At 44.0% G+C, this 72,089-nt stretch overlaps 1 pseudogene; it reads left to right on the top strand.

Moving 5' to 3' along the window:
- Nucleotides 1–21,669: 21,669 nt before the first annotated feature.
- On the top strand, nt 21,670–56,491 carry LOC121277766 (annotated as a pseudogene).
- Nucleotides 56,492–72,089: the final 15,598 nt, after the last annotated feature.

The following is a 72,089-nucleotide window of genomic DNA, read 5'->3' as shown; positions in this document are numbered from 1 at the left end:
TGAAGGGAGAGATTTTTGACCGAAGGCATCAACTCTGAGGCTTATATGGAACTTTATAAAAAATTAAATACTAGACAAGGACTCACGGACACAGATGTGTCAGGACATGTCACTGGGGCTGTGGCTAACCACCTGATTATAGAAACTGACCTTGACAATTGTCTCCTGGGTATGTGTAAATGGCTTTCTTCCTGCCTTCCTAAGATAGAGAAATCACATCCATTGCTGGCAGGTACCTGGAGACATCCCCTGCTGAGAGCAGGAAATAGCCACACGCAGGTTGTCTTTGCATGGCCAGGGTGGGATTGAGAATTCAATCAGATGACTCAATTTAAGACATTAATATATATGCCGAGAGGCCAAGGTCAGAAAGGGGTAAAAAGCCACAACTCCCAAGGACGTTGGTGCTGCAACCAAAAAGTGTGATTTGGTCAGTCACAGAAAGTCATGTGAAAGAATTTGTTCAGCGTGTGACCACATGGGAACGAGCTCCTGAACGCAGGTCTTACTAAGCAACTGGTGTTGTAAGTATATGCTATTGCTTCGTGGGTTAATAAAGGTTTTCCCTATAAAGTGGAAATTGTATCCATTGTTTGTTTCGTGTTGTTGGTACCAAGTACAGGATGAGGACCTCAGGGAGTAGTGAGACCCCCGATTAAGAGTCTTACACTTGTGAGGGCATTGAGGACCATGAACTTACATTAGATTGGTCAATCATTGGCAAAGTATTGCAGTGGTTTGCTGTTGTCTTCCGTAGTATGGCTGACCAGGAAACTGTCCTGTTCTTACTGCCTGCCATCAGGTATATTGGAAGGATTTACATGCTGATAATCAACCTGTTTGACTGCATTATGCATGCACTCTTCATGGTCATCAAGCCCTGAAGTGGGACTTCTACCCGGAGCTTCTGGCCCATATGTAGGAACGCTACCACTGCCACAAGACTATTACATGCTTCTACAGGGACAAAATAACCTGGATATTGTTTTTTGTTATTTCATGGGATGTAACTGTCACTGGCAAGGCCAGCATTTATTGCCCATCCCCAACTGCCTATGCGAAGTAGATGGTGAGCTGCCTTCTTGAACCGCTGCAGTCCATGTGGTGTAGATACACCCACAATGCTGTTAGGAAGGGAGTTTCAAGTTTCTGACCCAGTGATAGTGAAGGGAGGGTGATATGGTCCCAAGTCAGAGTGGTGTATGATTTGGAGGGGAACTTGTAGGTAGTGATGTTCCCATGTGTGTGCTGCCCTTTACCTTCTATGTGATGGACATCATGGGATTGGAGTGTACTGTTGAAGGAGGCTTGGCATGTTGCTGTAGTGCATCTTGCATATGGTACACACTGCTGCCACTGTGCACTGGTGTGGAGGGACTAAATGTCTAAGGTGATGGATGTGTGGCCCATCAAAACGATAGTTTTGTCTTGGATGGTGTCGAGCTTCTTGAGTGTTCTTGGAGCCACAGTCATCGAGGTAAGTGGAAAGTATTCTATAACACTCCTGACTTTGACAGGCTTTGGGGAACCTGGAGGTGAGTTACTTGCCGCAAAATTCCCAGCCTCCTACCTATTCTTGTAGCCACAGCATTTCTATGGCTGGTCCAGTTCGGTTTCTGATCAATAGTAACTCCCAGGATGCTGATGGCAGGGAATTCAGTGATGGTATTGCTGTTGAATGTCAAGGGCGATGGTTAGATTCTCTCTTGCTGGAGATGGTGGATGCCTGGCATTTGTGTGTTGTGAATGTTACTTACCATTTATCAACACAAGCTTGAACATTTTCCAGGCCTTGCTACGTTTGGACATAGACTGCTTCAGTATTTGAGGAGTCATAAATGGTGCTGAACATTGTGCAATCATCAGCGAACATTCCCAATTCTGACCTTATGATGGAGGGAAAGTCATTGATGAAGCAGCTGAAGATGCTTGGGCCTATGACACTGCCCTGATAAACCCCTTCAGTGATGTCCTGGAACTGAGATGACTGACCTCCAACAACCACAACCATCTTCCTTTGTGCTAGGTATGACTTCAACCAGAGGAGAGTTTTCACCGGTTCTCATTGACTCCAGTTTTGCTAGGGCTCCTTGATGCCACACTCAGTAAAATGTGGCCTTGATGTCAAGAGCAGTCATTCTCACCTCACCTCTGGCATTCAGCTCTTTTGTCCATGTTTGAACCAACGCTGTAATGAGGTCAGAAGCTGAGTGACCCTGGCGGAACCTAAACTGAACAACAATGAGCAGGTTCTTGCTAAGCCATTGCTGCTTGCTAGCATTGTTGATGACTGCTTCCATCACTTTACTGATGATCGAGAGTAGGCTGATCTTATCAAAAGCATTTTGCTGGTCTATGTACCAGCACCTTTGACCTTATTTCAACAGGTGTCGCAACAGCTCATTGTTAGCTCATACTTCCCCTGAACGTATTCAGCAACTGAATTGTGTCTCATGAGTCTTAGTCTAAAACATTGAATACAAGGCAGCATTTTTGCAATTCCCTTTAGATCAATAAGAGTAAACAAAGGTTTCTGGTCAGGTTCCATGTTAAACTCTAATCCCATGACATAATCCTAGAATTTCCCACAGGCCTAAGTGGCTGCTAATGCTTCTTTATCAACAAGTGCATACCTTTTCCCTGTATCCATGAGAGATCTTGAGGCATAATAAACTGGTCTGCTTTTTCCACCTCTGAACTTGATACAGCACTGCACCCAAGCTTGTAGATGATGTGTCTGCTGCTACAATTGATGGCAATTCTGGATTATAATGTATGTGAATTTCTGGTGAAATTATGTGATTTTTGATCTTGCCAAAAGCATTTTGCTGGTCTATGTTACAGCACCACTGTTGACTTTGTCTCAACAGCTGTTGCAACAGTTCATTGATTTCCACCAGGTTTAGTAGGAACTTGTCAACTTGATTGGCCATCCCAAGGAATCTTTGTAATGGATCTAGGCTGTGGGAACTCTTTAATCACTTTGGTGATCTGTAGGTCAACAGTAATTCCTGAATCTTGCACAATTTTCCCTAAGAATTTTATCATAGGCTTTGAAAATTCACAAATATTGTTCAATGTCAAACCTGCTTCTTGCAGAACATTGAGGACTGCAATCTCTCGACATTCATGTTCTTCCCTCGATGAACTGTGTACGAGAATGTCATCCATATGGCATATTACTCCTTCTATGCCTTCCAGGGCCTGAGCTAGCATTTTTTTTTTGGAATATCTCAAGTGCAGGAGCAATTCCAAATGGTAACCTATTAAAACAATAACAACCAAATGGGGTGATAAAAATAGTTAATGATCTGGACTTTTTGTCGAGAGGCAACTGCCAAAAGCCACTGTTAGTGTCTAATTTTATGAAGAGGGTGCTTTTTGCTAATTTGGCAAGACTTTCATTCACTGATGCTATCTGGTGGATCTTGTGCTCGACTGAATTGTTTGAATCAAGTCCATACAGGTTCTAATAAACCATTAGGCTCTGGTACTGTGACCATTCCAGAACACACTTTGTCAGTATGGTTACTGGGGATGTGGTTACTGTGAATCACACTGGTTTCCATCAGCCCCACATGCTGCAGCTGCAACACATCACCTTCCCCTGTCATTTCTATTGTATTTTATTTAATTAATAAGGGTTTCAAGTTTTGAAATGTCAGCTGGTAATCGTTTGTAGTTGTATTGAGTAGTTTAACTAGTTAAGCTATAAATTTAGTACAGTGCTTATGGCCTGAATTTCATGGCTCAGAAGTGGGCACACAATACCCCTGACATGCCGTAAAATAGATCATGATGACTTTGAGGGGATCGCAATGTCATCATGCAGCATTGTGATTTTTTGATGGGTAGGTGGGCCTGAAATTCAGCAGTCTGTCGGATGTTAGTTAAAAGGGCAACTGAACTAATTAAAGAGGCAATGCACTGCAATTTTAAGCAGCCCATACAGTTTTATGGTCAGTGCATGGGATGCACAGGCAGGTGGGGATCTCACAATGAGCACTTTCTTAATCCAGGGTGGGATATAAGGCTTCAGAAGGAGCAAGAGTGTTGAGGTAGGGATTAATATTTATTGCTTAAGTTTTGACTTACTGGACTGTTTTCAGAACCACTAACTGAGAGGCCATAGCATAAGTCAGTCTGCACCTCAGCAATCACTTGGTTAAATATGGATCAAAACAAAAATCAAAACAAAAAACTGCGGATGCTGGAAATCCAAAACAAAAACAGAATTACCTGGAAAACCTCAGCAGGTCTGGCAGCATTGGTGGAGAAGAAAAGAGTTGATGTTTCGAGTCTTCATGACCCTTCAACAGAATTAAGTGAATCCAAAGAAGGGGTGAAATATAAGCTGGTTTAAGGTGTGTGGGGGTGGGGGGGAGGGGGGGGTGTTGGGTGGGGAGCGAGATGGGGAGGGGGGTGGTGTGGTTGTAGGGACAAGCAAGCAGTGATAGAAGCAGATCATCAAAAGATGTCACAGGAGGAAGTGTCTGCGAGTTGACGCTCAGCCTCCGCGAGGTAGAGGTCAGTGCGCCAGACAACAACAGCACCACAGCACCACCTTTGTCAGCGGGTTTGATGACAATGTTAGGGTTGGACCTGAGAGAATGGAGTGCAGTAAGTTAAGAGAGAGAGAGATTAGAATGGGTGAGAGGAGCAGAGAAATTGAGACGACTAATATCGCGCCGACAGTTCTCAATGAAAAGATCAAGAGAAGGTAAGAATCCAGAGGGAGGGGTCCAGATGGAGGGAGGAGTCCAGGAGTCCAGTCCTCCCTCTGGATTCTTACCTTCTCTTGATCTTTTCATTGAGAACTGTCGGCGCGACATTAGTGGTCTCAATTTCTCTGCTCTGGGGATCTTCCTCCCACAGCTTCCAGCCTGATAGTCGCCCAACCTTGGACGGCCCGCTTCTACCTCCTACCCAAAATCCACAAACAGAACTGTCCTGGTAGACCAATCGTATCAGCTTGCTCCTGCCCCACAGAACTCATTTCTCGTTATCTTGACTCCCTTCTCTCTCCCCTTGTCCAGTCCCTTTCCACCTACATCCGTGATTCCTCTGACACCTTATGTCACATCAACAATTTCCAGTTCCCTGGCCCCAACTGCTTCCTCTTCACCATGGTCGTCCAATCCATCTACACCTCCATCCCCCACCAGGATGGTCTGAGGGCCCTTATCTTCTTCCTCGAACAGAGGCCTGAACAATTCCCATCCACCACTACTCTCCTCCGTCTGGCTGGCTGAACTTGTTCTCACACTGAACAATTTCTCCTTCAACTCCTCTCACTTCCTCCAAATAAAAGCTGGGTACCCACATGGGCCCCAGCTATGCCTGTCTCTTTATGGGGTATGTGGAACATTCCTTGTTCCAGTCCTATTCCGGCCCTCTTCCACAATTCTTTCTCCAGTACATTGATGATTACTTCGGTGCTGCTTCATGCTCTCATTGGGACTTGGAAAAATGTATTAATTTTGCTTCCAATCTCCACCCCTCCATCATTTTCACATGGTCCATCTCTGACACTTCCCTTCCCTTACTTGACCTCTCTGTCTCAATCTCTGATGATAGACTGTCCACCAATATCCATTACAAGCCTACCGACTCCCACAGCTACCTCGACTACAGCTCCACCCACCCCGCTTCCTGTAAGGACTCCATCCCATTCTCTCAGTTCCTTCGCCTCCATCGTATCTGTTCCGATGATGCTACCTTCAAAAACAGTTCCTCTGACATATCCTCCTTCTTCCTTAATCGAGGTTTTCCACCCACGGTCGTTGACAGGGCCCTCAACCGTGTCCGGCCCATCTCCCGCGCATCCACCCTCATGCCTTCTCCTCCCTCCCAGAAACATGATAGGGTCCCCCTTGTCCTCACTTATCACCCCACCAGCCTCCGCATTCAAAGGATCATCCTCTGCCATTTCCGCCAACTCCAGCATGATGCCACCACCAAACACAACTTCCCTTCATCCCCCCCTGTCGGCATTCCGTAGGGATTGTTCCCTCTGGGACACCCTGGTCCACTCCTCCATCACCCCCTACTCCTCAACCCCCACCTATGGTACCTCCCCATGCCCACGCAAAAGATGTAACACCTACCCCTTCACTTCCTCTCTCCTCACCGTCCAAGGGCCCAAACACTCCTTTCAAGTGAAGCAGCATTTCACTTGCATTTCCCCCAACTTAGTCTACTGTATTTGTTGCTCCCAATGCGGTCTCCTCTACATTGGAGAGACCAAACGTAAACTGGGCGATCGCTTTGCAGAACACCTGCGGTCTGTCCGCAAGAATGACCCCAACCTCCCTGTCGCTTGCCATTTCAACACTCCACCCTGCTGTCTTGCCTACATGTCTGTCCTTGGCTTGCTGCATTGTTCCAGTGAAGCCCAACGCAAACTGGAGGAACAGCACCTCATCTTCCGACTAGGCACTTTACAGACTTCCGGACTGAATATTGAATTCAACAACTTTAGGTCTTGAACTCCCTCCTCCATCCCCACCCCTTTTCTGTTTCTTCCCCCTTCCTTTTGTTTTTTCCAATAAATTATATAGATTTTTCTTTTCCCACCTATTTCCATTATTTTCAAATATTTTAAAATCTTTTATGCTCCCCCCACCCCCACTAGGGCTATACATTGAGTGCCCTACCATCCATTCTTAATGAGCACATTTGTTTAGATAATATCACCTTTCAACATCTTTGTGTTTTGTTCTTTTGTCTGTGACATCTTTTAATGATCTGCTTCTATCACTGCTTGCTTGTCCCTACAACCACACCACCCCCCTCCACTTCTCTCCCTCCAGCCAAACCCTGCCCCCCACCACCGCAACCCCCCAGCCCACCAGCCCCCCCCACACCCCCCCCCCCCCCCCCACACCTTAAACCAGCTTATATTTCACCCCTTCCTTGGATTCACCTAGTTCTGTTGAAGGGTCATGAGGACTCGAAACGTCAACTCTTGTCTTCTCCGCCGATGCTGCCAGACCTGCTGAGTTTTTCCAGGTACTTCTGTTTTTGTTTTGGTTAAATATGGATATTGTTCTGTCAGGCGGAGGCTCTTCCTCAGAAGCAGAGAGAGGAGGCCAGCTGGCCGGAGACAGCATCGTCACATCTGTCCATAGGCGCACGCAGCACACCCAGAATGGATTGAAGGCCAGGTTTGCAAAGGAGAAGGGCCAGTGGAGGTGCTACTATCCCGCTGGCAGAGTGTACTGAGTATGATTAAACTACCTGGACATGACGGAGGTACAGTGCAGAATAAATGATCCACCTCTCAAGGGAGGCTGCAACTTCCATCTGCGAAACGATATGCCCTAAGGTAGCATCCAACTATGTTGTGGGGCACCCTACAGCTATTGCGCTGAAAGTGACTGTTACCCTAAGGGTCATTTTAGGGTCCTGTAGGTGCTCTCTCCAGTGTGTCACAGTCTGCTGCCCACCACTATATAAAGTTCATCATAAACATGCTTCAGGAGAATGAATACTTATATAAATTTCAAAACAGATGAGGATAGCCAGGGAAAGCATGCAAGAGGATTTGGGGCAATTGCTGGATTCTCAAAGATTCAGGGCATAGTTGATTGCACCCATGTGGTGATCAAAGCACATGCAGGAGAGCCAGGGCCCTTAGTGAATTGTAAAAGATGTCACTTGCCCAATGTCCAGCTAGTGTGCGATCATCAGGAGCAGATCCTCCAGGTTTGTGCAAGGTATCCTGGGAGCTGCCATGGCTCTTATATTCTCCAATTCATGTCTGCGGTGAGTGGCAATGCTGAAGAACATATCATGCAGCCTGTCTTCACACCTTATACTCTTTTTCCCTTCTTAACTCTATCTTTGCCTACACACTCTGCATAACAAACGGTAGCTTCCTCCAGCAGCCACTCAACCCTTCCTGCTGTGCTATCACATTAAAGGCTAATCCTGACAGCGTGGTTGGAACAAAGGTGGTAAAGGCTAAATGAGTCATGACTGGTAATAGAAAACAGACCTGCATGATATGCTGCTTGTGCTCACAAACAAGTTGGATATTGAGGGTGTAGAACTCTTTTCTATTGTCAGGATGGTGATGGGGGAGCACGCAAGGGAATGTGGGCAGTGTCTGGCATCTTGCACCCTGGAAAAACCTGCAATGTGGACAAAGTCTAGTATGCTCTCATCCTGCTTCTCTCTGGCCACCCGGAAATAAATCTAGCTGTAATTTCTGGCACCTAGAGGCTCCCTGATACAATGGTATTCATCAATGAATTCATGAAGGCTCCTTAGACAGCACCTTCCAAGCCTGCAACTACTATCACCTGGAAGGACAAGGGCAGCATTGCCACCTGCAAGTTCCCCTCCAAGTCACTCCACCATCCTGACTCAGAAACATATATTGCCATTCCTTCACTGTTACTGGGTCAAAATCCTGGAACTCCCTTCCTAACAGCACTGTGGCTGTACTTTCACCAATCGACTGCACAAGTTCAAGAAGGCAGGTCACCACCCCCTTCTCAAAGGCAATCAGGGATGGACAATAAAAGCTGGCCCGGCCAGTGAAGCCCACATCCCATGAATGAATGAAAAAAAAATGGTGAAGTGTGAGCTGTAAGATATCACTGATGGCAGCCAGTGCAGCCTTGAAGAAGCCCTTGGCATGAAAATTCAAGGCCACAGTGACTTTGAATGCCACAGTGCCGTCCCGTCCCTGCTTTCAAACTCAGGATGTGGCTGCAGCAGGTAATAAACAGTGCAGGAGGAGCAAGTGCTACTTCTCTGAATTCAGAATGAACTTTTATGTCAGGCAACAAACCACAAAACTCCAAAAGCTAACCAGCAGTTTAGAAGAGCAAACTAGCAACAAAACCATTTGTCGTGGATGGGCCCTTTAAATAACTCTGATGAAGGGTCCTTCTTGCCCACTCCTGCCCATGATGCATGTTTGCTGAGCAAGTTTATCACATGATGAGTCAGACAAAAGAGTCTTACAGGATCCTAATTGAAATATCCCAATCATCTAACTATACAACTTGGATACTTATGGTGCCGCATTTCTAATGTAGGGTGAGTGGCGCTTGCGGCCAGCAACAATAGAGACCTAGACATCCATTTTGCACCTGAAAATGGGTGTGGTGCAAATTGCTAGGCCATTGTCATGGCCTCCAGCGAGTTTTTAGCTACCACGTATTACCGAAAGAGAAATAATTAAATAAAGAACCACCTGGATGGTACTTGAGTAACAAACTGATCCCTCTCAGTACAGAATTGCATACTGATGTTCAAAGCAACAATAATGTGGAATGCTCAAGGTCACACATGAATCAACAAGAATTGGAACAGACTACACCATATTTTCTTAATAATAACTCTTATTAAAGATATAGGTAGCTTCTGATCCGAGAAGGCTGTCTATTCTGAGAAGAAAACAAAGGTGAGTGTTTCATAGTGCTGTGTACAGTTCAAATAATGAGAAAACAAACATCAGCATATTGGATTCATGAATTTTCACAGCATTCCAAATGCATTTTTGCATTTTTTATACTTCAGTGAGGTTTAGAGCACATAGTTCACTCAGTCCATGTAGCATACTACAAGCCCTATCCTTCCTTCTTTTGTCTGTGGGGCTATTTCACAATTACTTAAATATCTGTGGTGAATGATTCATTTTTACGGTTTAAGTGGACGTTTTTACAACTAGCAAATGCAGCTGTTTGTAGATCTAACAAAGATGTAACATCGGTGGCCAATCTTTTTGTGCTTTTAAATAAGGACATTTCAGAGTACTTTATTTTATGCTGTGTGGTTTTACAAGGCACTCATCTGAATAGACCAAAATGCAGGCCACTGTGGTGAGTTATTAAGGACCTCTGTAGTATGAAGGGGTGAGATACCTTGAGGAAGATTGCGGAATAATTACAACAGCAATTTTAAGCATTTGTCAGGCAGAGTTCTCAAGCGGAAGCTTACAGCCTGCACAATGAAATAAACTGTTTCTTTCATATATACTGCCCTACTCACAAAGTCACTCAGAATCAAAATGAAAATAAGGCTGCAGGTAACAAAGCAAACATACAGGATTCTGAAATTTTGAGACCCCTCAGGAACAGAAGGACATCTTGGCAGCGCCTTTTTTTTTACACCCCTTTAAATTCTGCTAACAGCTGCCCGATTTTTACAGTGGGGTGCTGCAAGGTTCAGAAGGCAGAGTTGCTGCCTCTGGAGGTGTAGGCCACCCCCTAAAGGTGTGGGTTTTTATCTGGCACTTCTAATAGCACCAGTTTCCTTGGAGCAAACATGACAGTATCCTGCTGGAACAATGAAAAGTTCAGTTGGTTTTATAGAAAGATAGGCTGTAGGCTTTCAGCCTCCCCAAAGGACAATGGTGTAAAATGATTGAAATGCTTTGTAGCACAAACTGAAGCATCTATTAGCATTTGCTAATTGGCTAATGTTCAACTTGAGCCCTAATTATGTAATATGAAACTGAAGAAAATGTACAAATATATCAAAATATTTTTTCAAATGGGGAACCATAAGCATTATAAAAAAATGTAAATGTTAAACAGAAACAATGGCTATATTTAAATAAATATGTATCTCTGAATAAAAACACCTCCTTCGATACTTTGGTTCCTGAATATTTATATATATATAAATATATATATATGTTCTACTATACATTAATGTCTCTGAACATGGCATGAGTGATAGCAGCTGGTAATAATGAATAAAAGTGCACTAAAACACATACAAAGGAAAATATCCAGAAGGGTTTGCCACAGATATCTTATCTTGAGGGTGACATTTTCCATTCTCACCTGTGATTCTTATCAGAATAAATACCAGGCTGCAGTGAGCTACTGTGCACCCATCAGCTTGTAGAAAGTGTAAGAACAATTGTCTGTGGGATAACTTATGATTAATGCCCTGCCAAGAGTTTCTCGTAGCAACACCGTGCCAGCAGCAACACAGTACATTGTTAGTGAGTCTTCAAAATCATTAACTTCTTTGAAAGAATTGTGCAGTTTATTTGTTTCAAAGTCTTTTTTTTTAAATGTCATTAAGTTTCTAGCATTCAATCTTCATCTGTTGGAACTGTTGCAAGTGTAATTCAGTTAAGGTGAAACATCTGAGAGCACAAGCACACCTGATATATCAGTTATGTATCTAACAGCAGCTTTTGGGACTTGGCCAGATGCTGCTTGCAGATTAATGCCTGAATTGTTCATGCTTTATTGAGACTGATGCCCCCTTTATGTTGCCTCTGGTGCAGGAAAATCCAGGAATGATTCCAGTTACTTTCAGGTTCTTGTGTGCAGCTAAACATGTCCGCTGGAGGCTGCTTTCTCAGGAAAATGTATGACATGCAATGCCATTTGTCATTTTTGGTTTTTAATTATTCCTGCATTAAAGGATTTGCATTTGACTTATGCTGACATGTTGCTTTAAGTTTAACTAAGTTCAAAAGATTTAATATCTCTTACTGCAGAACGTTAGGACCACTGTGCTGAAAAGGAAGTTGAAATGTTAATGAGTTCAGCTAGGTATTAAACAGTCATTGAAACAGTTACCAATAACAATTAGGGTCATTGGGGTACTTATTCTCTCACTTCAGACGCTATCATTGTGTATTTGTCTCTGAGGTTGGGTTGAATAATAGGTCTGAATTTTTCGGATGCTTCACCTTTTTATTCAGGGATAGTTGCAAACTTCCAGTCCACTGGCACAATCCCCATGTACAAGGACGATTGGAAGATTGTGGCCAGAGACACTTTGGGCAGAATTTTGTGCAAGCTTTGAGCGGATGATGGGACTTCCAGTCAGATGCGGGACAACTGGCTTCACTCAAGTTCTGTCGAAGGGTCATGAGGACTCGAAACGTCAACTCTTTTCTTCTCCGCCGATGCTGCCAGACCTGCTGAGTTTTTCCAGGTAATTCTGTTTTTGTGTTTGGCGATGTTCAATCATGTGAGGGACCCCGCCAATTATATGGGGGGAACAGATAGGAAATCGCCAACCCTGTCGTCAGCTCGCAGGGTTAAACGTCTTGTTGCCAAATTAAATGGCAACCAGACAGGCATTCACTCTCTGCAAGCCAACAGCATCAGCCTGGCTGTCTGAGAGGAGGCTTTTTAGAAGTCATGCTGCTACCAGCCTTTCCCCTCCTGCCACCTTGGAGCTGCTGCCACCCTCTCCCCAATTGTTGATCTCCATCACCTGCTTTCACCCCACACAAAAGTGGATAAATGTCTCTGCACAGAGAAGAGTGGCCCTTCAGTTTAACAAAGCCTCCCTGCAGGTTTTCCTGCAGGCCATTCTGTTCCCCATCAATGGCAGCAGGACCCTCCCTCTAGATCAAGGTGGCCAGGAGAGAGAATGCAGCAGAGGTGAGCAACTATGGAGTTGATAAGTTAAACTGGGTTCAATGCTGGAAAAGGCTCAACAACCTCCTGTGCTCCGCAAAGCTAAGTGGGACTTTGCAGTTTCTGCAAAGTGGCACTCATGATGGGATCAAGCAATGTATATGTGTGAATGGGGAGTTATGCCAGGTGGGAGTTTTGGGTTCTAGGCCTCGGCACCAGATATAACATAAGGACTGAATGTGTGGGAGACTATTTGTGCTGAGAAAGTTGCGCCAGTTACAGGATGGTAGGTATGTGAAGCACTTACCAGGGAGCTGCCATTAGCTGTCATAAGACTGCATGCTTATACAGGGGTTAGGTGCCCATTGAGCTGATGCTTAACCTTTCTGTCCAGCTGCAGGACAAAAGAGCACATAACATCAGGGAGAGCTCAAAAATGGGCAGTGGTATCCATGACATCTGCTTATCGACCCCTGCAGAAGAGGAAGCAGCTGAACTGGGAGCAGGGCCGATGCTCAGTGCAGACAGCAAGGTTGGAATGTTAAGACAACAGAGTGAGGATGCCTCCAACCTGGTGTTAAGAGCTGGGGATACAGGAGGCACGTGTGATACAGTGCTGAGAAGTGGGGTTGTGATCTACCCTGAACTAAGTCTTTGCATTCTCCACTGCAGGTCCTTGCATTTAGGAGGAATATCAATAGCAGTCAGCGGCAACACAGCACTCCACCACTGAGGATGATGACATGGACCACTCAGAGGATGCACCATCACATCATTCCCCCACACCTTCAACCAGTGCAGAGACAGTCACTTCAGTGAAAATGCACTTGTGATTAGGCTAGGGATCATAATCCGGCGAGCACATCATAGACATATCACAGCAGTTGATGGACGACGTGATAGCTGAGGTCACTGACATTTGGAGACATGTTGGAGACCAGGCCCATTCTGAGCTCCATGCTGACAATAGTTCTCTGGAAACAGCAGCAAGAAACCTGCTGGAGATGTAGAGACAGGCAATGGAACATCTGGCAGAGATGTCAGAGTCTATGGGCAGCCTCATGCAAATGGTGGAGGAGTCCATCCAAGCCATGAGATCTGTTACAACTCTAATGTGAGCACAAGGCTTCCTCCACAGAGTGTTTGGCAACCAGCATGGAGAGCCAAGTGCAGCAGAATACTCAGTGGCTGCCAGATATACACTCGGACCTGCATTAAGTTGCTTTGTCCATGTGCTTTATACACTGAGGGTGGTAAGGGTGCAGAATATACTCTGGGTGGGGACTTCAATGTCCTTCATGAAAAGTGGCTCGGTAGCATTAGGAGGTAGAAGCGGACCGTCCGAGTGTGGGAGACTATCAGGTTGGAAGCTGTGGAAGGAAGATCTCCAGAGGAGATGAGGTCAGTAACAGTCCTGGAAACAATGGCTTGATGTTCAATAGTGGGGTCATGGTCCAGGGAGAGGTAGGAGGAAGCGTCTGCGAGTTGACACTCAGCCTCTGTGAGGTAGAGGTCAGTGCGCCAGACAATAGTCTCCCAACCTCGGATGGCCCGCTTCTACCTCCTACCCAAAATCCACAAACAGGACTGTCCCGGCAGACCAATCATGTCAGCCTGTTCCTGCCCCATGGAACTCATTTCTCACTATCTTGACTCCCTTGTCTCTCCCCTTGTCCAGTCCCTTCCCACCTACATCCGTGATTCCTCTGACACCCTACATCATATCAACAATTTCCAGTTCCCTGGCCCCAACCACCTCCTCTTCACCATGGACATCCAATCCCTCTACAGCTCCATCCCCCACCGGGATGGTCCGATGGCTCTCCACTTCTTCCTCGAACAGAGGCCCAAACAATCCCCATCCACCACTACTCTCCTCCGTCTGGCTGAACTTGTTCTCAGACTGAACAATTTCCCCTTAAACTCCTCTCACTTACTTCAAATAAAACGTATGGCTATGGGTACCCACATGGGCCCCAGCTATGCCTGTCTCTTTATTGGGTATGTGGAACATTCCTTGCTCCAGTCCTATTCCAGCCTACTCCCACAACTCTTTCTCCAGTACATCGATGATTGCTTCAGTGCTGCTTCATGCTTTCGCCTGGACCTAGAAAATTTTATTATTTTTATTTCCAATTTCCACCCCTCCATCATTTTCACATAGTCTATCTCTGACACTTCCCTTCCCTTCTTTGACCTCTCTGTCTCAATTTCTGGTGATAGACTGTCCACCAACATCCATCACAAGCCTACCAACTCCCACAGCTACCTCGACTACAGCTCCTCACACCCCGCTTCCTGTAAGGATTCCATCCCATTCTCTCAGTTCGTTCGTCTCCGTCGCATCTGTTCTGATGATGCCACTTTCAAAAACAGTTCCTCTGACATGGCCTCCTTCTTCCTTAACTGAGGTTTTCCACCCACGGTGGTTGATAGGGTCCTCAACCGTGTCCGGCCCATCTCCCGCATTCGCCCTCACACCTTCTTCTCCCTCCCAGATACATGATAGGGTCCCCCTTTTCCTCACTTATCACCCCACCAGCCTCCGCATTCAAAGGATCATCCTCCGTCATTTCCACCAACTCCAGCATGATGACACCACCAAACACATCTTCCCTACACCCCCCCGGCAGCATTCCATAGGGATCGTTCTCTCCGTGACACCCTGGTCCACTCCTCCATCACCCCCTATACCTCAACCCCCTCCCAAGGCACCTTCCTATGCAACCACAGAAGATGCAACACCTGCCCCTTTACTTCCCCTCTCCTCACCATCAAAGGGCCCAAACACTCATTTCAAGTGAAGCAGCATTTCACCTGTACTTTCCTCAACTTAGTCTAATGCATTCGTTGTTCCCAATGTGGCTTCCTCTATCTGCAAGCATTACCCAAACCTTCCTGTCGCTTGCCTTTTCAACACTCCACCCTGCTCTATTGCCCACATGTCCACCCTTGGCTTGCTGCATTGTTCCAGTGAAGCTCAACGTAAACTGGAGGAACAGCACCTCATCTTCCGACTTGGCACTTTACAGCCTTTCGGACTGAATATTAAGTTCAACAATTTTAGATCATGAACTCTCTCCTCCATCCCCACCCACTTTCTGATTTATCCCCCTCCTTTTTGTTTTTTCCAATAATTTACATAGATATTTCTTTTCCCACCTATTTCCATCATTTTTAAATGTATTTCCATCCATTGTTTTATCTCTACCTTTTAGCCTTTTTCGATTCCTTCACCCCACCTCACCCCCACTAGGGCTATCTGTACTTTGCTTGTCCTGCTTTCTACCCTTAATTAGCATATTCCTATAGATAATATCACCACCTTCAACACCTCTTTGTCCTTCTGTCTGTGATACCTTTTGGTTATCTCCACACATCACTGGCTCTCTATCCAGCTGTCTTTTCCCACCCCCTCACCCCCTTAAACTAGCTTATATTTCACCCCTTTTCTATTTTTCCTTAGTTCTGTTGAATAATCATGCGGACTCGAAACTTTAACTGTTCTCCCTTCCACAGATGCTGCCAGACCTGATGAGTTTTTCTAGGTATTTTTGTTTTTGTTTTTGATTTCCAGCATCCGCAGTTTTTTGCTTTTATCTGGTATATGTATCCTTGGTTGATCAGTCACAACGGGAACCACAGGTTCTACAATGGTTACATGTGGGACATTGGTTTGTTCGGGAACCTCCCATCTTCTCAAATAATCCACATATTTTTGGGTGATCTGGCCTCCCACATCTACCTGGTACAGCAACAGTCCGGTCACAGAAACTATTAGACCAGGTAACCAACTCGATCCACCACTGAAGTTTTATACAAATACTATTTCACCAACAATAAATTCTTATTCTCAACTATACAAATCATGAGTCACTTTTTGATTCCCTTGATTGTTCTTTACCTTCCCCAAATTGGGAAGAACCAGGCTTAATTTTGTATGAAGGTGGTGCTTCATAAATAATTCTGAAGGTGTTGAACCTGTAGTAGTGTGGGGGGTTCGTTCAATACTGAAACAGGAAATGTGGAAGTTTAGTCTTCAATGATCCTCCCGATAATTTTTTCATCCCAACTTTAACAGTTTGAACTGCTCTTTCAGCCAATCCATTAGACGATGGATGATACGGTGCTGTCTTTACATGTTTGATACCATAAAGGCTCACAAATCATTGAAATTCAGCACTAGTAAATGCAGTACCATTGTCTGAGACAATGAATTCTGGCAATCCATGTATAGAGGATCTTACGCATAACCTTTCTATAGTCGCATCTGACGTTGGTGATCTAACTTCATACATATCTAACCATTTGGAATGTGCATCAAGTATTAATAAAGACATGGTGCCTAGAAATGGACCTACATAATACAAATGTAGTCTCACCCAGGGTCAACCAGGCCATCCCACAGGTGCAGTGGGGCTGCAACAGGCAACTTCTGCTAGCACTGGAGACAGTATGTAACCATTTTTTTCTATATCACTGTCTATACCTGGTCGCCAGATATAGCTCCTTGCAAGCATTTTCATTTTGGAAATTCTAGGATGCACTATGCAACTCACTTCAGAGCAGTTCCCTTCCTTGTGAAGGAATAATGACTCGTGCACGCCATAATAGGATACCATACCATCCTCTCTACTCAATTTATTCCTTTGAGTGAAGAATAGCTTCAATTCTTCAGGGACTGGTTCCTGGGACCAACCTTTCAACACTTGGTCTCGTACTCTAGACAAGACTGAGTCACAGTTCATCCAGTTTCTTATTAGTCTTGTGCAGACTGGCAAAGAATCCAGGAAATTCATTGCTAATATGATCTCTTGGGGAGTTGGAGCATGTTCAATGCTCTCCTGCAAAGGAAGGCGACTTAGGGCATCTGATTTGGCTACATGCATCCCTGGTCTGTGCATAAAAGTATACTTATACGCTAATAAAATCAAAGCCCATCTTTGAATTTTTGCAGAAGCTATGAGAGGGATAGCTTTTTCTTTGCTAAACAGACCCAAGAGCAGTTTGTGATCAGATGCTACAGTAAAGTGTTGGCCGTGTACATGCTGATGGAATTTTTAAACTCCAAAATAATTGATAATCTTTCTTTCTCGACTTGTGAATAACCCTTCTCAGCCGTAGAGAGAATTCTGGATACATAGCCTATTGGCCTTTCTGAGCCATCATCCATCTTGTGAGACATTACCACCTCCACACCATAGAGGGAGGCATTGCAAGTTAGCACCAATTTTTTTGTTGGGTCGTCGTGTATTAACAAATTCCAAGAGTGCAGGAGCTGTTTAACTTTCATGAAGGCTTCTTCTTAAGGTGGCTTCCTAGACCAAAGTTGTTTTTTCTTTAATAATGAGTGTAGAGGGGCTAAGACCATTGATAAGTTGGGTAGGAACCAACCATGATAATTTACCATATTCAAGAATGACTTGAGCTCTGAGACATATGTAGATGAGTGTGCCTCCTTAATAGGTTGAACTCTTTCTTCTTCCAGGTGTAACTCCTGGGCAACCACCCAGTGGCGCAAGTAAACAACTTCATTTGCCTGAAAGATACACTTTTCCTTTTTCAAGCACACCTCTGCTTCCAAGAATTGATTTAAGACTTCTTCCAAGATAGCCAAGTATTCTGCTTCTGTTAACCTGGTTATTAGGACGTCATCTTGGTAGACCATGACTTGAGGTAGTCTTTGCAGCAAGCTCTCCATTGTCCTCTGGGAAATTATGCAGGCCAAAGAAACACTGAAGTGCAAGTGCATGTATTGATACAACCCTTTGTGTGTGTTTAAGGTTACAAATCCTCTGAATGTATCGTCCAGTTCCAGCTGCTGATATGCGTGACTCATATCTAATTTAGTGTAAGCACTCCCTCCTGCTTATTTGGCATACAGATCCTCGATCCTGGGGATAGGGTACTTGACCAACCTGGCAGCCTTGTTTACTGTTAATTTGTAATCTCTGCAGATACAAATTGTCTGATCCGGCTTCAAGACAGGGACAATCCAAAAATTGAACCGACTGAATAATGCCCAGCTTCTCTAAATGGCTTAATTTGGTGTCAGCCTTTTCTCTCAGGGCATAAGGCACAGGACTGGCTTAAAAGAACAATGAGTTCTTCAGAATCAACATGGATCTTAGCCTGCAGGGCCTTGATTTTCCCCATTTCCTCTCAAAACACCTTGTCGTACATCTTTAGCAGCTCTGGCTGTCCTCCACCTCTCAGCTGGAAAATTTCGAACCAATTTAGTTTAACTTCTTTTAACAAATCTCAACCTAGAAGGCTTGGTCCTTCACCTTCCACAGCAATCACAGGGAGTTGTGTTGTCTGGTACTTGTAATAAACAGATACAGTGATAATACCTTTGACTTGAATGACTTCACCAGTATACATTCTCAATTTGGCTGAAGTCTGCTCCACATTCAATTGTTGAGTACTTTTGTTTAAACATTTGATTGTGTGCTCCCCCACTACAGTGGTTGATGCACTGGTATCCACTTCCATAATCAAAGGTTTTCCATTGGCCTGCAGAGTAATAGTGATCATCTCTGTTTTCACTAGTTTCACATTAAATAGAGAATAAACATTAGAATTAGTAGTTTCTGGTTCTTCCACATTATGTACTTCGATCAGTTTAGTTTGCTGCCTGAGAGTCTGACTCAATCTTGCTTTACATTGCTTCAGTAAATGCCCTCTTTTATGGCAATAATGACAATAATGCCCATCTTAAGGGCAACACGGGATGGGCAATAAATGCTGGCTCAGCCAGCGAAGCCCACATTCCACAAAAAAAATGGCACTCCACCCCTTTAAAACAGCAGGTTTCAGGCATATGGTTACTTCCACATTGGTAACAATTCATTTTCAGATTTGCTACTGAGCTGTCTCCTGTATATTTTTAAAAATTTTCGGGTAGCAGGGCTGACTTCTGCTTCGCTGCTGACTCCCTGGTTTTTGCAGCCTGCTTGGCGGTCTGTTCCCACCTAACTGGAAAACGGCAGCATTTTGTGCACCCTGTAAGGCCTGTGAATCCCACTTGGCGCTTTCCATCACAAGCACTATTTCCAATGCTCATTTAGAATCAATATTTACTTCAGTTTATTACTGTTGTTGTACGGCATCATCGTATACACCCCAAACCAAACGATTCCTTAACATGTCATTTCAGATCTCCCTGAAGTCACATGTTTCAGTTAGCTCTTTCAACTTTGCTACATATGTTGCTATGGTCTTCCCCAGGGCTCTTAACTCTCAAATTAATTTTGAACCTCTAGATGATTATGTAGGGTTTGGGTTGAAAATTACCCTTTATGAGGTCTACCAATTCGCTGAAGATCTTCAAATCGGAGCGTTCAGGGCTGTCAAACTGGATTAGATTAGAAATTTTACTCCCACAGAGAATTGGAGAATTAGGAGAACTGCGTTCCTTTTTTCCTCTACTGTTATTTTGTTTGGCTGAAAAAAGGAACCGAGGCATTCTATATATTGACTCCAATTCTCTGTGGGTGAGTCGAAGGGGTCGATCCTGCCAAAAAGTGGCATGCCTGGTGAGTATATTTTCCCTTCTGTTTGAAACAAGGTACTCATATTAACTTGGTGAGGAACAGCCCAGAAGCAATTTAGCATTGTTGCCAATTGTTATAGACTTGATTTTCCAGACAGGTTTCTCATAAGAAATAGTGAACTTTATTTACAGGGCTTCAGCAGCAGGCTTCCAATAGGATCCACAAGTAGACACAAACTTTATCCCTATGGTTCCCTGTGCCGAGGGCTGATTTGTTCACACTGTCACGTGATATTACACAGCACAATAAGTCTTAAAGCTGCAGTCTCTACATTCCTTAAAGCTACAGTTACTACACTATCACACACCCACAGGGATTTCAAACCTCAAGGGACAACACCACTAGCTCTCACATACACACTCACATCTCCATCAGGTTCATATCCTCTCAAGCTCATGTCCTCATCCTGTCCATGACTCCACTCACCACACAAACATTCCACGCAGTGCCATGTGTCCTGCTCATGTTCTCTGAGTCTGTTTTCATGCAGGAGAAACCTGCTCACATTAGCAGACACTGGTCCCCGACTGGGGGTGGAGTGGCCCACATTAGGCCCTTCTCAGTTTGAAGAGTGTGCCATTGCGCTGACTGGTGAGGACATGTGCCATGCTTGTGGTGATGGCGAGGTCAGCATTGAACTCCCTTGTGAGGATCCTGCGCCACATCATCCCTCCCTCAAAGCAAATGTGAGTGTTCTCTCTCTCCTGCTTTTGACTTTGCTGCCATGCACTACTTATCTCTACGTGGTTCACAGGGAGCTCTGCCAAGCAACCGACACCCTCAGCCAGCCAGTCCCTCAGCTCTAACCAAGTCCGCGCCTCCAGCCAAGAGGACATCTTCTCCATTAAAGAGCTGGAAATAAGCAGCCTGGAAGCAGCCTTACCCAGAGGCTGCACTAGCGCAGATGGGACCCAGATCTATAGCAGGCTCAGGTTCACAATCTGATGATAGCTGCATGGGCACATAGGACAGAATTTAAGCATTCTCCGGTGGGCTTGGTGGGGGCGGGTGGGGCGGTAGGAAAGCTGACCACTGTCTGCGATTGAGGCTGCAAGGTGATTTCATGCCGGCGGGCCAATTAAGGCCTGCCAATGTGAAATGTGAGCAGCAGCGCTTAGCACTGCCTGTGCAGTCGGGGGGAGGAATGGGAGCAGGGCGAGCGTGAACTTCACGCATGTGTGCTAGTGCATATTCGATAATCCTGCTGAGGCATACAGCTGTGGGAGCCATGCATGAGTTCCTGTAGTGGCTCCATGAGAGGGAAACAGGGCACCTCGGCATCCCTCCAGGTGCCCCTTCCCCTCAAGAAGTCAGACTGGGGCACCCGAGCACCCGAAGGGAGGAGACGCGGCAGTTGAACACCCCTGGGTCATCTACTCAGGAATCTTGGAGGCTGCCCTCTCCCTCCGAGCCCCCTTTGCCTGCCTCAGGGAGATGAAGAGATTTTTTAAAATAATAAAGAAATGAAAAATACTATAAAACATGTACCCCCATGTGACTGTCATATGAGCAGGGACATGTTATGAATCAAATTTCAAAAATTTTATTTTATTTTTATTTGCTTTAGGAAACCTCGTCCCACCTCTGGATGTGCAAAGGCCGTTGGGTCTTTTCACCTACCCGCCAACCGTAAGGTTGGATGGGCAGCGAAAAATTTATTTTAATTACCTTGTTAATGGCCTTAATAGATCTTTTAATTGTTGGTGGGCGCGCTGCTGACTCCGACACGCTCACCAACCGAAATATTACATGATTGCACGTTGATGTCGGGTTGCTCGCCCGACGTCAGCACGCATCATTCTACGCTCAAGCGGGCAACGCCGCCCGCCAAGGTAAAAATTTTGTTCATAGAGTCCCAAGCATCTAACTATTCTAATCCCATTTTCCAGCACTTAGCCCATAGCCCTGTACGCTATGGCATTTCAAGTGCTCATCTAAATACTTCTGTGTTGTGAGGGTTCCTGCCTCTGCCACCCTCTCAGGCAGTGTGTTTCAGATTCCAACCACCCTCTTGGTGAAAACATTTTTTCTCAAATCCCCTCTAAACCTCCTGCCCTTTACCTTAAATCAATGTCCCCTGGTTATTGACACCTCCACTAAGGGGAAAAATTTCTTCCTATCTACCCTATCCATGCCCCTCAGAATTTTGTACACCTCTATCAGGTCCCACCTCAGCCTTCTATGCTCTAAGGAAAACAACCCTAGCCTATCCAGTCTCTCTTCATAGCTGAGATGTCTGCAGCAGGAGGAGGCAGGTTGGACTGAGCTCACCGGCACTCGGACGACTGCTGTGGAACAGGCATCTGTGAGGTCCGAGTCAGATGAAGAGCCTCTGGATTTGGCCTTCCAACTCATCCTGGAGAGTCAGCAGAAGGCAAAGCTGTTGGAAGCTCTCAACAGAGTGGCGCGTGAGTCGGAGGAGTGCGTCCGCCTGCTCTCTAATGAAGTGGTGCCTGCATGGGATGTCTCCATGGGGAGAATGATGGTTTCCATGGAGACCCTGGACCAGCAGAATGTGGAGATGTGTGCAGATCTTCACTCCATTGTAGGAGCCATGCGTGAGTTCCTGTAGTGGCTCCGTGAGAGGGAAACAGGGCACCTTGGCATCCCTCCAGCTGCCCCTTCCCCTCAAGAAGTCAGACCAGGGCACCTGAGCACCCAAAGGGAGGAGGCGCGGCAGTTGGACACCCCTGGGTCATCCACTCAGGAATCTCAGAGACTGCCCTCTCCCTCCGAGCCCCCTTTGCCTGTGACCCCCTCAACCTCATTCTCTGTCACTGCAGAGGGAGCAGCTGGCCAATGAATGATACTGGAGGGAGATGTGCGTGTTTGCGAGGGCCTTTTGGAACCTCATGTAAGCACTGTCCCATTGATATGGATCCTTCACGTGCCATACTCATCTCAATATCCTGAGCATTTTCAATGCTGCCTGATGGGGTTTGCTTTCAGTTGCCCATCTGAGCTGACCTGCATCTCCGCCCACCCACTGATCACACTCCCGTGCAGCATCTGATCTTGCCCACCACGACTGCCATTTCACTTCCTATTTAGACAGCATGGTCTGGATTTGGTTTTTCACAAGCTCCCCCATCTTTTCCCCTCCCCTAGTTATCCATTTCCTTTCCCCCATCACTGTTGACCCTCTGTTATCACCTTCTACCTCCCCTCCATGACAGACCAGCCACAACCCTTTTCTTTCAGTGATGTCCAGATGAAGGTACACATTACCTTCCTTCCTGCAAATCCCACCCCCATCCACATTTACCTCCTCGACTTCCTTCTTCCCACCCCCAGGGTCTGTGACTGCTTCCAAGTCCCCACCAACAACCTTCGCCATCCCTTCTATCGCTACCTTCAAACCAACACCCACCCACCCTACCGCCTCTCTCTGCCCTTGGTCATTCTCACCATACCCTTGTTCCATGCCCACCCTCATTTCTTCTCCCGGAGGCAGTCATGGACTCATCAGACCCCTCCCTCTCACGTTCACCTGGACACTCCCCCTCAGGACCCCTTCCCCCCTCTGGATTCCTTCCCCCCTTGAAACCCCTTTTCGTCCTTGGAACCACTTCTCCCTTTGGAACCCCTTCCCCCCTTGGAACCCCTTCCTCCCTCTGGACCCCTTCCCCCCTTGGAACCCCTTCCCCCTTGGAACCCCTTCCTCCCTCAGAACCCCTTCCCCCCTCTGGACCTCTTCCCCACTTGAAAGCCCTATCTCTCCTTGGAACCCATTCCCCCCCTTGGAACCCCTTCCCCCGCACCCCACCCCTTGGTCCTCCAGTGGCCCAGGAGTCCACCCCCATTTAGTCCTTCCCCCTTCCTGACTCCTTCAGACACCCTTACTTCTTCCTCCACCCTTAGCCCTTCCCCCTCCCGGATCTTTCTTCCAGCCTTACTTCTTGCTCCAGATTTAATTCTTCCTCCAACTTTAGTCTTTCCCTCTTCCCGACTCCCTCCTCCACCCTTACTTCTTCCTCCAGCCTTACACCCTTCCCTCTCCACACTCCTTCCTCACACCGGACATCCTCCCCTTTCAGCACTTCTTTCCCACTTCGAAATCCTTCCCTTATGCTTTCCACACCATTACTCCCAAGTTACTGTCTTCTCCCCCTGTTACCCTCTCCTCCCCTGTGCTCCCTCCCCCCTTTCCAACATCCCCTCTGACACCTTCATTCTCCCTTTCCCAACCTCACCCCACCCTGACACCTCTTCCTCTCCCAATCGTTCCGAGACCTCCTCTGCTACTTGCCGGTACATCTTGCTCTCCGAAACACAGCTGAATCTTCCTCTCCAGACCCTCGACCACCATCTGTTGTGAGCTGACCCTCATTGGTCACTGCATGAGCTGCTTCTCAGCAGAGCCATGTTCATGACAATCCACCCAGCATGCCATGGACAATCTTCCAGTGTGCTCTTGGTGTTGTGCTCCTGCATCTTCTGCTCCTCGGATGTCTGTGATGTGAGCAAGGCCCTGGCAATAAGCCCTGACTCCTACATGTCACACTTGTCAAGATGTGCTCTGCACCAGCATGCAATCACGCCAATGTGGATGGTCGATCCAGCCGGGAGTGGATGATTCCAGCAGGCTGGCCTTATAATGAAATGCAAATGCATTATAATAAAGTTTCCGATGGCTGATGGTGGGGAAGGCGGTCCACAAACTGGTTTAATGATGTCGCAAAACTAATTTTTGGCCTGATTGCCATTTTGTCCACTCACGCCACCAAGCACCGCCGACACCAGCGTGCCGAATGATTCCACTCTGGGTTTGTGGCAGGTGGTGAAGGAGTGAACAGGTGGGAAAAATATACTCGACCTCATCCTCACCAACCTGCCTGCCATAGACCTGTCCGTGACAGTATTGGTAGGAGTGCCCACTGCTAAGTCCTTGTCGAGATGAGGTCCCATCTTCATATTGAGGTTACACTCTATCGTGCTGTGTAGCACTACCAGATCTAGCAACTCAAGACTGGGCAACCATGAGGTGCTGTGGGCCATCAGAAGCAGCACAATTGTACTCAACCACAATCTGTAACCTCATGACCCGGCATGTCCCCCACTCTAGCATTAACATCAACTCAATGAATCAACCCTGGTTCAATGAATAGTGCAGGAGGGCATGTTAGAAGCAGCACCAGACATACTTAAAAATGAGGTGTCAACCTGGTGAGGCAACAACACAGGACTACTTGCGTGCCAAGCAGCATTAGCAGCAAATGAAAGACAGAGCTAAGTGATTCCACAACCAATAAATCATATCTAAGTTCTGAATTCCTGCCACAGCCAGTTGTGGTGGAAAATTTTTAAAAATCACAGGAAGAGGAGTGTCCACAAATATCCCCATCTTCAATGATGGGAGAGCACAGCACAGTAGTGCAAAAGTTAAGGCTGAAGCATTCACAACAATCTTCAGTCAGATGTACTGAGTGGATGATCAATCTCGGCCTCCTCCGGAGGTCTCCAACATCATAGCTGCCAGTCTTCAGCCAACTCGATTCACTCCGCATGATATCAAGCAATGGCTGAAGGCACTGGATACTGCAAAGTCTATGGGCCCTAACAGTACTCCAGCAATAGTCTGAAGACTTGGGCTTCAGAACTTGCCGTTCTCCTAGCCAAGATATTGCTGTACAGCTGTAACACTGGCATCTAGCTTGTAAGGTGAAAAACTGCCCAGGCATGTCCTGCACACAAAAAGCAGGGCAAATCCAATTGGGCCAATTACCGCCCCATCGGTCTACTCTCGATCATCAGTAAAGTGATGGAAGGGGGTCATCAACAGTGCTATCAAGCAGCACTTGCTTATCAATAACATGCTCACTGATAAGAGCATAAGACCATAAGACGTAGGAGCAGAAGTGGGCCATTCGGCCCATCGAGTCTGCTCCACCATTCAGTGAGATCATGGCTGATCTGATAATCCTCAACTCCACTTCCTGCCTTTTCCCCATAACCCTTGATTCCCTTACTGATTAAAAATCTTTCTATCTCAGCCTTAAATATACTTAATGACCCAGCCTCTACAGCCTTCTGCGGTAAAGAATTCCACAGATTCACTACCCTCTGAGAGAAGAAATTCCTCCTCATCCCTGTTTTAAATGGGTGCCCCCTTACTCTGATATTATGCCCTCTGTTCCTAGACTCTCCCACAAGGGGAAACAGCCTCTCAGCATCCACCCTGTCAAGCACCCTAAGAACCTTATATGTTTCAATAAGGTCACCTGTTGTTCTTCTAAACTCCAATGAGTACAGGCTCAACCTGCTCAACCTTTCCTCATAAGAAAATCCCTCCATACCTGGGATAAACCTAGTGAACCTTCTCTGGATGGCCTCCAATGCCAGTATATCTTTCCTTAGGTAAGGGGACCAAAATTGTTCACAATATTCTAGGTGTTGTCTAACTCGTGCCTTCTATAGCTTTAGTAAGACTTCCCTATTTTTATATTCCATTCCCTTTGAAATAAAGGCCTACATTCCATTTGCCTTACCTATGACCTGCTGAACTTGTATGTTAGCTTTTTGGGATTCATGCACAGGGACTCCCAAATCTCTCTGTGCTGCAGCCTTCTGCAGTCTTTCTCCATTTAAATAATATTCAGCTCTTCTATTCTTCCTGTCAAAATGCATAACCTCACATTTTCCCACATTATATTCCATCTGCCAAGTTTTTGTTCACTCACTTAACCTGTTTATATCTCTCTGTAGACTCCGTGTGTCATCCTCATAACTTACCTTCCCACCTATTTTTGTGTCATCCGCAAACTTGGTGATAGTACATTCACTTCTCTCATGTAAGTCATTAATATATATTGTAAATAATTGAGGCCCCAGTACTGATCCCTGTGGCACTCCACTAGCTACAGGCTGCCATCCCAAAAATACCCCCTTTATCACAACTCGCTGTCTTCTATTAGTTAGCCAATCCTCTATCCATGCTGATATACTGCCGCCAACATCATGGGCTCTTATCTTATTAAGTAACCTTATGTCTGGTACCTCATCTAACGATGCTCCGTTTAGACTCTGCCAGGGACATTCAGTCCTGATCTCATTACAGCCTTGGTTCAAACATGGATAAAGGGGCTAACTCCAGAGTTGTGGTGAGAGTGACTGCCCTTGGCATCAAGGCAGCATTTGACTGAATGTGGCAATAAGGAGCCCCAGCAAAACTGGAGTAAATGGGAATCAGGGGGAAATCTCTGGGCTGGTTGGAGTCATATCTAGCACAAAGAAAGATGATTGTGGTTGTTGGAGCTCAATAACCTCAGTTCCAGAATATCACTGCCGGAGTTCCTCAGGGTAGAGTCCTAGGCCCAACCACCTTCAGCTGCTTCATTAATTACCTTCCTTCCATTATAAGTTCAGAAGTGAGAACGTTCCTGATGATTGCACAACGTTCAGAACCATTCGCAACTCCTTAGATACCGCAACAGTCCATGTCCAAAAGCAGCAACATCCAGGCTTGAGCTGACAAGTGGTAAGAAACAGGCAATGGCTTAATTGGCACCACATCCACAAACATTGACTGCCTCCACTGCCAAAATACAGTGTAAGCAGTGTGTACCATCTACAAGATGCACTGCAGAAACTCACCAAGGCTCCTTAGGCAGTGCCTTCCAAACCCACGACTGCTACCATCTAGAAAGACAAGGGCAGCAGATACATGGGAACAACCTGGAAGTTCCACTCCAACCCGCTCACCATCCAGACTTGGAAATATATTGCCATTCCCTCACTGTCGCGGGGTCAAGATCCCAGAACTATCTCCCTAACAGCACGGTGAGTGCACCTACACCACATGGACTGCAGTGGTTCAAGAAGGCAGCCCATCACCACCTTCTCAAGGGCAATTGGGGATAGGCAATAGATGTGGCCTAGACAGCGATGCCCTCATCCCATGAATGAATAACAAAATAAATGCTACTGCTAGTCGAGAGTGTGGAGGGGGAGTGGTGGCTTCACTTTATCCAGGTGCCCCTTCTCCTCCAGGAGCCAGGGAGGTGCCATTGCGCACCAACAGGTAGGGATGCCAGCAATATGCCTTGGGAGGGAGCCATCCCAGGGAGCCTGAAGGGTGAACTACCAATCTACCTCTGCTCTGATGGTGTCTCCAATAGGTATGGCCAAAGAAGATGCGCCTGACCCTCTGCAGGAGACCACCAGACGGCTGGAGCACAAAAGGTCTCGGACCATCAGAGTATGGCCACCATGGTCAGTTCATGAAACAGGTCACTCAGCAGACTGCCTCCACCTTAGCTGGAGATGTCAGGGTTACACCATGGCATAGTGGTAAAATTCCTAAGTGTAAACTATTCTAATGGCACAAAGTTGACACTGAACTGGACTAGACATACAAATACTGTGGCTACAGAGCAGGTCAGAGATTGGAATCCTGTGGTGAGTAACCCACCTCCTGATTCCCCAAAGCCTGTCCACCATCTACAAGGCACAAGTCAGGAGTGTGATGGAATACTCTCCACTTGCCTGGATGATTGAAGTTCCAACAACACTCAAGAAGCTTGACACTATCCAGGACAAAGCAGTCCGCTTGATTGGCACAACATCCACAACATTCACTTCCTCCTTCATTGATGCACAGTGACAGCAGTGTGTGCAATCTGCAAGATGCTTTCCAGGAACTCACCAAGGCTCCTTTGACAACACCCCTCAAACCCACGACCACTACCATCTAGAAGGACAAGGGCAGCAGACAAATAGGAGCACCACCACCTGGAAGTTGCCCTCCAAGTCACTCACCATCCTGACTTAGAAATATATCGCCGATCCTTTACTGTCACTGGGCCAAACTCTTGGAACTCCCTTTCTAATAGCACTGTGAGTGCATCTGCAGCACATGGACTGCGGTGGTTCAAGATGGAAGTTCACCACCACCTTCTCAAGGCAATTAGGGATGGGAAATAAATGCTGGCCTAGCCAGTGATGCCCACATCACATGAATGAATTTTAAAAAGTACCCAATCAATCATTGGCATCGCAATGTATTGTGTAAATATAGTGTTTTGATAATTTTATTTATAATTGTTACGATGGTCATGTTGCTGTGATATTTCCAGACAGAAGGTACCTTGTAAAGGCTTGCCAATTCATTAACAATCAATGATGACTGAGATGGGGATTATGGACACAACATTTTTTCTGCTGCTGTGGCAGCATCGGTATGTCTATGTCGATTGAGAGCAGGAGGTTTTTCTACTTGTCAATCTTAATTGGGTCGGTAGATGGAAAACTCAGTGACAAACTAGCACATGATGTTCACTCCATTATCGCCCCTCAGAAGTTGTTCTCTCAACAGTGTATGCACCTGAAGCATTCCATCAATAGCAGATGTAAGTGTGGAGTTCCTTACAAGGTCTTCCCAGGGTTTAGAGCTTGTGTGACTGAAGCATTTCCTCTGTCTAAGTCAGAGGTTTTGTGGCTTTGATGAGACCATGCATTAGGGCTTGCTTACACCAAGGGCCTGCAGCCACTTCCCTTCTAGGTACCAGAGGTCACAGGCCTGTAGGGTTTGGATGGAGTTTACCCAGAATGGTGGCACTTCAACAGTGATGTTCCTTGAGCCAAGGATCAAGTGATCTTGCAGGGGCATCACTCTGGCTTAAATCAGGATCCAATGGGGGCCTCACAGGTCTGTCTGGTGCATTGCTCCATCATCCTGTATCACCCCAGTAGCACCATGTATCACCCCAGGGCCTTACCTTTTACCCTCTCCTGATGATGAATCCGGCTCCCTCATCTTCCAAGCTGGCAATTCAACACATCTTTGCTGTGTGAAGTTATGTCAGACGCAGCAGACTCTGTGACACATGGGGCAGGATTTTTGGGTCATCAGGTGGGTGTGGTGGGTGGGCCTGGGAGTGTCTGGGAAACGGTCTGCCACCCACGATCAGCCCCCGGCCGTGATTTCACACTGGCTGACCAATTAAAAGCCAGCCAGCCAACATGAAAGGCGCACTGAGAACCTCAATGCTGCCGGGGTGGGTGGCAGGAGGAGTGGGAGTACTAAAGTCTGCGCATGCGCAAAGAAGCGGGCACTGAAAGCAGGGTGCTGCCTCAGGGAGCTGAACAATTTTAAAATCAAAAAGAAAGATTTTTAACAATCTGAAAAAAAATGTCCCGACATGGGACTAACTCACAATAACATAAACAGAATAACATTTCTGCCCCAAAATTTTTATTTATTTTTTATTTAATTGTGGAAATCTTATCCCACCTGTGGATGAGGTTTCCTAAAAAATCCAAAGGCTGCCTGTCTGATTCATTCGCCTGCCAACCCACCCACCCCACCATGGCCACCTCCCTCCTCGGCCTGGTCATCAGTCACCTCTTCCTGCTATCGCAGCTATGTCCCTGGACAATCCAATTCTCACACTGGGGCTGCAAACCATCATCCTACACCCTCCCTCAGTCACAGTTATCTTTCCCTTCATCACCCTACACCCTTCGTTCCTCACTCTGTCCCTGCTTTCTGTGACCCTTGAGCCTCCCACCATTACTCTTGATCAACTGCCTGTCATCCTAAAGCTACCCCGCCATCACCATTGTTGGATGGGCAGTGAAAAATGGTTTTTAATTAATGGATTAATGGCCTTAATGGGCCTCTGAATTGTCGGCGGGCATGCTGCCAACTCTCGCGTCTGCCCACTGACCAAAATATCATGAGTGTGCAATGACAATGGGACACTCACCTGACATCATCATGCGCTATTTTATGCCCGACCGGGTCGGGCGTGTGCCCACCCACTGGACGTAAAATCCTGCCCATGCTGTAGATTTCCACCTAAATGGTCCAGTCGGTGGAACCTCATCTTCAGCAGTCCAATGGTCTTCTCTAATGAGCTTTTGTTGAGGCATGAAAGGCACTGTGCCTCTCCCCTGCTGGGCTTTGTGGGTTTCGCTCAAGTGTCCTGAGTAGGCCTTCCGTGAATGTCCCCAGTCATGCTGGAGCCACCCCTACAGTTGCTGGGGTGGAGCAAACAACTGTGGCACCCGAGAGTGACTGAGAATGTAAGAGTCCAGAGAGTTTCCTGGAAAGTGAGCACACCCCTGCAGGATTTGTTTATCGTGATCACAGGCCAGCTGGACACTGAGAGAGTGAATTCCCTTTCAGCTTATTAATGTTGCTGTCTGTTCCCAGGAGTTCTCTGCTCCCTGTGTATAATCAATTGCCCCTTGTACCTGTGGAAACCCAGCTATAGAGTTGAATCCAATGGCTCTGGCTGCCTGGCTCTTGTAGGGGGTGGTGGTGTGTCTCAGCTTCACCTCTGACTTTTGAGCAGTTCAAATTGCTCCCACTCCCTGGGTTCTTGACCTTGGACTTATTTAGGGGTTGTGACAAAGTGCAGCAAACTGGTTTTGGTGCAAGAAACAAAACTGGGTTTATTGAAGTCACAAATGAACTTATTACATTAGGATTACACTGATATTATACAGACCTTCAAAGTACACTTAGTTAAGAATGGGGAACACATGGCATAATCAGGGAAAATCACGCTACTAATCCCCTTACCCTTGTTCCCCACTCCCCCCAAAACCTAAGTAAATTGAACAAGAAGAGATCACAGATCATGCTCACCAACCAGGGTTCCTTGACAGTTCAAAATCCAGCCAGGTAAGCTGGCTGCAGTTTTGGGGTATGCTCTTTGTGTCCTCTGAGGCCTGCCGACCCCACATGGTCCTGCTCTGTAGAATCTGCAAAGGTTCATCAGTTGGGTGGAGGGCGCGGTTGTGGATGGTTGATCTTCGTGGAGGGCTGCGGTTGCGGCCTTGTTGCCTTCAGTTGAGCCTGCCACCCCGGGCACCTCTCCGTGATGTTACCTGCGGGCCTGCAAACCTCCAGATCTCCTCCCTGCCTGGCTCAGCTCCCTGCTTAAAAACTTGGCTTCAACCACTCCCAACTGCTCACTGCCCGGTGTCAGCTTTCAAAACTGTTCACCCTTCTGTGTCCGCTTTCAAAACTGCTTCCTGCATAAAACTGCTCACTTCAGATCTGCCGGCCCAGTTATACTGTTTTTTTTCAAATTTCTTATCTTAATCCAAATCAAGGTTAGTTCTTTATCTGATTTTTGGTGGGCCTCTTCAGGTGACTGTTGTCTCATTGTTTTTAATGGGCTCGCATGATGTTTATCATTGTCTTCCTGCCCCCGTAACTAGTCTTGAACTGAAAGCCATTGTATGTGTGGCATATTGATGGGTTTGCATAATTGCATTGATTGTGGTCTTCCTGCCCCTGTAGTTAGTAGCAATTATTTATGCAAGATTTTGATGGGCTTTAGTTTCGTGTTGATTGTTTTAAAGGGAAGAATGTGTATTCTGTCTCCTCTCGTTGTCTGGATTCAGGTAAAAGTCCAAAAGTCATATCCTTGTTGATAATATGAAAAATGTGGAAATTTTGAGAACTCTTCACTCTCAGGGTCTGTGCTGAATCTCATCAAGTCATCAATCCTTTTGAATATGACATTAGCGGACTTCTTTGTGCATCCGTGTGTGGTTGACAGGGATGTTCTACACATGCTCCCCATGGAGGCTTGCAATGACCTGGTGTCAAAACTGTGGTGACTTTTAAGGCTACTGGCATAGGATTGCTTCCCATTCCATGAGGCTATCAGTCTTCCTGACATAGGGAACTGGCGTGGGTCAGTGACTGACTGCTATGATATCCTCAGCTGTCTTTGACATTGCATTGCCTCTCTGACATTTGTAGCTATCTGTGTGTGTGATATATTCAATTACCTGTCACTGTCCAGTGTCGCACTAGCCCATGATTGTCAGTATCCTGAGCTGCCTGATCCTCTGCTGGCATCCTTGTTGTCCTTCTGGCTGTTGATGTGCCTGACATTGGGCCATCCTCTGCCCATTCCTCTCCTCCTCCATCATAGCATCAAAAAGTGCTAGGTTCAAGTGACACATCCTGTCTGCCTGAAGTGAACTGCGGACAGAAGGCCAGCAAAGACCTGGTCAGCACAGTCAATTTGGCCTTTAGCTCTGACTTAATGACGATGGACCAATGAAGAGCTCACTGCTTGACTCCACCCACCTCAATGTGGTGATCTCCCTCCTCGGCCTGGTCTCCAATCACCTCTTCTTGCTATCACAGCTATGTCCCTGGACACTCCCACTCTCACACTGGGGCTGCAAACCATCATCCTGCACCTTCCTTCGGTCACAGTTATCTTTCCCTTCATCACCCTGCACCCTTCGTTCCTCATTCTGGCCCTGTTTTCTGTGACCCTTTAGCCTCCCACCATCACTCTTGATCAACTGCCTGTCATCCTAAAGCTACCCCGCCATCACCATTGAACTGTACCCTATCACCATTGCGATACCACTCCCTCACCCTTGACCTGTACCTCCCTCACCCTTGACTTGCGAACTGTCATCCTGCACTTTTGTTTCCTTCATTCATGGGATACAGACGTTGCTAGCTAGGCCAGCATTTATTACCCATCCCTAATTGCCCTTCAGAAGGTGGTGGTGAGCTGCCTTCTTGAGCCATAGCAGCCCGTGAGGTATAGGTATACCCACAGTGCTGTTACTCACCCTCTATCACCCTTGACCTGCCCTCAATAACCTTTGGCTCTCCTAAACTCACCATTGATCTGTCCTCAATCACCCTTGATCACCCCTCTATCATGCTTGATCTCCCTTCAGTAGAAGTTGACTTTCTCTGGATCGTCAAGCTTCCTCCATCTGCTCTCCACAAGCCATGACCCCCTCTGTCCCTACCTCCCAGGACAGTTGCCATCCTGCCTCCCAATGCACAGCCGTGCTCTGACCTCCCTGGATAGCTAAGATCCAAGCTCAACGCAACAACTCAGCCTCATCTCTCCTGGTCCAATAAAATCCTTCATACCAGAAAAGCTGCTCCTACTCACTCCAAATCTACCAGGACTACTATCTCACCTGCTGTATGCTGCCTTTAACCTGTCATGAATCTGATGGCACATATTTCTTGTTTGCTGCCAACTTAATTGCTAAGGTACCATTTAATCTGCCAAAGTTGTGTTTTAATGAGAATGCCTGACACGTTAGTGCATTGAAAGTAGGATCATGCTGCTTGCTGTCGGGAAACCTGATCCACCCCCAATCCGCTACTGGCTTAATACTCACCTTTATTCCAGCCACAGGAATCTGACTTGTCAACTCCTGCACAGTTAAGTTTCCCCCCTACCTTGTTTTCCACTCCTGGGAGCAGCATTAGATTTTACACTGTAATTTCTATCCTTATTTTCCTCAGTCATCCAGGATGCATCCCAAATGGAGCATAACTTTTCTCCTTTCAAGATTGTCAGCCCTGTTTGATTTTTTTCTATTTTATCCTGTTCAATATCTCTACTGCCTCCTCCTTTACCACTATATTGGCAGCATCCTCTTCCCTAGTGAAGACATGCAAATTACTCATTTACTAATTTAGCCATTCCCTCTGCCTTCACAAGGTGATGTTTTGGTGCCTAATCAGCCCCACCATACCTTTGACTATCCTTTTATTGTTTATGTGTACATTGAAGACTTTGCCTTCCCTTTTATGTTAACCTTTAATCTATTTCTCATACCCTCTCTTTGTTTCTTTTCCTCCTTATAAATCTCCTCTTGATTTTCTATATTCAGCTTGGTTCTCCACTGTATTATCAATCTTACAATTATCATAGTCTCCTTTACTGTCTCATTTTAGCTTTTATATCTTTAGTGAACCAATCAGTTCTAGTCCTGGATGTCCTTCCTTTCCCCCTCATGCAAATGTGTCTACCCTGTACCTGAATAATCTCCATTTTGAAGATCTTCCATTATTCAATTATTATTTTCATGCCAAGTTTTGATTCCAATCTAACTTGGCCAGCTTCCTTTTCAACTCATTGAAGTTAGCCCTGTTTGATCTCTATTATATGTTTTTCAGGAAATGAAGAAACAGAGTGCATAGAGATCAGTGAGGGCAACTCTGAGCTAAGATGGGTCTTTCCAATTCATTATAGTAGTGCCACATATTGTCAGTTCTCTTGCGGTACTGAAACAATCGAATGTGTTGGTGTAGGAGACATAGGCTCAGTAACTGCTTGTTCTCATAGCAATAACTATGGTTTGGGCATGATAATCAGACTCAGATGTAGGGGGAAGAAGAGAGTGGAGGGAACCTTTTACAGCAGCTTCATTATCACATAAGTGGTGAAGATAATTTACATTTATTAATAGGAAAAGATTTTAAGCACATAATGAACTATAAATGCATTTTGTGTCATATTAGTTTTCTGTTAACTTCCAATGGTTAAAAATTGATGCATGTTTTACAGAAATACATATCCAATGCCCCTTTTGTGGATGTTTTAATTCCTTTGCAATTTTCACAAGGCTGAGAAGTTGTATTTTCCTCTTTTTTTTAATCACTTGAGAGATTTTTTTTAATGATCTTGGGAGCTTCTTGCACCTTCCATTTCTCCCTTGGTTTGCTGGTTGAAAGTAACCCTCAAATCAGGTTTCAATGTCATTAATACCTTTGCAGACAGTGTGCCAGCACCCATCAATTCTGGACTTTGCAGACAGTGTGCCAGCATCCGTCTATTCTGGACTTTGCTTTCAATCACCACCCTGCTCCCAGATTTATAACCACCCATGAGGATTTGGTGAATTTATTCCAGAAAATGGATATCATCTTTAATATTGTGTCCTCCACCTCCTGATTTGAATATTTAGGCCTTCTCAAATCATTTCCATGCCTTAGCCATCATTTTACAATCAGCTCCGTCATCAGTATTGTCACATATTTACTTATAGGGGTCACAGGCCTCATTTTCAGGTAAGTAATGATAACTGTTACTGATGGCGATGATTGGATGGCTTAATTTACTGCTTTCAGCACATTAAGAAGCAATGGATTGGAATATTGCATGTTAGTGGCATAGCAATAATTGAACGTTATTCGTGTCAAGTCAACACTCTGGATGCCTTAATGCCTGCATCCCTCTAATAATGTGCATCCATTCTACTTTGTGCACTTTCAGCCACTAATATATCAAAACATTCTTACTTCACTCAAACCACATGCTTACATTTTAGCTCTATAAAAAGTCTCTTTGCCATATTAATGAGATGTTTGTATGTTTAAATTGAATATTTTTAGAATAACTTTAAGACCATAGCTGACTTGATGCGAGATCAATTGAATTAATAGCAATTATACATTTGGGCAGTTTGAATCTAACAACGTTTAAAACTGATCAGCAGTCACCAGAGGAGACTACTACAGTTCAAGTATCCTTTATCTGAAAACCTCAGGGTGATTGCGTTTTGAATTAGATCATTTTGGTTTTCGGATACCGCATATAGGCCTAGGTCTACTTACGTTACAATGGCTGAAGCCTAATCTAGCTTTAGTCAAAAATAAATAAAATGGCTAGAAAAGTAAGATGTACCACTGAATAATAGATACAGGGTACCTGGAATGAGTTCCCACCAGAATCGCCACCTGCAATTCTGCTTGTAGGAGAGGGATCGCTAAGTAAACAATGCAGATATAAATTGCAAGGCAAACAGTGCAGACCAACAACTAGACTTCCCGTGCTAAAGGTCAGGTGTGGTCGGCGAGGTTGATGTTGACTCGCGTTGTGTCGGCTTGGGCCACAGACTTCCCACGCTAAAGGTTGATGAGGTTCAATAAATAGTACGGTTTTTGTGTTCGGATTTTGGATTTACGGATGTAGGATACTCGACCTGTATTTATTTGTGTTGATTCTTTTTTTAATTCATTCATGGGATGTGGGCTTCACTGGCTGAGCTAGCATTCATTGCCCATCCCTAGTTTTCCTCGAGAAGGTGGTGGTGATCTGACTTCTTGAACCACTTCAGTCCATATGACGTAGGTACACCCACAGTGCTGTTAGGGAGGGAATTCCAGGATTTTGACCCAGCGAAAGTGAAGGAAAGGTGATGGTGAGGGGCTTGGAGGGGATCTTCCAGGTGATGGTATTTCCATTTATCTACTGCCCTTGTCCATCTAGATGGTAATGGTCATGATGTTGGAAAGTGCTGTCAATGGAGCCTTGGTGAACTCCTGCAGTGCATCTTTTAGATGGTACACACTGCTGCTACTGTGTGTTGGAGGGGGGGGGGGGTGAATGTTTGTGGATATGGTGCCAATCAAGCGGGCTGTTTTGTCCTGGACAGTGTCCAGCTTCTTGAGTGTTATGGAAGCTGCACTCATCCAGGCAAGTGGAGAGTATTCCATCACATTCCTTACTTGTACCTTGTAGATGGTAGACAGGCTTTGGGGAGTCAGGAAGTGAGTTACTCTTCACAAGATTCCTAGCCTCTGACCTGCTCTTGTAGCCATAGTATTTATATGGCTAGTCAAGTTCAATTTCTGGTCAATGGTAACCCCCAGGATGTTGATAATGGGGGATTCAGTGATGGTAATGCCATTAAATGTCAAGGGGTGACGGTTGGATTCTCTCTTGTTGGAGAGGGTCATTCCCTGACACTTATGTGGTGCAAATGTTACTTGCCACTTGTCAGTCCAAGCCTGGATATTCTCCAGGTCTTGTTGCATTTGGACATGGACTACTTCAGGACTATCTGAGGAGTCATGAATGGTGCTGAACATCATACAATCATCAGCGAACATCCTCACTTCTGACTTAACGATGGAAGGAAGGCCATTGATGAAGCAGCTGAAGATGGTTAGGCGGAGGACAGTACCCTGAGGAACTCCTGAAATTATGTCCTGGAGCCTCCAACAACCACAAGCATCTTCCTTTGTGCTAGATATGACTCCAACCAGTGGAGAGATTGCCCCTGATTTCCATTGACTCCAGTTTTGCTAGGGCTCCTTGATGCCACACTCAGTCAAACGCAGCCTTGATATCAAGGGCAGTCACTCTCACCTCACCTTTGTCCATGTTTGAACCAAGGCTATAATGAGGTCAGGAGCTGAGTGGCCCTGGCAGAACCCCAACTGGGTGTCAGTGATAATACCAGGATTACAAGTATTAGATTCTAGTAATAGAATATATGGATTTCTCTTATTCTCTGAGGTCAATTTCAAGTTTATTATTTTAGACCACATTGCATTTGTATAACCAGTGGTCAGCAACTACAACATCAAATCACCTTTATACATAGAATTACTTAGGATATACAGTACAGAAACAGACCATTAACCCAACCAATCCATGCCAGTGTTTAATCTCCACTAAAACCCCCTCCATTTAAGTCTACTGTTGTAGCCCTCTATTCCTTTCTTCCACACATGCTTGCCAAGTTTCCCCTTAAAAGCATCTATACTATTCACTTCAACCACTCCCTTTGGTAGCGAGTTCCACATTCTCACTACTCTTTGGGTAAAGAAGTTTCTTCTGAAATGCCTATTGGATTTCTTGGTGACTATCTTACATATAACCCCTAGTTATAGACTTTTAGACATCTACAGCACAGAAGGAGGCCATTCGGCCCATCATGCCCGTGCTGGTCAACAAAGATCTGACTACACTAATCCCATTTTCCAGTGCTTGGCCCACAGCTCTGGCGGCTATGGCAACGCAAGTGAATATCTAAATACTTCTTAAATTTTATGAGTTTCTGACTCAACCACCCTTTCAGGCAGTAAGTTCCAGACTCCCACCACCCTTTGGGTGAAAAAATTTCTCCTCAACTCCCCTGTTAGCCTTCTACTTCTTACCTTAAATCTATGCCCCCCGGTTATTGACCCCTCTACTAATGGAAAAAGTGCCTTCATAAACATCCTATCTATGCCCCTCATAATCTTAGATACCTCTATCAGGTCCCCTCTCAACCTTCGCTGCTCCAAGGAAAACAACCCCAGTCTATCCAATCTTTCCTCATAGCTCAGGCCCTCCAGCCCAAGCAGCAGCCTGGTGAATCTCCCCTGCACCCTCTCCAGTGCAATCACACCCTTCCCATAATGTGGTGACCAGAACTGCACACAGTACTCCAGTTGTGACCTAAACAGTGTTGTATACAGTTCCAGCATAACCTCCCTGCTTTTGTATTCTATGCCTCAGCTAATAAAGGCAAATATCCCATATGCCTTCTTAGCCACCTTATCTACCTGTTACGTTCAGGGATCTATGGATATGCACACCAAGGTCCTTCTGATCTTCAGTACTTTCCAGGTTCCTACCATTCATAGTATAATCCTTTGCCTTGTTAGCCGTCCCCAAGTGCATTACCTCACACTTTCTTGGGTTGAATTCCATTTGCCACTGTTCTGCTCACCTGACCAGTCCATTGATATCCTCCTGCAGTTTATGGCTATCCTCCTCACTATTTACCACCCTACCAATTTTTGTGTCACTTGCAAACTTCTTGATCATACCCGACACTTAATTCCAAATCATATTTGTACACCACAAACAGAAAGGGCCCCAGCACAGAGCCTTGCAGAACCCCACTGGAAACAGACTTCCAGTCACAGAAACATCCCTCAAGAATCACCCTCTGCTTCCTGCCTCTCAACCAATTTTGGATCCAATATGCCACTTTTCTTTAGATCCCATGGGCTCTTACTTTCTTGGCCAGTCTTCCATGAAGGACCATATCAAAAGCCTTGCTAAAGTCCATGTAGACCACATCAAATGCATTACCCTCATCATCACTCCTGGTTACCTCCTCAAAACATTCGATCAAATGTGTCTAACACGATCTTCCCTTAACAATCCCATGCCTTGGATACATCTGGGCCTGCATATATATTCACTTTTAGGCCTCTAAACCCGCTAGTACCTTCTCTATGTTAATTTCCTTTAATATTGTATTATTATAGTTATGCTCTTCTCCATAAGAGGAAACATTCTCTATGTAACCACTCTCTCAAATTCTTCCATAATTTTAAAGGCCTCAATGAGGTCACCTCTCGGCCTTCTTTTTTCAAGCAAGAGATCAGGCCTGTCAATCCTTTCCTGGTATGTGATGTGTTAGCACACTTAGCATTGAAAAATATTCAAGGCACTCTATGGAGGCATAATCAGAAAACAATGGTTTCTGAGCTAAAGGAATTGATTGGAGCTGGGACAGGGTTGTTGATGGTGGAAGTAACCAAATGGTTGTTCAAATAGAGACTTAAGTAGAGTTTTAAGGGAGAAAAGCTAATTGAACTTACCAGTGACATCCGAATCCCATGAATGAAAAAAAAAATGGTAAATTCAAGTCTAGAGTTGACAAAACCATGGATAAAGGTTTTAGCATGAAAAAGGCTGACAGAAGGAGAAAGGTAATGTTAGAGAGGTGAAAGTCCGGTAATTCCTTACTTAGCGTTATATTTGCATTCCTGAAAAGTACAACTTTAAGTGAAACAATGTTAACGAATCAGATTTTCCCATTGCAATCAAAATAAAAGCTGTACTTGGGTTCTGAAGGACCTTCCTTGTTATATTAAAAAAAATTAAAACATAACACTCTGTAAGTTAAAAGGCTGTGCATTCCTAAATTCCTATGTTCGTAAATGAAGTAACTTTTAAAACAAAATAAATTTTAAAATATAAGAGAAATATGCTACTCAGGTAACTCTTTTTACTGATTTCCAGCTTGCCATCTCTTCTGATTGCCGCCCCCTTGCATTTTGACCCTCCCGCTCGCCACCTCTCCCCTTCACCGACCCTCCCGCTCGCCACCTCTATCATTTGCCGACCTTCCTGCTCGCTGAACCTCCTGCTTGCCGCCTCTGCCACTCATTGACTTCCGGCTCACTGACCTTCTCACTTGCCATCTCTCTCACCGACTGAACCTCCCACTTGCCGCCTCTCCCATTCACCAACCCTCTAACTCGCCATCACTCACGCTCACTGACCTCCCACTTACTGCCTCTTCAGCTCACTCAAACCCCTGCATGTTACTTCTCGTGCTTTCTGATCCTCCTGCTTGCTGCCTCTCCCAGTCATTAACCTCCCCACTTGACACCTCTCCCATTCACTGATCCTCCCACTCACTGTCTCTCCTGCTCACTACCTCTACTACTCGCCGAACCTCCTGCTCTCCACCTCTCCCACTCCCAAATGGGAGAGAGACGGCAAGTGGGAGGATCCGTAGGCAGGGGAGAGGCAGTGAGCAAGAGAATTGGTCAGTGGGAGGGTCAACAAGTGGGCAGGTCTGCTAGTGGGAGAAGTGACAAGTGGGAAAGGACACAAGATGAAGAGTGGGGTAGGGAAGCAGCGGGGAGGAGAATCTATGAACGAGAGGGTCAAGGAGGGTGGTGGCGAATGGGAGAGGTGGTAAATGGGAAGGGTGAGCAGGCCACAAGAAAGACAAATATGGGCCACTTAATGAACAATGCAGGTATAGATATTCTTCACACAAAACTGTACTGCAAAATTTTAAGAAAAAAATCATTGATGCTTTGAGTGCGATCGTGTGCCTCTCCTTGCACTCGATCCAAAATGGTGCTGTTCAGATCATGTGATGCTATATAGGCCTGGCACAAAACAACGCTAAAGTAGAAACCCTGACGCTTAGTGTTGACACTGGCCCCATTATACCTGCAACATTAAAGTGGAGCGACACTGAATCAGACAACTTAAAACAGGGACTTACTGGGTCAAAATACTGGAACTCCCTTCCTAACAGCACTATGGGTGTACCTACACCACATGGACTGCAGTGGTTCAAGAAGGCAGCTCACCACCACTTTCGCAAGGGCAGCTGGGGATGAGTAATAAATACTGGCCTAGCCACATTCCAAAAATGACATTCTTTCTGATGGACAGGATATGGAGGTGGCAGGAGAGCAACACTGTAATTTGATGCATGGATTACCTGTGGACGTCACCTCCTGATTTCCTGTATCCCAGTTTTGAACTGAAAGGAAACAGGAGGTCTAGCTCAAGTAATGTGTCTCTATCACTTCGATTCTCCTAAGCTGACCATAATGGAGGCTTGAGACTTTGTAATAATAGATGAAAACTTGCTATATGTGTGGGCACTGGTTCAGGTTTAATCTGGCGAAAGAGAGTGAAGTGAATGAAATGTTGTCCCGTTTACTATTTTTCTATCCAAGGAAATATAAATTAAATGTTCTGTGATTAAGTGAAATCCACTGTATTAATTTTTCGTATTAAACTGTTAGCTTTGATAAATCTGATACATAACTTAAAGCCTAAGATGCTAATTTTCCCACTGTTCCAAGACCAAGAAAGCATGAGTGGGCTCATGTCAATTCAATAAGGCAATGACAGTAACAAGGATTTTTGTTTTGCCCCTGGGCATTTAGATGTTGCTAGATATTATGCATTTAAAATTTTCGACAGTTTCATAAATACTGAAAGCTTGCTTACAAGAGTGCCTTTTGATGCTGAGTGCAAGACAAATATCGAGTTAAACATAAAACTGCAACAATTGGTTTATGGCCGCTATTCTTGCTGAAAGAGTTAATGATGATATGCAGAGAGGGGGTTCGGAGCAGAGAAGGCCATGCAATTGATCACAAAGCAGGAGGGAAACTGGATGATAAATTATAGAATAAGTTTGACAGTACCAATTGGGGTTGCAATATTTAGTTTCACCTTGAGGACCAATAGCTCAAATCAAGCCCAGTAAGGCCAGCTTCAAGGTCCTGTGATGTCCACAATCACAAGTCAAGCCTCACTGGTGTCTGATTTTTCAGAATGATTTGAAAATTTGCTGTTGGGCCAGTAAATCCAGATATTAACCCAGCTGTATCAGCCATGGCTTTTGTAGCACCCTTATCCCTAAGTCACGAGGTTCTTGGTGCAAGCCCCACTTCAGGGCTTGAGCACAAAAATCCAAGCTGATATCCAGTGGAGTGCTTTACTGTTGCAGGTGTTATCTTTCAGATGAGTCGTTAATTTGAGGCCCCATCTGCCTTCTTAGGTGAATGCAAAAGATCCGATGACACTATTTCAAAGAGGAGAGAGAAGTTCTCCCTGGTGTCATGAACAATATTTATCCCTCAACCAACATCACAAAATAAAACAGATTGTTTTGTCATTATCACATTGCTCCTTGTGGGAGTTTGTGCTGTCTGTGATTTGGCTGCTGCATTTTCCACAAGGCAGCAGTGACTACACTTTAGGCTTTAAAGCAGTTTGATACACCTCATGGTCATGAAAAGTGCCATGTAAAGGTAAGTATTTCTATTTTTAGAAAAGGTTTGCGGTGTAGGATTGGAATCCCCTCCAACTGAGAAATTTATGGCACATAATTTCAAGCACATGGACATCTTTTGAACTCATGATTGGAACTATAAATTACAAAAAAGATAAACTTCAGTCAGCAGTACAGGGCTGGGCAGCAAAGGGATAATTTGGACATTAAGCAAAAAAACAGTGATTCATCAGAAGGGTTTGGACATTGAGTGACTGCTATTAGGGAACAATGATAACAGGGGAATGCCATTACCTGCCATCACAGGCAATAGTACTGGAATAGGATCATTCAAACCCTCATTAACTTTGGAGCCAGGTGTTGTTACTGTGCTACCTCAAACAGCAGGAAAATTGTTCATACAATGAGAACTGATAATAATTGTCTAGATACATCTTCCAAGGAAAACCTTTTACAGGAGCTGATGACATTTTTTCTGGAGTTTGTGTGGAATCAACTAAATGGACATTGGAACAGCAGGAAACATGTTTTGCCATGCTTGAGTTAAATTATTATAAGAGAAAAGCAGGCCTGAGTATCTGGGCTGCAGTTGGAAAGAGGGTCAGGGTTGGTCACCTTGACTCGGGCCTACATTCTACACTGAACAGACCAGTCGTGTTAGGGATTGTAAGTGTTTTCAGCCTTATTTTGGGGATATTGACCTGAATGTTTTGGGCAGCAGTCGGAAGAAGGATCAAGTTTGGTCACCTTGACTCAGGCCTACAGTCAACACCGGACAGACCAGCCATGTTGGCATTGTAAGTTTCAGCCAAATCTTAGTGATATTGGTCTGAGGGTTTTGCGAAGGTTTGGGGCGAAAACTTGGTGTTTTTTGGTGGTACCTTGTAACTTGTTTCAGCTATATCTTGGTGATATTGGTCTGAGAGCTTTTTCTTAAGGTTTTAAGACAAGACGTGATGTTCTGCCTGTATCTGTAAGATTAAACTGAGTCGTGGTGACTTCATGTCGGGTGCTGGGAATAGGTTATTTTAAATATTGGGGTTTTGTTCTTTGGGGTTGTGGGTGAATCAGTAAAGCAATTGTGAATTATCAGAAGAGACTTGTCTCACTGGTCGTTCTGTTCAAGCCAGACACTTGTGAATCTGGTGTCATGAACTTGATTGTGGGGAAGGTCTCTGAGGGGAAATGGGAACCCCTTCAGTGGACCTCCATTAAGACAAAAACAAAAATAGTTAGAAAATAACTGGAAAAATCCTTTAATTAAAACAATGTCCATTTATAGACAGCTGGACCATAAATGTACTCTGCATATAATCATTCGATAGTGCAGAACTTGAGTATTGCTGAGAAAAGAAACATGGGCCGCAATTTTCCAGCCCCGTTGGCATCTGGCAAGGGGGGAGCAATATGGTGAGAAGGCCAAAAATTGGTTTCACGCCATTATGAAACCAATTTGCGATTGTCCACTCCATTCATCAATGGCGGGCCATGTTTCCTGCTGCCACACGTCGGGATGCTAATTTCAATAATTTAGCATCTCATTATAGGCCCTTCTTGCTGGAATCATCACCCCCCAATGCCAGATCACTTCAGCCTACCTTGCTTCATGCAGCACTTGTGGTCATCAGCACCAGGCTTCGCAGGCATCACCACATCACATTGAGAGGGGCTTACGGGCTCTGCCTACCAGACCAGCCATAAGGTAAGGGTGGCTTTTCAATGGCTACAGGGCTAGGGCTTGCTGGTGGAAAGGGGAGAAGTGGCCCCAGGCAAGGGAAAAGGCTGCAGAGCGAGGGCTGTACTGGGGAAGGGATATATCCCAGGGTGTGTATGTGTAGGGGGTGGTGTGTGTGTGTCAGCTTCACCTCTGACTTCTGAGCGGTCCGAATCACTCCCACTCCCTGGGTTCTAGACCTTGGACTTATTTGAGGGTTGTGACAAAGTGCAGCAGACAACTGGTTTTGGTGCAAGAAACAAAACTGGGTTTATTGAAGTCACAAATGAACATACAACATTAGGATTACACTGAGATTATACAGACCTGCAAAGTACACTTAGTTAAGAATGGGGAACACACAGCATAACGAGGGAAAATCACGCTACTAATCTCCTTACCATTTTCCCACCCTCAAAATCTAACTAAATTGAACAAGGAGAGGTCAGAGCTCATGCCCACCAACCAGGGTTTCTTGACAGTTCGAAATCCAGCCAGGTAAGCAGGTTGCAGTTTTGGGCTACGCTCTTTGTGTCCTCTGGGGCCTGCTGTCCCCACATGGTCTTGCTCTGTGGATTCTGCGAAGGTTCTTCAGTTGGGTGGAGGCCGCGGTTGTGGGTGGTCGATCTTTGTGGAGGATTGTGGTTGCAGCCTTGTTGCCTTCAGTTGAGCCTGCCACCCCGTGCCCCTCGCTGTGATGTTGCCTGTGGGCCTGCAAAACTCCAGATCTTCTCCCTCCTCTTGGCTCAGCTACAACCGCTCCAAACTGCTCATTGCCCAAAAACTGCCCACCCTTCGTAACTGGTGGCCTAGTTATACTGTTTTTTTTTTTCGAATTTTTTATCTGAAACCAAATCAAAGTTAGTTCTTTGACTGATTTGGGCTTCTTCAGGTGATTGTTTTTAATGGGCTCGTTGTCTTCCTGTCCCCATAACTAGTCTTGAACTGAAAGTCATTGTATATGTGGAGTATTGATAGGTTCGCATTAATTGCATTGATTGCAGCCTTCCTGCCTTAGTAGTTAGTAGCGATTATTTATGCAAGATTTTGATGGGCTTTAATTTATTGTAAGATGAAGTCTTTCTCTGGGTCGACTGTTTTAAAGGGAAGAATGCGTATTCTGTCTCCCCACGTCCTACCCTCCTGTCTGCAGGGTTTTACACTTAACTCAGCAGTTGGGTTCTCTGCCATAGAAGTCCAAAAGTCATGTCCTTGTTGATGATATGAAAAATGTGGGAATTTTGAGAACCCTTCATATGGGAGCACATGTTGACCTGTGTAAGTGACCTCAAGATGGTGAGGGCTGAGGAGGACATCTCTAGAGGTGCTGAGGCCAGATGGAGATATGAGGGTGTGTGCGAGAGAGCGAGCAGTGATGTTCCTTGAGCTGGCAGTGAATGAGATGTCAGTGAATGTGTAATGGCCTTGTGAGTGTGTGACATTAGAGCAATCAGATGGTTGTCTTAATCTGGCAGCATGGATGAGATCATTTATCCGTTTTCTGCATTGGATGGCCGACCTCTTGTGTGCAGCATTAGCACTGACCACCTCTGCCATCACCTTCCAAGCTTGATTGGTGAGACTGATGGGCCTCCTGTGGCCAGCAGGGATAGAGGATATTATGGCAGGCCTTCATGGCATGCAGAAGGTGTCCCAGGTTTGCATCACTGAATCAGGAGGCTGCACTCTTCTTGGCTTTTGGGGCCATGCCTTCACTGGAGCAGTCCTGAGCTGCAAGTTATGAGAAATGTGTGTGTGGTTGCAGTTTAAATATGGCACCCTGAATGAGGAAGCAGCAACATAATGACGTGGTGGACAAATCAGAGGCCACCAGCCAGCAAGATGGCTTGTTTCCTGTGGCTGCATAATTAATGAGGCAGAAATGGGATGATACGGTGTAAAAACCATCATTGTGGCCGACAGGTAAAATGACTTTTTCTTGCCTGCTGACACACTTTGTGCAAATCTGGGATGATTCTGCCCATTCAGTCTAAGCTTTTCATCTTGTACTCATCAGGACAGATTGCAAGATTATCAACAGTAAAGGGAACAACAATTTATGCTGCATGAGATGAGACTGCTGATTGGTTTGCACATGGGCTCTAATGGGTAAAGGCATTGCCATGGGGAATGAACCAGGGAATAGCTGTCCCCAAGGTTTTGTTTGGTTGAAAAAGGCACAATGCGTCGACATGGTCCTTTTGCTTGCAAAGTACAGGGTTCTGTGTGTGAAAATATGTAGCTTCTAGCATGCTTAAGTAAAGCACTCTGTGATCCTGACTGATAATCTTAAATTGATTTTCAGTGTAATTCTTAGCAAAATCAGGATTGTTTAACAAGTGTTGCCCAATCATGGAATCACATCTACTGTTGGACACTCTGTTTTGAGTTTTGCAATCACTGGCTGGTTGGATACGGTCAGCACTTTGCTTGTTATGAACAGCCGAAGTTATGTGTTGTTTGATACAATCCACCACGCACTGGAATGGACTTTAAAACTTTCTTTGAGTGCCGGCTGACAAGTCAACTAAAGAGTGATGCATGGGTTGGGAAGCCCAGGTAAAGGGATTGGAAACAATAATAAAAGAAACAACCTATTCCCTGAAATGTTATAGAAACATTAATACTACTTTTGATGTGATTTTTGTGAGTTGTCTTATCATTGATGCTTCAAGATTTGGTGATGCACTGATGTATACACTTTGAGCAAAAAGAGGACTTACTGCTGACTCCCTTAGAGAGTTGAAATCCAATGGTTAGGTAAATGTATTTTCGTCTCAGGTTTTCACTATTTATATATTAGCTCTGAAACAGTCTGCATACATTGTAGGTAAAATGCACTCAATATGAGAGTTTTGACATTTAATTTAGGAAACTAGAAAATAATGGGCATTTTGTCACAGGGTGCAATACAGTGCAGAGGACGCAATACAATGCAGAGAGTGGTATGTGTCAGGAATGTCTAAAAAAGTAAAAAAAATAAGTACATTGCAGGAGTATGAAGACCATTGATATTTGGACAGGTTATTATGCAGGGTTCAAATTCTACTTGATTTACTTTAGAAATGTGTGTGTTCATAATAGTAAATGTTGTTCAAATTGAAGAAATTATTTCCCTGAATGTTGCATTCTACTCTTCCTCCAAACATACCCGTGGATTGTATGTGACAAAATTCTACCACAACTATTCATTTCACGAATCTACAATCTATCAACTCCAGTTGACAAGGGCAGATTTAGAGTTACACAACATTCTTTTCTGGCTTTTCTTCAGCAAACTCAATAAGATACAATTTTTAAAAAAAATTGATAGGAGATATTTGACAGGGCTTTAGTCTCATCATCAAGTTCCCTTGGGGTCTGTGGAAAAGTGACATACCTTGGAGTTCTACTTGACCCCAATTCATTAATGTGCTTCCTACTCTAACCTTCACCAAGTGGCACTCGCCCATCATTTCTATGCTGGCTGATCCATTGAACTTTTGCTGAAACATCAACTCCCACTTTCCCAATACCTCTAATTAAAAATTCTCATATTTAAATCCCTTCTTGGTCTCACCCTTTCTTATCTCTACAACCATCTCCAGCCTAACAATCCTCTGAGAACTCTGCGTTCCTCCAACTCTGGCCTTTAAATCAAAAGTAGGTTCAATAAGTTCATGACAGATCCTCTATTTACTTCACCCCATTATTAGTAGTTTAGGTCCTAAGCTCTATATCTCCCTCCTTAAATTTTTCCATTTCTGCACCTCCCATTTCCTTTAAGATCCTTTTTAAACTTAGGTCTTAAGGGAATCAAGGGGATTGGACAGGAAAGTGGAGTTGAGGTAGAAGATCAACCACGATCTTACTGAAGGGCAAAGCAGATTTCTGAGGCCTGGATGATGTTTGCCTATTCCCATTTTTTATTTATTATGTTCTTAAGCTGCTAGTCACCCTTCCCTCATTTGGCTGGGTGACAATCTTCTTTGTCTGAATCAGATTACATTTCTGTGAAGCACCTTGGGAGGCTTTTCTTTATTAAAGGCTCTGTATAAATTTAAGTTATTGTTACTGTTGTTCATTGCTCACAGTGATCATATTGCTGAATCATGTGTGTGGAATCATCATTTGTATGAATGGATCAGGGTAATGGAGGGTTTTGCTTGCATTGTGTTACAATATTCACTTAAAGCTGACTGGAGTAAGTTTGCGGGGTCTGTACTTCTGCTTTACCTTCTGTTTATTGCATGTGACTTAGGTATTCCAGCAGGGGGGGAGGATGAGGCCAGTCTGAGATTCAAGTTTTTAGAATAATTTTTCAAGGAGAACAATATTGTTGAGGTAAAATTTATGTAAAGGATAAGTTGACCTTGTAAAGATTTTGTATAGATAGACACTGGGAGAAAAGTGATCAAATTAACTTCCAAGGTGAAATGCTGAAAGAGAGCATTAACATTTAAAGAGATGAATTTCCAAGATGGACAAAAGAAATAAACTGGTGGACAAGATTTTATTTTTTAAGGCTTTTGCTGTAACAAACACTAAAATCAACAGTAAATCAAACATTAATTAACAGGCAACTAATACAACACACTAAAGAAAAGTTATTTTTGCAATAATAAAATAACAAAACCAAAATGCTTATTATGGGGCACTTCTGCACAATGCCACGCATCTGGCCCATACGTAGTATTACAGGAACCATTCCACAGTCACTCCCAGCTCACCACAGGAGTTTGACATCTCCCCACCACATCAGGTTTAAACTTACAGTTTCTTTCAACAATCGTTCCACTCAGCACAAGTTTTCTCAGATACAATTATCACCAGCAAGGCACACCTTGGTGAATATCAATGTCTTAAATATTCAAAAGACCTTTCTGTTCTGCTTGAACAGAAACTGAACTCTCAAGAGCATCCTGCTTGGTCGTTAACACTAAAACAGTTCCCCCCACTCTTCCACAGCAGTAACATTTTTGTTTCTGTGTCTCAATCAGCAGCTGTCCTTTTTATATGAGCAACTGTGAAAAGGTGTTCAAACTGCCACCCCACTTCAATGAATTTCTGTTTGAGTTTCTCTCTCCATGGCAACTGGATCACATGGGCATGTCTCTGAGCTCAAGCGTTTATCTGGAGTTCTGTTTTACTTTGAATTAAAGGTACATTTCAAAACATAACTGTCTTGTAAAGTTCAGCGTTCATGACCAGCGTACATTAGTTATTTTTTGTTATCCTTCCATGAGGTAACCGAAAGAAATGCATGCCTTGGCATGCTTAGATTGTAATCTGGATCCCCAAAGGGCAACAAAGGTAAAGGACATTTCTCAGTTCCATTATAAGGGACCAATGAGATAAAATTGGGCATCTTTCTGAGATGGGCAGTGGTACATTAAAGGGATCTGTCCACTTAAAAGGTAAATGGTTCCAATACCAGGGTAAAATTGTCAGTAGCCTTTATATATGTTGCAAATGCTTGTAATTTATATTTTATTCTTTGCAAAAGTTAGTTAAGTGCAAAATGCTTGTTCAAATTCCAGAGTCTACCACAATAAATGTGGGGCAAGAAGTTGGTTCTGTGGATGACAGTCCACATCCTCTCCAACCCATCCACCATGTTAAAAAGTCCCCAAACCAAGCTACTAAGGAATTCAGACAATGTTTTTGTTTGACTGCTAAAGGTGCAAACCATTTCATACAGGTCCAAATCTCACTTGCCTAAATCACAAGTGCTACACAAAACCAATACCTATTTCTGAATAGCAAAGGTGAGCAGCATGTATCTGACATATTTCGTTAGCAATGCTGATAGAAGAATGTCTGTGAATATTCATACCTTTTAGTACAAGGCAAACCTTAATAACACATCGTGTATGATTTGGCTCACTGTTATCAGTGTGACAATAAGTTTTCTTTGGAATATTTTGAGCCCATAATCACTCTGTCCCTGGGATCAATGCATCCTGTAGCTTTCAGGGTCCAAAGCCATAATGCCATTTGATCTTATTTATGTAGCTGTGATTAAATGGACACACATCACTTGCTGTGCCACAATATGAGGAGACTAGCGTTCACCTCCAATGAATTAGAACCTGCTGAGAACTGCAAATATTTGAAATGTCAATCCATTTGATAATGTCAAAGGTTTTGAAATACCAGATATAGCAGAAGAAAACATTCAATTCATGCCTCAGAATATAAAGAGTGTTCTCTGCACAGAAATTATGGTTCAGTGTGAATATCTGGCCCCAGAAGAAGCTGATTTAATAATCCCAAAGACAAACCCGCATCTGCAAAGAATTTTACTTTAAACTGGAGTAAGTCAATTTACAATTTAATGGCTAGTGGAAATGTGTATTGACTCAATGAAAAAAATTCTCGCTTATAGAATCAAATTGCTTCACTTGATAAGTATTTTACTTTACAGTTGACAAAAGTCTTGCTCAGCTTGCTACTGTCTTGTGAATTGACCATTTTGTGAGGGATTGCAGAACTCTGCAACAGATGCAGTGCACAGCAGTATCTATCAGGTAAAGCTAGTGATGAATAGAAATAAAGAAATACTTGTATTTATATAGCACTCTTCATGACGACTGGGCATCACAAAAACTTTACAGCTAATGAAATACTTGTGTAGCCACTGTTGTAATGTAGGAAACACAGCAGCCAATTTGTGCACAGTAAGCTCCCACAAGCAGCAATATGATCATGACCAGATCATTCTTTTTTTGTGAGATTGATTAAAGATAAATATTGGCCATGACAGCAGGGCATGATCCCTGCCCTTCTTCAAATAGTGCCATGGAATTTTCCACATTGACCTGAAAGGGCAGAGAGAGCTATGGTTTAATGTCTCATCCAAAAGACAGTGCAGCACTCCCTCAGTCCTGCACCAGAGTGATTTTTTTTATGCTGAAGTTCTGGAGGGGTATCTGAACTCAGAACCTTGTGATTTAGAGGCAAGAGTGCTACCAAGTGAGCTGTAGCTGACACAACCATATTAGTCAATGAAGGCTAAGAATTGATTATAAGTGTGAATACATGAGGCCCAATTTTTAACCATGGCCACCTGGTGGGAACAGTGCAGATGGGTGGCTAAAAAGATATCCAGCACTTCCCAATGCGTTCATGCCTGCCACCATTTAACTGTCATGTTTTCAACAGAGTAGGATGTCTCATCAATATTTTAAGGTGGAGTTTGATGATGTCATTTGGACCCCAACACAAATGTAACTGTCAATCATTGCAGCTTAATCCAGTGTCCGGCCCTCCAGTGAAATCTAATGGCAGGCACATTGAGGGCACGAGAAGCCCAGGTAAACTGAACTTTTAAAGTTCTATTTAATCATGGGCTTCTTTAGGCCCACAAACAGACTTTGTGTCTCCCCTGCCCCAGGCTTCCCTTCTCTTCCCCTCCACTGCAAGCACCACTAAAACCTGCACCCCACTCACAGGCCCTCAAAATTACCTTTCCACCAGTGGGACTGTTCCCTTAGATCCCTGATGACATCCTCTAGCCACACTAAATTCAGCTCTCACCCACTGGCCTCATCATTATTACTGTTAGATTTAGGCGAGAGTCCATGCTGTAACATGATAATGAGGTGCCAAAGTTAAAATGGCCTGGAGCTCATACTAATGCTCTCATAGACATTGAGCATCCACAGCTCTCTCAGGTAGAGAATTCCAAAGACTCACAGCTATTTAAGTGAAGACATTTCTCTTCATCGTGGTCCTAAATGGCCCGGCCTATTCTAAGTCTTGGACCCTGTGTTTCCAGCCAGTGGAAATATTTTCTCAGCACAGAATTTTATGTTTTATGCTTCAATTAGAGATCAAGGTGAAACAATAGGCAATCAAGTCATACACTTGAACAGTCTTACTCACCCAAGAGGTACTTTGGCTCATACTCAAAATTATCTACATTTCATAACTAAACTTATAAATTTTAAAATTATGTTCCCTGAGAGCACATGTCACCAAAAATATAATTGGGAAATGTAAATGATTCTGTGACAGTGTGAAGCTAAATTTGGGCCAATGCTGAATCCCTCCATTATCAACATCCTGGGGGTTACCATTGATCAGTAAGTTAACTGGACTAGCCATATAAACACTACGATTACAAGAGTAGGTCAGAGGCTTGGAATTCTGTGGAGAGTAACTCACATCTTGACTCCCCAAAGCCTGTCCACCATCTACAAGGCTCAAGTCAGAGTGTAAAAGAATACTCTCTACTTGTCTGAATGAATGCAGCTCCAACAACACTCAAGAACTCAAGACAAAGCAGCCTGTTTGATCAGCACCCCATCCACCATATTAAGCGATCATTTCCTTTGGCATCTATGCAATGTTACAGTAGTGTATACCATCTACAAGATGCACTGCAACAACTCAACAAGGCTCCTTCAACAGCACCTTACAAACCTACAGCCTCTACTACCTAGAAGGACAAGTGCAACAAATACATGGGAACACCACCAACTGCAAGTTCCCCTCCAAGCCGCAATACCATCTTGACTTATAGGGCAGAATTTTTCAGTATGCGTGCGGGGGCAGGCCCAACATGCCGGTGCATAAAATGATGCACAATGACGATGGGTGTGCGTCCTGATGTCATCACACTGTTTCGCAATGTTTCGGTGGTCTCACGCCGGAGTCGGCTGCACGCCCACCGATATTTAAATGGCCTATTAAGGAAATAATTAATGTCTTTGTTGATGCTGCTTGTCCAACCTTAAGGTTGGCAGGCAGGCAAAAAGGCAAAGTGGCCTTCACATTTTTTAGGAAACCTCATCCATGAGCAGGACAAGGTTTCCTAAAGCTTTTAGGAATGAAATTTTAAAAAATCTCTGAAATATAAAAACATGTCCCATCTCATCTGACACAGTCACATGAGGGGACATGTTCAATTAAATTTGCAAACCATTTATTTATTTATTTCAAAAGCACGTCAATCTCCCTGAGATTGCCTCAGGGAGATTATTGCGCTCTTTCGTGCGCATGTGCAAAAGAGCACTGGCCCTGACTCTCCCTCTCCCCCCCGCCCACACAGATAGCGCTGAATGCTATGGCTTGCGTCTTACGCTGAATGGGCCTTAATTGACTCACTCACGTAAAATGGCGGCGTGGAGCCGATCGCGGGTGGTGGTCAGCTCTGTGATGCCTCCGCCCGCTCCCGCTGAGCCTGCACGCTGACTGAAAAATTCAGGCCATAGACTCACAGACGTTTACAGCACAAAAGGAGGCTATTTGGCCCATTGTGTCCGTGCTGGTCAACAAAGATCTGACTGCACTAATGACTTGGAACTATCGCCATTTTTTCAATGTTGCTGAGCTAATGTCCTGGTACTCCTTCCTTAACAGCACATGGACTGCAGGTGTTCAAGAAGGCTCACACAACTTTCTCAAGGGGAATTAAAGATGGGCAGTGAAAACTCAACCTGCCAGTGACAAATCATATCCCAAGAATGAATATACTTCCAGAGGAACTTGACAAAGTTCCACACAAGAGATTCTAGCAAAACAAGCTTTGGAGAAAACCATGTGGCATGGGTTCTTAATTGGTTGGGAGGTAGGATGCAAAGAGTAGGATAAAGGGAATGTACTTTGATTGACAAGATGTGACAAGTATTGCTTCCCAGCGATCTGTGCTGGCATCTCAGCTTTGCATTCATGACTCAGATGGAAGAGTAGAGTGGCATGTCCAAGTTTTTAGAAGGCATTTGGGGGAGTGTGAAGCCATTTACTTTGGATCCAAGAAAGGCAAATTTGAACATTTTTAAATGATGAGAAATTAGAAGCTAAAGAATCAAATGGATTTATGTGTGCAGGTACACAAATTATTAAAATTGAATGCACTGGTATGAAAAGCAATCGGGAACCCTAATGGAATGTTGGCCTTTATTAGAATGATGCTGGAATCAAGGGAAAGGTAATGATGCTTCAGTTATGCAGAACCTTGGACAGACCCCATATAAACTACTGGATTCAATTTTGAGTTTGGATCTCAGGAAAGACACATTGGACTTGCAGAGGGTAAAACCTAGATTCATAAGGGTGGGACAATTCATGGTGACCATTTGCATAGATTGTCCTTCATATCCTGGCTCCAAGGTATATATTAAAACTTATCTTCTACATTCCTCTGAGGTTGGACCAACAGTTGAATCATAAAATAGCATGGTTACAAATTAAAATAATCCATTGCCTGACTCAAGAAGATGCTCTGATGGGAAGGTATTGGACACATAGTCAGCAGAAAGATGGTGACCAGTCATTCCTCAACATTTATGGGAGGCATTACCATCCCACTTATACCCAGCAGACAGTGTCAAAGTTTCATTTCTAGTAGAAATGGTAGAGACATTAGAAAGTATCTACCGTCAGGAAAGCATATGACACGATTTCAAATACAGTAAATTTTGTGTTACCCAGCGTTCTACCAACACGACTTCTATACCAACCAGAATTTCTGATGTTCCCCTAATACAAATTGTCATTTTACCAAGGGGAAGCAATTATGAAGTTATCCTGAACCTGATACTTTCCCAGGTCACCTCAAGACAGCTAGGCAAGCTTCCAGTAGTGGCACTGGTAGTCCTTCTTGTTCATAGCCACCATTGTAATTTTTATTTTTGCTATTGTGTGAATTATAAACCCCCATCCTGCAATTATGATATCCAATTAACCAGAGAAAAGCGCAAGAGTTGTGTTGACACTAAAGCAGAAAGTTGACATCGGTAGATGTATTGTAAAGGAAGAAAATCAGAAGTTTTTGATGAAAGAATATAATGCTGGCTCATCCACAATATATGATATCAGAGGTCAAAAAGAACAATCGCTGAAGTTCTTCATTAGTTTGAATCAAACAGATCTGCTGAATGATGTCGTACCTTACATGTGTCTAAGTTAGAGCAGTTAGACAGTGTTTTATATCAAAGGTTTTCATTGAAACATTTCGAGGGTGCCTCTATCTCTAGCCCAATGGTCACTGAAAATGCAAAAAAAAACTCATTAGGAAATGAGATTGACTGAACCATGCACATTTTCTGATGGATGGCCTTTGTATTTTAAACTTCGTCATGGCATTAGCAGATTAGATGTATCCGGTGAACAAAAATTAGCTGACCATGAGCTGCAGAATAATACTGTGATTTTTTTTTGCAAATTAATTGCTGAATATAATGTATCCCTTGGTCAAATTTATAATGTAATTGAAACTGGCTTATGTTGGCGATGTTTGCCAAATTCTACCCTGCCAAGTGCGAGTGAATCTGGTTCTACTGATTTTGAACAGAATAAAGATAGAATTATAGTACTTGCATGTGCAAATGCTGCAGGTTCACATCAAGTAAAACTACTTTTGGTTGGAAAATTTAAGTGTCCCAGGTCATTTAAAGGTGTTGCATAGTTACCTGTAATTTACAATGCTTGGAGTAATACATGGTGAAAGAACATTTTAGGAAAATAGGCAAGCCTGACAATAGCAAAGCTATTCTATCGCCAGACAATTTTCATGAATTTGAGTTAGTGAATTGTAACATTTTTACCCATTTCCTGCCTCCAAATGTAACCTCATTAATTCAATCTATGGACCAGGGTGTCATCCAGAATATGAAATATTATTGCAGAAGAGATTTCATGAGAAAGTTAATTAATCATGAAGGCGTATACAAAATTTTCAATCTGTTTATAGCATAAAAGATACAATTTTTAATGTGGCCTGTGCCTGGGAATCAGTAAAATGTGCAACATTGCGGACTGCTTGGAGAAAATTGTTGCCCAGTGTTATGTTTGGAAGTCTCTTCTGATGAAGAAGATTTTAAGGATTTAGTATAAGTCCTGGAAAAAATTATGGAGGTGTTGAATGTACTCCTTCTACACACTCAATCAGCAAACCTCACAAAAGTGTGATATAAGAGTGGGTTAAACTGACAAGGAGGCTGAACTGTTAGTGATGCCGAAATTATGGAGAGTGTTGAGAATCCTCAAAAGCTGAAGGAGACTGAAAAAGGCTCTGCAGAAGAAGATTTCAGTGAAGAGGAGAAAATAACTTGGGCTAATGCTACTTCAGCTTTTGATACATTGATTAAATTTGCAGAAAGGCAGGCTGATTACCCTGCACAAGAAGTTATGCAGTTGCACATTCTGCATTCTATTTTCATGCAGAAAGGCAGAAGGCAAATAGGCAAGCTGATATCAGGGATTTATTTAATAAAGCAACCAGGGCTTGTACTTGGACCCAATCTCCTATGTCTTCTACATCTGCAGGTATAGTTCTCTTGAATACCTGTATACTGTAATATTTTTGTAATTTAAGTTCTGTTTTAATATAAGTTTGAATATTAGAAGTAAAGGGAATACTGTTCTTTACTTTCTGAGTACTTTCATAATATTTTATACTTTATTCTTTGGAAGTTCAGGCCACAAGTAGTGTGCTGTATTCTATTGTAAATAGAATCCTCCATTAGCTGGCATTTTTGATTAACTGACACCACCCATTCCCACACAAGCTGGATAATAAAGAATCTCTACTCAATATCCTTTTATCTTGTAAAGTATCATGTGATGTTTCATCATGTTAAGGCAAGTTGTTACTATTGATATTTAATGGTTCAGGAGATTCCTTCATTGCATGAGCAATGAAGAGAGTATTTTTTATTTTAAAAAGTGATTCTCATTATCTGGGATAAAATTAACTGTCACTTGGAAAAACATGATTTAATTAATGTCATCCAATGCAGATGTATAAAGGCAAGCTTTGTCTGATAAACTTGATTGAGCCATTTAATGAAATAATGGAGATTGATGAGGGTAGTACAGTTGATGTTGTGTAAATAGATTTCCAAAAAGCATTTGATAAAGTGTATGCAATAGTCTTGTTAGAAAAATTAAATCACATGGGATTAAAGGGGAAATGGATACAAGATTGGCTAAGAGACAGAAAGTAAACAGTAATGTTTTTCAGACTGGAGCAAAGTATATTTTGGTGTCCTCCAGGGATGTGTATTAGGACCATTGTATTATATGACCTAGAGTGGAGGTCTCATGGATCAATGGGTAGCATCCCTGCCTCTGATCCAGAAACTCCAGGTTTAAGTCCCACTCCAGGACTAGATTATCAACCTGCAAATCTTTCCAACAGACTGTAAGAGCGGGAGAAATTATTGGTCAGTCATGCTTGATGTGGAGTGGCACCCCTCAAGCTATAGCCTCTGACTTCAGGCTAGCAACTTGTTCCAAGAAAAACAAGCTATGGAAAACAGACCTGCGTGCTTTGTCTGCCTCGTGCATTTTTAGATGCGAGAAGTTGTCTAAGTCTAAGTTCGGTATGAAGGATATAATTTCAAAATTTTGTAGGTGATACAAAACTTAGAAATGTAGCAAACAGTGAGGAGGATAGTAAATACTTCAGGAGGGCATAGTCAGACTGGTGAAATGGGCAAACACATAAGATATGAAATTTAATACATACAAGCGTCAAATCATGCTTTAAGAAAGGAAGGTAAGAAATAAATATTAAAACTTTAAAGGGGATGCATGTTCACAAATCTTTGAGGGTGGCAAGCCAAGTTGATAAAACTGTTGAAAAAGCATGGGGTAGCAATATTCACTGAAAACCGCCCAAACTATCACAAAAGGTTATAGAATTTTAAACACAAGTTATATTCAGTACAAATCAAGTTTCTGCAATCTTTTGCACAGGTTTAAAAAAAAAGTGCTGGATGCTGGCTCTGCCCACAAAACTGCCCACACACCCAGATCAAATGTATCATGGTGGCAAGTTTCCCCTAACTGTTACTGTTTGCAGACCTTTGAGGAGTCTCTTTAAGTTATTTTTTAAGACACAAGGACACTAATAGGCACAATATGAAAGCTCTAAAATAGTAAACAAATAGTTAACTTACTAAAAAGCTGACTATTGTATTCCAATGAAACTGTCAAATGATTCAAATATTTTCAGTTATTTCTAATTGGATCACTTACAGATGATGGACGATAATCTTTGACTAAAAATACTTTTTCCTGCGATTGCCTCATTTTCTGTTGTGTTAATAAAACTGCACTAGGCTACCACTCAAACCCATCAAGGAGTAATTTTAATGCAAGGCAAGAAAAACAAAACTTTTATGCCCTATAATGCTGCCTGATTGTATTGGTTCATATAAGATTTATATTTATGATTATGCATTAGAGTTTGAACTGAAACATGAACTATAAGTTCACTTTGGAAAAAATAAGTACAATTTTGATTGCACCAGATTGCTGATTATGCCCAAAAATGAAACTCTTGGCTCATACCTTTGTTTAAATATTTTGGCTTTTTAGTTAATAGGAATGAAACAATGGCTGAGTTTGAGAGTTTGAGAGAACTGAAATATCACCATTAGATACAATCATTAAGCCAAAACTTCTGCAATAATCACATTATTTCAATTGTGTACATAAATTCAACCTGCCTGCCATGCCAGATTGAATAACTCGCCTCAGCCAGTACCACTTGGTGATGCAATCAACAGTCATATATTCATATTATCAAACAATGTAGAGAGCAAAGTAACTGGAGGGTTTTAAGCAGCTTGCATTTTATGGGAGTACAGATATTAAAGAGATACACTTGAAGTTAAAGGCCGAATATCCTTTATCCGAAATTCTAAATCCGAAAACCGAACTTGTCCAAAAACTGCACTTATATTGAACCTCATCGACCTTTAGCACAGGAAGTCTCTGACCTGAACGACACGAACTTTGCCAACTGCACCTGGATTTTAGTGCAAAAATATCTGACCGGAGCCAACATGAAGTTGGCTGACCGCACCTGACCTTTAGCACAGGAAGCGTGGCTGACACCTGACAAGTAACATTCACGCCACACAAGTGTTAGGCAATGACCATATCCAACAAGAGAGAATCCAACTATCACCCCTTGATGTTCAATGGCATTATCATCATTGAATTCCCCACTATCAACATCCTGGGGGGTTATCATTGACTAGAAACTGAACTGGACTAGCCATATAAATAGTATGGCTACAAGAGCAGGCCAGGGGCTAGGAATCTTGAAACAAGTAACTCACCTCCTGACTCCCCAAAACCTGTCCACCATCTAAAGGCACAAGTCAGGAATGTGATGGAATGCTCCCCACTTGACTGGATGAGTGCAGCTCCCACGACACTCAAGAAGCTTGACCCGATCCAGGACTAAGCAGCCTGCTTGATTGGCACCACACCCACAAATATTCACTCCCTCCACCACCTATGCACAGTAGCAGCAATGTGTACCATCTACAAGATGCATTGCAGGGATTCACCAAGGCTCCTTCTGCAGCACCTTCCAACCGCACAACCACTACAATCTAGAACAACAAGGGCAGCAGATAGATGGGAACACACCACATGGAAAAACCCCTCCAAGTCACTCACCATTCTGACTTGGAAATATATCACTGTTCCTTCACTGTCTCTGGGTGAAAACGATGGAATTCCTTCCCTAACAGCACTGTGGGTGTACCTACACCACATGGACTGCAGCAGTTCAATAAGACAGTTCACCACCACCTTCTCAAGAGCAACTAGGGATGAGCAATAAATGCTGGTCCAGCCAGTGAAGCCCACATCCCGTGAATGAATTAAAAAAAAATTGTTGGCCTGCATTGTTTACCTTGTGAACTCTCTCCTACAAACAGAATTGCTGATGGTGCCATCGGTGGGAACTTATTACAGATATTATTCAGTGGTACATCTTACTTTTCTAGCCATTTTATTTACTCTAGACTAAAGCTAAGCTAGGCTTCAGCTATTGTAATGTAAGAAGGCTTAGTCCTATATGCAGTATCCGAAAACCAAAATTATCTGAAATCCGAAATGCAATCAGATAAAGGATACTCAACCTGTACAATGAAATCTACATTACTGACCCAAATTTTCCAATCATGGTCGGAATTTCTAACCCTGACCAGACAAAAAAAACTACCCACTTACCTTCCGCTGATTTATCTGGCTAATCTTCAGATGGAGGATCCTGCAGAACTCACTCATCACAGGAAACTTTGGAGGGAGCAGCAAGGAGAATCTGCACAGAAGCCACGCTACTTTTTATGGCACTTGCTGCTGTATCCTCGTAAGAGTTTAAATGTCTCAAATAGCTACACAGTGTGTTAGTGAGTTATGAGTGTATGGGTGAGTAAATAGGTGAACGAATATGTGTAAGTGGATAGAGTGGGTGAGGTAAGTAGGTAAGGGGTAACGTGTATGAGGTCAGTGGGGTTAATTGAGTAGGGCGACAGCCTGGTAGAGTGGTAGGTGGTTGGGTGGCAGCATGGTAGGATAGCAGCTGGGTAGTGTGCTAGCTGGGTAGGGTGGTAAGCTGGGTGAGGTCGGGTCGGGGGGGGGTCATGTGGCGGGAGCTAGTCAAGTAGTGTTGGAGAGGTGAGCTGGTGGGTCAGGGTGGGGAGGCAGGATGGGGATTACAGTCAGGTTGAATCAGGGGGGAGTCGGGGTGAGGGGGTAGTAGTTGGGGTTTGGGGAGGGAACCGTAGAGGTCAGATATATAGTTATCCAGGAGTTTGACTAGGATTTTCCTGTTTAATATTTCTAATGTAATTATCCAGGTAAGCAAGTCAGAACTGTCCAAAATCTCCGACTCTAACTCAGAGTTGGAGACTTTTTCTGAGGGTCCCAGGGAGCAGGGGAAATGTCCATCAGAAGTTCAAACTTCTGAGGTAATCCACAGGGAGCCAATGCATTAAGACTTCCAAGGGGTCCTGTTGCACATCTTGTGTGGTACATCTGGTCTCTGATTATCTGGAGTCTGGAAGGTCTATTTCTGCCACTGTTACAGTCCTTACATTTTATCAACAGGAAGCTTTGACATTTATTAAATGTTACCAACGATAGAACTACTACAGAGATGACATTGAAGCTTAAATACATTTTCAACACATTCTATTTCAGAAGCAACAACAGGCAACACCAGCAGTTTGAACTGCATCTGAAAAATAATGGCAGGAAACCACTTCACGTCATCTTGATTCCTCAGGTTAGAGGGATATCCTTAAAGGACAGATTAAGTAGAATGGGCCTATATTCTCCGAAGTCCAGAGAAATGAGAAGTGATCTCACTAAAATGTAGAAAATTGTCAGGTGATTTGACAAGGTAGGTGCTGAGGGACTGTTTCCCTGCCTGGAGACTCAAATAGTGGTGATCACAATTCTCAGGGTAAGGAATCAGCCATTTAGGACTGAGACAGGGATAATTTTTTTCACTCAGTGGTTTATGAATCTTTGGAATTCTCTACCCCAGAGGCCATGAACGCTCAGCCGTTGAGTATGTTCAAGACTGAGATCGATAGATTTTTGGACACTATGGGAATTGAGGGGTCTTGGGGAGAGGGCAGGAAAATAGAATTGAGGTAGGAGATCCACCATGATTTTTTAGAATGACGGAGTCCACTTGAAGGACCATGGGTGGAATATTACGAAGGTGCCAACGGTCTCCGCTGCCGGCTGGAGAGCTGGTGAGGTCCCCGTGTCACCTCTTTTTGGATAGGTTGACTACATCTTGTGCCAATCAGGCACTTGACAAGTCAGATGTGAGCCTTCCCATGGGACCAACGACCTGGAGGGGTAGTTGTGGTGGGGGAGGGGGGTGTTGTTGGGGCTGGAGTTAGAGAGGCAGAAATCCTGCCATCCTCCCGAGAATTACCAGCCAATCAGAGGCTGTCAGCTCTATTGAATAGCAGCATCACTGGGAAGGCAGTGGGTGCTGCTGATGAGACACCAACCGGCCTTGGATCAAGAAGAGACTGAGGAGTGATTTCAGGAAGGGCTTACAGGATGGGAAGGGGTTTGGCAGTAAGTTCAGAGAGGTGGCTTATCAGGGCCATGAGGATGTAGGGGGCATAGGATGTTTGAGCGACCATGGGGAGTTAGTTAGAGAGGTGAGGGTTGGTGTAGGGGGTTTGAAGGGCCATTGAATGCTGGTAAAGGGGCATGGGTTGGCATGGGGGGTATGGGGGTCATTGGGGCTGAGTGGCATGGGTGGATGGATAGGGGTTATAGAATGTGTATGGGGGGTGAGGGTGGAAGGCAGTTTCTTGTTTCAATTTAACAGTGAGAGAGCGAGAGAAGCATCGGGGCCTTTAACAACAAGAGAGTGTGAGAAGCACTGTGACCATTAACAGTGAGAGAGACAGAGCAAGAGGGGCAGTGGGAAAGAGGGCGAGAAGAGTAAGAGACCATTAAAAAGCACCGAGAGAGAGGGGAGAGACCATTAAAGATTGAGCAGATAAACTGGTGAGCAGGATTGGTGAGTATTTCAAGTTTTAAAGTAAAAGTAAGGTATTTAGTTTGTGTTTAGGTCTTGAGTCTTTTTATCTGTTTTCTCATTTTCTTAAAAATAGCTTGTTTAGTATAAGATCAATACTGGTGTGCAAAAAAATTACAATAAAGCGTAAAAAGCAGAGGATTCTTCAAGTGTAAAGAGCAGGGATTCAAGAGTATTTAATTAAGCATTTACATAAAATACAATAGTGACCACAGGATGGGTGATGTGTTGCTGCTGTAGCATGTGGGGTCTGCTGGACACCAAGGTGATCCAGAGCGAACACATCTGTGGTGAGTGTTTGCAGCACAAGGAACTTCAGATCCGAATTAAGGTGCTGGAGTCTGAGCTGCAGACATTGTGCTGCATTAGGGAGGGGGAAAGTTACCTGGACACTTTGCTCCAGGAGGTGGTCACACCCCTCAGCTTACGTAATTCCAATTTGGTCTGTGATCAGGGACAGGAGGGTGTGAGTGCAAGTGAAGTAGGTATGGGGACCCAGGCAGTAGTGTTCAAGAAGCCTCGGCCTCTGCAACTGTCCAAAAGTTACAGGGTTCTTGCAAGATGTGTGGAAGAGAGTGGGGGCTGCAGGAAGGTTGAGTGAACTGACCACAGCACTGTGGTACAGGGAGCAGTTCAAGTAGGGGTGAAGAAATAGGAATGTACTAGTAGTAGGGGACAGTACAATTAGGGGGATAGGTACTAACCTCTGCAGCAGTAAGTGTGAATCCCGAAGGCAGTGTTGCCTGTCTGATGCCAGGATTAAGGACATCTCCTAAGGGGTGAAGAGGAACTTGGAGTGGGAGTGGAGGGACTCAATTGCCGTCATCCACATTGGCACCAATGACATTGATAGGACTGGAAAGGAGCTTCTGTTAAAAGAATTTGAACAGTTATGAGCTAAATTAAAAAGCAGAACCTCCAAGTAATCTTGGGATTATTATTTGAGCCATGGTCAAATTGGCATAGGGAAAATAAAGTCAAGGAGTTAAATGTGGCTCAAAGATTGGTGTGGGAGGAATGGGTTTCAGTTCATGGGGCACTGGCACCAGTACTGGGGTAGAAGGGAACCGTTCCGGTGGGATGGGCTTCACTTGAACCGTACTGGGACCAGTGTCCTGACAAACCAAATAACTAGTGCTGTAGAGAGGGCTTTAAACTAAATGGGCGGGGGGGGGGGGGGGGGGGCGGGGGAGGGGGGCGGTTGTGCAGGGGCGAGGGATCTGGAGAGGTGATACGTAGGCTAACAAAGCAAAATGATATGGTAGCATTGCAGGGCAGCTATTTAGGTATTGATGTCCTGAGTGTGATAAGAAGGGACAGAGTGTACAAACATTAAAAAAAATATGTAAATAGGGTCAAAGGGGGAAAAAATGGTAAAAAGGCAAAATTAATGGCGCTGTACTTAAACACAAAATAGTATTGGGAACAAAATAAATGAATTAGTAACACAAATAGAGATTAATGGGTATGATCTTAAAGCCATTATGGTGACATGGTTACGAGGAGATCAAAGCTGAGAACGAAATATTCATGTGTATGTGACTTTTCGAAAGGACAGGCAAGAAGGAAAGGCTGGAACAAAAACAAAAATACCTGGAAAAACTCAGCAGGTCTGACAGCAACTGCAGAGAGGAATACAGTTGACGTTTTGAGTCCGTATGACTCTTCATCAGAACTAAGGAAATAGAGAAATGAGGTGAAATATAAGCTGGTAGAAAGGGGTGGGACAGGTAGAGCTGGGAAGGGGGCCAGTGATAGGTGGAGGCCAAGAAGAGACTGCCAAAGATGTCATAGACAAAAGGACAAAGGGGTGTTGATGGTGGTGATAAAATCTAAGGAATGTGTTCATGGGGACATTAAGGGTAGCAAGCAGGACAAGCTAGTAGCAGAACGTCGTAGTGGGAGTGGGGTGGGGGGAAGGGATCGAAATGGGCTAAGAGGTGGAGATAAAACAATAGATCAAAATAAATTTTTAAAGCGGTGGGAAAAGAAAAATATTTTTTTTTAATTATAAATTATTGGAAAAAGGGGGATCGGAAAGGGAATGGGGATGGAGGAGAGAGTTCATGATCTGAAATTATTAAACTCAATATTAAGTCTGGAAGGCTGTAAAATGCCTAGTCAGAAGATGAGGTGGTGTTCCTCCAGTTTGCTTTGAGTTTCACTGGAACAATGCAGCAGGCCAAGGACAGACATGTGGGCATGAGAGCAGGGTGGTGTGTTGAAATGGCAAGCGACAGGGATGTCTGGGTCATGCTTGCGGTCAGACTGAAGGTGTTCCGCAAAGCGGTCACCCAGTCTGCATTTGGTCTCTCCATTGTAGAGGAAACTGCATTGGGAGCAACGAATGCAGTAGACTAAATTGAGGGAAGTGCAAGCGAAGCGCTGCTTCACTTGAAAGGAATGTTTGGGCCCTAGGACGGTGAGGAGGGGGGAAGTAAAGGGGCAGGTGTTGCAGCTTCTGCGGTTGCATGGGAAGGTGCTGTGGGAGGGGGTTGAGGTGTAGGGGGTGATGGAGGAGTGGACCAGGGTGTCTCAGAGGGAACGATCCCTGTGGAAAGTCACCGGGGGGGGGGTGAAGGGAAGATGTGTTTGGTGGTGGCATCATGCTGGAGTTGGCGGAGATGGTGGGGTGAGAAGTGAGGACAAGGGGGACCCTATCATGGTTCTGGGAGGGAGAGGAAGGTGTGAGGGCGGATACGCGGGAGATGAGTCGGACATGGTTGAGGACCCTGTCAACCACCGTGGTGGAAAACCTCGGTTAAGGCAGAAGGAAGACATGTCAGATGAATTATTTTTGAAAGTGGCATCATCAGAACAGGTGCGACGGAGGCGAAGGAACTGAGAGAATGGGATGGAGTCCTTAGAGGAAGCGGGGTGTGAGGAACTGTAGTCGAGGTAGCTGTGGGAGTCGGTAGGCTTGTAATGAATACTAGTGGACAGTCTATCACCAGAAATTGAGACAAAGAGGTCAAGGAAGGGAAGGGAAGTGTCAGTGATGGACCACGTGAAAATGATGGAGAGGTGGAAATTGGAAGCAAAATTAATAAATTTTTCCAGATCCATATGAGAGCATGAAGTGGCACCAAAGCAATCATTGATGCACTGGAGAAAGACTTGTGGGAGAGGACCTGAGTAGGACTGGAACAAGGAATGTTCCACATACCCCATAAAGAGACAGGCATAACTGGGGCCCATGCGGGTACCCATAACCACACCTTTTATTTGGAGGAAGTGAAACGAATTTAAGGAGAAATTGTTCAGTGAGTTCAACCAGACGGAGGAGAGTAGTGGTGGATGGGGATTGTTCGGGCCTCTGTTTGAGGAAGAGGCAGAGAGCCCTCAGACCATCCCGGTGGGGGATGGAGGTGTAGAGGGATTGGATGTCCTTGGTGAAGAGGAGATGGTTGGGGCCAGGGAACTGGAAATTGTTGATATGATGTAGGGCGTGAGAGGAATTGCGGATGTAGGTGTGAACAGACTGGACAAGGGGAGAGAGAATGAAGTCAAGATAGCAAAAAATGAGTTCCATGGGGCAGGAACAGGCTGACACAATTGGTCTGCCGGGACAGTCCTGTTTGTGGATTTCGGGTCAGAGGTAGATGCGGGATGTCTGAGGTTGGGAGACTATGAGGTTGGACGCTATGGAGGGAAGATCTCCAGAGGAGATGAGGTCAGTAACAGTCCTGGAAACAATGGCTTGATGTTCAGTGGTGGGGTCATGGTCCACGGGGTGGTAGGAGGAAGTATCTGCAAAGTAGAGGTCAGTGTGCCAGACAACAACAGCACCACCCTGGTGTTGCAAAGGCTTTGTTAGTACAAGGTGGAATAAGTTTGATAGCAAGAAATGATCTTGGATCAGAAGATGTAGAAACCATATGGGTGGAGGTAAGTAATAACAAGGGGAAGAAGACACTGGTGGGAGTAGTCTATAGGTTCCCTAACAGTTGCTATACTGTAGGACAGAGAATCAATCAGGAGATAATGAGGGCATGTGAAAAAGGCAGTACATTAATCATGGATGACTTTAATCTTCATGTAGATTGGGAAATCAAATTGCCAGACGTAGCCACGAGCAAGAATTCATAGAATGTTTTCGGGACAGTTTCCTAGAACAATATGTTGCGGATCCAAAAAGAGATCAGGCTATTTTGGACCTGGTAATGTGTAATAAGGGAGGTTTATTAAATGATCTCAGAGTAAAAGATCCCCTAGGAAACAATGACCATAACATGATAGAATTTAGCACTCAGTTTGAGAATGAGAAGCTTAGTTTGGAAACAACTGTGCTAAACTTAAATAAGGGGAATGGAATGAGGGCAGAGTTGGTTGGAGTGGACTGGGAGAGGAGTTTAGCAGAAAAGAAGGTTGATGAACAATGGCGGACATTTAAGAAAATATTTCAGGACTCACAGTAATATATCCCAGTGGGAAAGAAGGATTCTAAGAAGGGGATAAACCAACCATGGTTAACAAAGAAAGTTAAGGATAGTGTCAAATTGAAAGCAAAAAACATACAATGTGGCAAAGATTAAGGGTAAGGCAGAGAATTGGGAAAGTTTTAAAAACCAATGAAAGATGACCAAAAAAATAACAAAGAGGGAGAAAATATACTTTGGGGGTAAACTAGCAAGTAATATAAAAACAGGCAGTAAGAGCTTCTTTAAATATATAAAAAAGGAACAGAGAGGCCAAAGTGAACATAGGTCCCTTAGAGAATGAGGCTGGGAAATAATAAAGGCAAACCAGGAAATGGCAAAGGAGTTGAATAAGTACTTTGCGTCGGTCTTCACGGTAGAAGACACTAATGGCATTCTAAAAATACTAAATAATCAAGGGGCATTTGGCGGGGAGGAAATAAATACAATAACTATCACTAGAGAAAAAGTCATAGAGTTGCACAGCACAGAATCAGGCCCTTCGGCCCATCATGTCCATGCACCATATACATCACAGTATCCACTGATGAACAATGTGAAATATGGGAATCACAGTATTATTTGTTTGAACTAAGTAAATTTCATCATCATTTCTATTTTCCATTCCTGACAATTCTTCTATTACAGTGAAGATGAATGCTCAATAAAGCCAGTTATTGCATTCACACCAGAAAATCTTCTTATCTTAAAAAAACAGCTGCAGCTAGTCTTGAAGAAAATAAACCTTCAGATCAGCCATCATTTGGGCATACCACACAAAACTCTTTTGAGGTCAATTAAAAGTTTTTAAAAGCTTATTGTACATAATTTCTTTGGGGGCAATACACATGAAAAATATCTACAACTGAGACACTCAGAGCAGCTTAAACAAAACCAATATAAAATGTTGGAAATGCCAAGCAGATCAGTCAGCATCTGTAGAGAGAACATAAGACAAGTGGATATCTCAGGTTCAGACACTTAAGAAACTTTGCTTAAAACTTTTCTTCCTCAAATTGTGTAGATGCAAGTGTGATCTAATCGAGGTTTTATATGAATTAAACATTGCCTTCCTGCTTTTGCATTCCATTTCCCTAGAAATGAACCAACAGACTTTGTTTGCATTCTTCATAGCTTGTCAACCTGTGTTACATTTAGTGATTTATGTATCGGTATTCTCAGATCTCTTTGCCCCAAGTTCATTTTTTATCTTCCAAGGAAGGAGTGAGGGGTGTCCTATTCTTCTGACCAAAATTAATTTTGTAAATACACACATATATATATATTATATACATACACTTAGGCACACTTAAGGCTGGATTTTAACTCCTAAAAACACGTGGGTCAAGTCAGGTTAAAATTCAAGGAAGCTGAAACAAGAACCCAGCCTGCCTCTAAACCATCTGCTTCCACTTTAATGGAAGGCAAGACAAAGATCAAGTGTAGTCTCTAGATGAAGCTGGGTTAGATGGGGAGAAATAATTGGATGAGACAAAACCCAATCCTCATTTGAAAGTCATACATTCTGTGATTTTTATATTACCATTATAAAAACTTATGTCTACATTTATAATGGAAACTGCGTATGAAAATTTGTCAAATCATAATTACAGCCATCTGACTGTGGTGACACTGCAATACCTTCATTGATAGGAGGATGGAATAAAAGTTTGCTAACTCTATACAGTTTCCCTTATTTAAATGGACATGGGAAGTTATAATAGAACAAGTTGACAAGACATATGTGTCGATGTATAACTTTTAATATAACATGAGTCAACGTTCCATGATAATTTTCACAGGAAGTCAGAGGATATTGTGTTCAGTAACAAAAGCATTATAATGATATATGGAGTAATAATTCTGAATATGTCAACGTATACCAATTGAGAAATGATGACGGAATGAACATAAGCAATTAGAACTTGGAATAAAATGATATGTTACAAGAATTTGATGTAATTGTAGCAGTTTGGAATAAACGGAAATGTGGGAAAGAATAAATTAACGTGAAATATATAAATTGCACACTAAAATTAATTTATATATATAATATATAAATGTAATGTCCACTTTGATAATCTGTATAAGGGACTGGAAGTCTGTGTAGTGTTTTATGTGTAGGTTATATGACAAATATATTTGGAAAATATGTTCTATTTGGATGTGTGTTAGTTGCTTTGCAGATAAAATTAAAGTATGAAATTATGTCAGCCAGGGCTTAGTTGGAAGCACTCAGAAGCTTGGAAACACTTAGGAATCAGAAGGTTGCGTGTTTAAGTCCATTACAGAGACTTAGCCACAATATCTAGGCTGATACTCCTGTATGTTGATTTTTAAAATATCTTTTCATAGGATTTGGGCATTGCTGAACTGCCTTGAAAAGATGGTGGTGAGCTGCCTTAATAAACCTCTGCAGACCATGTAGTAAAGGTACAGCCATAGTGCTGTTAGGGAGGGAGTTTCAGGATTTTGACCCAGTGACAGCTTTCGAAGGAGACTTGGGGACTTGTTGCAGTGCATTGTCTGGTGGAGGGAGTAAATGTTTAAAGTGGTGGATGGGGTGCCAATCTAGCAGGCTGATTTGCCTTGGATAGTGTTGAACTTCATGAGCGTTGTTGGAGCTGCACTCACCCAGGTAAGTGGAGCTTATTCCATCACACTCCTGACTTTTGCCTTGTAAATGGTGGACTTGCTTTGGCGAGTCATGACATCAGCTACTCACTACAGAATTCCCAGCATCTGACCTGCTCTTACCCACAGTATTTATATAGCTAGTTTAGTCTAGTTTCTGGTGAACGGTAAACCCCAGGATGTTGATGTTGCAGGATTCAGTGATGGCAATGCTGCTAAATGTCAAGAGAGATTATTAGATTCTTTCTTGTTGAAGATCGTCATTGTCTGGCACTTGTGTGGCTTGAATGTTACTTGTCACTTACCTGTCCAAGCCTGAATGTTGTCCAGGTCTTGCCACGTATGGACACAGACTGCTTCAGAATTTGAGGAATTATGAATAGTGCCAAACACTGCTGACCTTATGAAGGAGGAAAGGCCATTGATGAAGCAGCTGAAGATGGTTGGGCTGAGGACACTACCCTGAGGAACTGCTGCATTGTTGTCCTGGGATTGAGATGATTGACCTCCAACAACCGCAACTATCTTCCTTTGTGCTAGGTGTGGCTCCAACTGATGGAGAGCTTTTCCCCCTGATTCCCATCGACTTCAGTTTTGCAATTTTTGCTCTTTAATGCCACACTCAGTCAAATGCTGCTTTGATGCCAAGGGCAGTCACTCTTACCTCACCTCTTGAGTTTAGCTCTTTTGTCCATGTTTGGACCAAAATTGTATTGAGGTAAAGAGCTAAGTGGCCCTGACAGAACCCAAACTGATCATCAGTGAGCAGGTTATTCCCAAGTAAGATGATATCTTCCATCACTCTGCTGATGATCGAGAATAGACTGATGCTACTTGGCTGGGCTGGATTTGTCCTACTTTTTGACGGAACAGCTTATTACAGGAAATTTTCCACAAAGCTGGCTAGATGCCGGTGTTGTAGCTGTACTGGAACAGCTTGGCTAGGGGCACGGCAGGTTCTGGAGCACAAGCCTTCAGTACTACTTCTGGAATGTTGTCAGGGCCCATAGCCTTTGCAGTATCCAGTGCCTTCAGCAGTTTCCCGTTATCGTGTGGAGTGAATTGAATTGGCTGAAGACTGCTGAATCTGTGATTTGGCGGACCTCAGGTGAAGGTCGAGATGGATCAAGTACTTAACTGAAGTCAGCTTCAGCCTTGCTTTTGCACTGATGTGCTGGGATCCCCCATCATTGAGGATATTTGTGGAGCCCACTCCTCCTGTTAGTTGTTTTATTGTCCATCACCATTCATGAGTGAATGTGCAGAGCTTAGATCTGATCCATTGTTTGTGGGGTAACTTAGCTTTATCTATTGCATGTTGCTTTCATTGTTTGGCAGGCAAGTGGTCCTGTGTTGTAAATTCACCAGGTTGACACCTCATTTTAGGTGTGCCTGGTGCTGCTTCTAGTATGCCCTCCTGCACTCTCTATTGAACCAGTGTTGATTACCTGGATTGCTGGCAATGGTAGAGTGGAGGATTTTATAGACAGGAAGAGAGAGAACTGAACCCATGTTCTCTTCCCTTACTGTCCATAATCAGTGTGTTTTTGAAAAGGGGTATGTGGCGGTTTCTTATGAATATAATCAATTTGAATAACCAGCAGCACACTTTTCAAGGTTTTAAATAAAGAGGGTTATTTTGCATATATACACCCCAAAAACCTAACACTTTGGGGAGAATCACTGCTCATGATTGGCTGTGCACTGCCATTTTACATGGGCGGGCCAATTAAGGCCCACCCAGTGTAACGCACACCCGGAAGCGCTGAGCGCTCCCTGTGCAGTCGGGGGAAGTAGGCTGAGTTGGGGCCTGCGTTCTTTCGCGCATGGGCATGAAAGAGCATAGAAGTCTCCCTGAGGCACAGAGCTGCCTCAGGGAGATCAGCTTGAGTTTCAAAAATTTTAATAAAGAAAAAAAAATTAGGACATGTCCCCTTATGTGAAAGTGTCATATGAGCTGAGAAACGTGCATGAATTTTAATTAAAATCTTTATTTCACTTATAAATCATTCATGAAACCTCATCCCGCTT

The sequence above is a fragment of the Carcharodon carcharias genome, chromosome 5, assembly GCF_017639515.1.
Source record: "Carcharodon carcharias isolate sCarCar2 chromosome 5, sCarCar2.pri, whole genome shotgun sequence".
NCBI lineage: Eukaryota > Metazoa > Chordata > Chondrichthyes > Lamniformes > Lamnidae > Carcharodon > Carcharodon carcharias.
The sequence above is the reverse complement of the archived record's forward strand: the minus strand, read 5'-3'. Positions and strand labels throughout refer to the sequence as shown.